Source organism: Mya arenaria, chromosome 10 (assembly GCF_026914265.1).
Source record: "Mya arenaria isolate MELC-2E11 chromosome 10, ASM2691426v1".
Classification (NCBI taxonomy): domain Eukaryota; kingdom Metazoa; phylum Mollusca; class Bivalvia; order Myida; family Myidae; genus Mya; species Mya arenaria.
The window spans coordinates 5,800,001-5,869,999 of NC_069131.1; the positions used below are offsets into that span (position 1 = coordinate 5,800,001).

Genomic DNA, 69,999 nt, shown 5'->3' on the forward strand with positions numbered 1-69,999 from the left:
ACACGTTGCACCACAACCGATTGTTTACTTTCTTTAAGGACAATATTTATGTGAAAACTTTACAAACAACCTCAGTAGCCAAAAGTCAACATAAACCACGTCACAGGGTAAACGCCAGTGACATAGAACACAAAAACAAAAAAATCACAAAAAAAGAAACATAGAACAGCAGCACAAAACTCCACAAATAACAAAGTGCATATATAATATATAAAAGAACTAGGTATTTGTATCAAGGATTGTTAGGTACCGCCTTGGAACGGTCATTAAAATTTAAAATTTCTGGGGATTTACACCAGTTAACGTGTACAAACCTCACTCTTGTCCCAACAATGTTGAATAAAGTAAAACGTAAAAAGGTAAATTTTATCAAAGTATGCATTGATTTGAAGAAACTTATTGATACAATAAATAATAACAAACTAATAGGTTAACCCCAAGTACTGCAATGATTAGGGATCCCAACTCTATCTGCAGACGGAGGAATACAATTCAGATTACCTAATGCAAAAACTTTTCAAAAAAACGATGCAATTGCTGTTTGGAACTATGAGCATCACACACAGTCTGCCTTTGAAAATAAAAGGTTTACGACTGTGGGATTATAGATTTTTATAATAAAAAGCATAATTGTACTTAAACTGGGAACAAATAAAGAAAACATTATTAAAAATTAAAAACGACACGCATCAGCTGAACTTTTCTTCCAAATGATTACCTATGTAAATCATTTGAAGAAACAAATCCCTACCAAAAAACGAGAAAGATAAGCCATTCGTGCCTTCTTCACTGTCCGAGAAACAAATACCGGTAAGGCATTCAAAAATGAATTTATATACACATTTCGATCCTTGAAACCCTGGTTTAAATACACAAGAACCGTCTGGATTACACGTCCCCCATAACACAACCATCTGAACAAATCGAAACATATTTAGTGTCCCATTAGTGCCTCATTTCTGCATGTTGCACAGAATATTCCTACGTTAGTACACACTCCACAGTCACTATTCGACGGCAAGAGGTAACCTGAATCAAATGATGTACATACACTATCCGATAGGTAATGCCATATCGCACAAGATGCACATTGTTTTGAATCTCCGGCTTTTCAACCTGAAATGCAAAATTTTGCACAAGGTTTACAAACTCAGAAATAAATGCTAATAAATTGTCAGTTCGTTTACAATATACGAAGAAATCAAATACATGAGCGACCCTAGCAGTGAAATTTCGAAGTTGATAAAGGCTCGCGAATCAACGCCTTATAGGCATTCAACGCAATAAACAAACGAAAACACTTACAAAGGATTCATCAATTTAAAATATTATCAACAGGGAGGAGGTTGTACAGGTATACGAGATTTCAGCTTTACGCTTGTCGCATTGTCAAAACAGGAGACATGGTTTGTTTTGACTGAACAAAAACAATCACCCAATCATTTAACAATAATGTCCAAAAATGCAATAATAATGTTAACTTGAAATGCAAACACATATCTTTGTTAGCACAGTAGTTTATCAATGATTTGGGGTAAATTATGAATTTGAAGAAAAGTATAACGGCATTTTCTCATCACCACATTTTCTTACCACATTCAGTGAAAAAATAAAATATGTGCAATTGTAAATAACCTATACTCTGCTAAACCATAAAAAAATGACATCAAGGCATGCAAGATGTGTATTTAAAGAGATAGCAGACAATGTTTTTATGTATATGCAGGTGGTTTGAATGGAAGGTATGCACCAAATTAACATCATGTACAATATAAAGCATGTGATAGGTGAACACGTTTAGGTAATCACGATATTCTATGGTTTAAAGTTTATTGTACAAATGACTTAAAGGACAGAAAATCGTAAATATTTTCAGATTTCTTTTTTAAGTTTAAGTAAAGATATTTCACAACCATGTACATCGACTGAATAAAGCTAAACAAGGAAGTCATTTTTCGTCATGAACGGCTATATTTTGAATGTCATAGACCTTTATCAATGCTACATTCAACTGAATATACTGAAAAAACTCCAAAGCAAAGGCATAAACGTTGTTAAATAGAAAACCCATATCGAAACGGTGCAATATTATAGATTTAAAGCAGAAGAGAGATATTTGTTAGGGAAAATTATGAGGGTTAATTTGAAATGCCAATTTTATTACAGAACCGTTAAATAAATAGTGTAAAATTATTCTTTAATTTATGTGTACTTTTCTCGGATATGTTCGAGTGTGTGACTATATTTGACTCGTGTTATGTATAAGCATAAGCATAATAATATTGAACAGAAGGGTACGTTTAATATGAAGAAAGGCGCTGCCTTCACGGGCTAAAACCATTTATCAAACAAACTCACACACCCACACAAACCACTATACAAACACTAATGTTAAAGGGTAATTTATCGATCATGAAATACATTATTCCAATCAAAGGAAAAATCATTATAATTATGACCCACTGTATTGGTACCAAAAGGCATATAACGCACAACTTTCATGGACGAATAATACCTTGTCGCACTACAAGAAGAGGAGGACATGCCAATTAAAAACAACTTTTATACCAATTGCCAATTTTGCTACATAGTAGTGGAACCGAAGGCCTCAAACGTGCCGCTGTTAGGGAATCGAGTCCTCTTTTCGTACAACTGCAAACGACAATAATTCGCCGCTGTAAACCGTAGGCATGTTATGCGCCGCGATAATTAAACTAGTAGGCTAGTAATGTTCCACTGTTTGTGAACGCAAGAACACTAGCAAACTACAGTGCCCACTATTGCAAAATTGTAATGGAACCGAACGCCAATTACATTTAATCTTCAAAAAACAGAACCTACAAATTGCCACTGAAACTGAAGTTTAGGCAACTAATACACAACTGAAAGGCAACCGATTTCCTAGCGCCCTTAAGTAAAGAAATCGACATGCTAATAATTTAGAATCGTACCATAGTAAAAGGGCAGGCCATTGAGCAGTTATAGCATATACTTCAATTAAGACGCAACCTTCTGACCTATTTTATGATAAAATACTTATCACACACAAATTATTTTGTTAAAGGCGCCCCATTCCTAGACTTAATAAAACATCAACAATGATATTGCGTACACTTACACGTTTCAGTAAATAGCGAATGTGCCCACATATATAGAAATATATACGAACATCCCATGCCTTGTCACGGTAGTGTGAAGGGAATTAACTCGTGCTATTTCTTGAAGCGGCATATGATATGTAAAGTTTAGTGACCTCTGACCAAAAAATATGCATGTTTTGCTCAGATTCATATGTGATGTCACTCCTAACAACGATCTACTATGAATGAACTATGAATGATAGCATTATACGTATGCCAGAAAATATCGTAAGGCCTAATAGGGAAAATGAGACCATACACGTATTGGAACATACATTTGGAGACATGAACCCTTTTGAAGGTTTGAAGAAGAAAAGCATGTTTAACGGAAAATCATATGAGGGATTGTGGCCCATAACAAAAGGAGATCGACAGTAATAATTGGACGCGTTGTCTTACAAAAGCGCATGCACGCATAACTTGACAGGATGTGCACGTCGGCCATTTTGAATGATGTGACGGGAGGTGTGCAGCGGCCATTATATGTTTGTCCACAATGATCAGTTTTCAGTTTAAAACGTTGGACAGTAAATTTGTCATGTAATTAATTGTGTAGGTACCATGTCAATTTGAAATATTCGTCATTATATAACGATCATTGCAATGCTCATGTATCATATAACGATATTTGCAATGCTCAATGCATCATATAAGGATTATTGCAATGCTCAATGTATCATATAACGATTATTGCAATGCTCAATTTATCATATAACGATTAATACAATGCTCAATGTATCATATAACGATTATTACAATGATCAATGAATCATATAACGATTATTGCAATGCTCAATTTATCATATAAAGATTATTGCAATGCTCAATGTATCATATAACGATTATTGCAATGCTCAATGTATCATATAACGATATTTGTAATGCTCTATGTATCATATAACGATTATTGCAATGCTCAGTTAATCATATAACGATATTTGCAATGCTCAATGCATCATATAACGATTATTACAATGCTCAATGAATCATATAACGATTATTGCAATGCTCAATGCATCAAATAACGATTAATGCAATGCTCAATTAATCATATAACGATTATTGCAATGCTCAATGTATCATATAACGATTATTGCAATGCTCAATGTATCATATAACGATTATTGTAATGCTCAACGCATCATATAACGATTATTGCAATGCTCAATTAGCAACGAATTGTATTTTTGGATATCATTGTATTAACTCGGTCAATAATTCGAAGATTCGTTTTTAAATAATTGACATAAGAGCCATTTTTGTTCTAGTACATGTATGCATAGCTATTGTTATTATTGACCACTTTATCGAACACATGCACATTTTAAAATACTACGGTGCTATTAATGGTATTGCTACTGGTATATGGTGATAATCAGCAGAGAAATTAAAGCTGTCTGCATAATTGATATCATTGCATAAGCCATTGTTACTTCAACTTTTCCTTTAATGCATTATTTTAGGACATATGGAAACAAAATTAATCTTGATAACAATGTCAATAAAACCTTCTTTGGTTGTTCAAATATCATATATATATATATATATATACATAATATTTATACGGTATCATCATACCTTTTAGAGGTGTTTTCGAAATACTACGTAATTGAAATAGTTGTTAAAACAAGAAAAGCAAGTGTATGTCTTAAAGCCCCATATCGTGCGTTGGACGCGGCTCATTTTCATGTTAGAATGATGCATTAATTCGATTGAAGTGTTATTTATTTGTGTATTCATGTTTCTTGTATACTTACAATATAAATGAATTTATTATGTTGGTCGGTTGAACTAACTAATTGCTTAATTTCTTTGAGATTTCGTACAATCCATATCACAAGAGTCCGCATGTTCATGTAATAAACAAATAACAACAAATAGTCAGCTTTTTATTTAGTACAACACTCATTCAAAGCATTTTGATCGCAAAGCTATATTTCATTTATAGAAAAAGTCGAAACAAAGCAGCAGTTTGTAGACACTCACATTTTACATTACATATTAATCTTCCCATGTGCGGAAGCAGTCTTTGTTCTAGTCGAAAGTGTGTACGTCCTGGGTAGTTATGAACGACGATAGAAAAGTATCTCAAATCTTCAATATATACACAGTTGATCATATTCTAATTTACGAATAAACCCATCAACATGTTGCAGAAGTTCTTAAACATTGTATTAAGTTACACATTAAGACAACACGATTAGTTTTATAGAATTAGCATAAGGCTGAAGCATGTAGGAGCGTGTTTATGTATATAACCCATATGTGGACGAAGTAACAGATAAAGCTGTACTGATAGAAGCATAGCTTCAGGTAAACAAAATCCAATTACAAAACGTTCATATGATATACAAACGAAGCAATTTGTTTGATTTTATATAAGTTCACCAAAGAAGTAGCTTATATACACGTATATACATTTAGATATGCAGAAGGTATGTTCACAGAAGTATTGTTTGAGTATAAACCATTTCAGCTGTTCCCATTTGTACCAAGTTAATAAAAATAATTTAAGTTCAGGAATAAGTGGGGGCCGAACTTAATGTTGGAATTGTATATTCTAAATAAAGCCATAAAGTTATTGTGTCGGCTGTATGAACTTTAATATGTTATCGTGTGAACTGCTAAACTTGAACGGTCCCGTACTTTACATAATGGTAGGCAATTTATATCAAACAAAAATAAGCATCAAAGTGACGACAGAATAAGCAGTCAAGATAGTATTGTTTTCAAAGGCACATTATACAGCTCCGCCTAATTGGAGTATGTTTTAAACAAACGGACGAACTCCAAAAGACCATCATGGCAGAAGTCGAACTGTGCCTACAAATAAAAAAAACATCAACACACTTAGGTAACACGCGAAACACTGTTACGAGTCACCGTTCTTTGCATTGTTTCTAATGGATATTAGGTTGAATATGTTATATCGTACATTACTTGAAGGTATGGGGTATCATCGTTACTCTCTGTAAGAGTAAACACTATTTCATCCTGTTAAACACATACAAATTTTGCGTGTATGCCAAAGAAATTTACATATACTGGATTTATTTATTTGGAATACTGGTATAATGTGCAATTGTATTAAGCACATATACATGTAAATGCGATTTTAAAATCTGATCCTATTAAAATGCCAAGCGAACCTGAGTGGGTACGGCGTTGGGTCTCCTGGCCTTGACCTTCCTTACGGCGTTAACCACATTGACCTCGTGCTCTACTTCCATCTTCTCCAAGAGGAATGCCATTACACAGAACAGCCCGCTCCTACTACCCCCATCCCTGAAAAAGATAGCATATTAGATTGATTAAAGTGAAAATAATTTCAAATGAAACCATATGTTGTCCCAATGAAACCATACTTGGTCCAAAGACCCGCAATCGAGATATGTAAAAATAAGCTTGGGAATAAAATCCAACGACAATGCATGGGTTACAAAGCTTGAATTTGTACTACCTGCAGTGGACAAGCACAGGCCCATTGGACGATGCCATTTTGACATCTCTCAGAAATGCAACATAGTAAGCAGGGCTGCGTGGAACATTTCCAGTCTGGTTCCAGTCTGTAAACTCAAAGTGTCGCAATGTGCTTTTGCCACCTTTACTCTGTAACAAAATTTTAAGCTACACTCATATAGACGTATATTTCCATTAATGTCATAGAAATCCCCTGGTTTAAAACTTAAAAGAAATCAATAATTTTTTTTATACTGTTCAGTGAAAGCAATGCAAGTTTCAAAATTACGCTTTGTTCTTGATGACATCCCTATACATTTTTACGTCGAATATTCCTTCTTGTTTTTAAAAAAAAAATCATCTTCTTTCAAACGATGTAAATTCAGTTACATGTATACGATTGATATAAGCTAACCTGTGTGTTTCTCTTGAACTCTATAGTTAGCCATTTCTGGATACTGTACTCGTTTTTGACTTTATCCCTCCCACATGAAATAGACAGTTGACCTTTATTGAGTTCTTGATTGTCCGCTGGATAATATTCACCTATATCCTGGTGGAAATAATGTTAAGTTCGTTTTTAATGAAATTCCATTTATATGGATTTGATTAAGACATATACATCTTCTACAATAAATAACTGAAATTTATCATAGTTTTCCGTCTTGGAATAACAGAGCAGTAAAAGAGAACTGTGCATATCATGTTATTTCGTCGTGTCGACTCATTACAGACTTTTGACAAAATGACACGAATTTATTGATCATCTTAATCGTACTTTTTTTCCATCGCTTTGCTCAAAGCTGACAATGCAGGAGCAATGTTCTTGGTATGCCAAAGTAAGGAAATCCTGAACAGTATTTGGCATCGGAGACTGGGCGACGATGTATTTCCGTTTCGCTTGAAACGCCTGCAATATAAATTGAATGTACTACGATAGTCGAACACGATATACGAACATATTACTGCAGTTAAAGGTAACGGTATGAATGTACGGCGAGGGCGAGCACGATATACGAACATATTACTGCAGTTAAAGGTAACGGTATGAATGCACTGATCTAAGCAATCAGAATAGGATTTTCAAACGAAGGTTCTCATAACGTAAATATTTAACAGATTAAACTGGCAGTATATGTTTGGAGAAACTACCGTTAAGAGAATTTTTTTTAAATAAAAGCCTTTTTAAACTTGATTATGTTCTTTGAAAATGTTACATAATAATATGTATATATATAAATGATTTCACAGTACACCCTTACATGAACAAAGACAGCGTTGACATAGTCTGAATCTCCATATCTTATTCCCAGATAAAGTCGAGGGCGGTATTCATCGCCTGAAAGTAATAACCCTTTTATTATATACCTTTTTAGTTACCATAATTTTAGATTTTAATAGCGCAGTATTTCATTACCGAATGTCATTTCAACATCGCGCAGTTATACTGGTCATGATATATGGTCAGCAGAGCTGAAGCGTCACGTATAGCTTGTTGATATATGTTGGGTGTTTCGTAAAGTGGGTAATGGGTACGGGATATTCTTTACAAACGTGTACCTGGAATATCTGCTCCACTTCTGTTCTTTCCTGTCTCAGACTTGTTTCGTTCTATAGCAAGGATTTCGCCGTCAGCGTGAACATGGGGAGAGTCTGTAATTTTCTACAAAGGAGAAATACTTTACATTGCCTTTTCGTTTGCGTTCTGAGCATATATGCATTTACTTATGTTTCAAAGAAACATATTACTAATACATTTTGAAAATAATTATCAATTTGAGCCTAATCGGTGGAATATTACTTTCTTTTGACTGTTTTTATCTGGATAAAACACTTTATATACCAAGTAAACATCGCTGTCTAATTTTCGGTATAACACTACTTATTGAGAGAACTGAAGATTGATAAGCATCCACACTTTGAGCAAATATCACATTGCGTTACATTAAACTGCCTGATAAGATCGCCCTTGCTTGTCTCGATCATGTAGTCCTGAAACTGTTTTCCTGGTATCTGCTCACAGTTAAATGTCAGGGTGTGAACCAGGGCAAGGTGTAGAAACTCGTACTGTTCCTGAAATAAGGAAATAAACACTGATATACTCATGATTCAGGAATGGCCTATCACAAATCAAGCATAAACAGTGCGTAGTTCAAATATAACATGCAAACGTAGACAAACAAACTTGCAAGAGAAATTATAAAACTGATAAGCAATTGAGGCTGCAAAGGGAGACAGTATATTTTTATCTGAGACAATATATGTCCAGCTATTGTATAAGAAGCATATCTTAAAGACGTGCATAACTGAGTTACAAAAAATAAAGAACACACTTTCTAAGGCAATATATAAAGTAAAAAATACAGTTTTATCGATATTGCCTGTACTGTACTTCTCTATTTCTTCGTCACTCACGCTACGTTATTTGTGGTTCAAGGATTTAAATATCAACCTACCGCTGTCTGGACCATGTTTGGCCTGTTCTGTCTCATATTGATGATGCATCCTGGAATCTCAACGGCCTTGTTCGAATTTCCTTCCTTTGTTAGAATATCTAACGCAATATAGGTCCCTGTTCGACCGATTCCCGCACTGAAAGGAACAGCCATACATAACATGTATCGATCGCAACAAATGGTTTAAGGCTATGAGCTATTAATTAATTTATAGAAATGTATTATGAACTCCATTATAAAGAGTGCTGAAAGATGATATAAATCACTCTCGAGTCCGTTCGGAAACCAATTCTGTGTCATCAGTGTCATAATTTACAGGCCAAGTAATGGTTCTGGTGGCGCTCGGAAACAGGACCTCTTGAATGAGAGGAGGACACCATTACTACAAGCCTTTACATGAGCCTTTTGAGGGAGATACAACACAGCTTCAGATGTGCTTATTGCTGATTCTGTTTCAACACTTGCAAAGAAAATCACAGTACTAAACATACACATAATCTGTGATATCTGTCTGTCCTAATGCTCTTGCACTTGAGAGCGATATTACTTCCCCTAGTTCGTTCTGTTTTGTTTTTTTTGAAATGGTCCAATAAAGCCTTATCAGGGTTGTAAAACATTTCTCGAAGGACGTATTAATTAAAATAATGGTCTTATTTGCTTATATGAAGCGTTCGGACATAAACAAGTACAGGGGCAATCAGTAATGAGAACCATCTTTCTAAACTTTATCAGCACCGTGACACTCTGATCTTTGACGTTCATAACATGGCAAGGGCTCTTAAATATGCAATAAAAACATCTCGCACTTGCAATACCATTCGAACCCCGTTAGTTCAAACAAGCTTGGTACGAATTCCTCGTTGGCACGAACTGGTACAAAATAAGAACAATTCTATGTTCAATTGTTTGGAATTCTCTATATTGCTCTCAAATATTACTTTTATAACAGGTGCAAACGTTCAAAATATGACGATAAATAATCCACACCTGCAATGAACCAGCGTTGGACCGGCGAGATGAGCAGTAGAATTGAGCACTCTATGTCGGAACTCAATCAGCGCTGTGACGTCCTCTGGGATTCCCCTATCAGGCCAGGCCGTGAAGTGGAGGTGGTGCAGCTGCCTCTCAGATTCGCCCTGAAATAGATATTGTTATGTATTCTAGCTGATGGTATTTGTCCCTATTATTAATTAAACATACTAGCGTCTTGTACGTTGAATCAGGCCATATATTCCTGTTTGTGAAATAACCTGCTTTTTGTGGACTCCATAATATACTATAATATTTTACGGACACCTCCCCCTCTCCTCCCTTGCGCCCTCTCTCCCTTGCGCCCTATCTCTGTCTGTCTGTCTCTGTCTGTCTGTCTGTCTGTCTGTCTGTCTGTCTGTCTGTGTCTGTCTCTCTCTCTCTCTCTCTCTCTCTCTCTCTCTGTTTCCCTCTCATATATATATTGCCTATATTTTTTAAAATGGCTCAAAGGCGGTGTCATTAAAATTTAAAGTAGTTTAATTGTTGCTTACGTCTGAAACAATCAAATGTTTTCCGGTTAATAATCTCGTCGCGTTCGCTTTACGCTGATTTCCATTGCATTACGTTGTGAAACAATAGCGTAACATCATGAATCTGTTTTAAATGAGATTGTCAAGATTGGTGCATAGTTGTAAATTGTATATACCTCAAACAATGCATCATTGTTAATGTTGTTCTTTTGTTGATGCCATACAGCCATGGTGTTGTAATCAAGGGGATGGCATATTGCTACCAAGTTTCAATTGATACAGTTCTTTGCAATCTTAAACATCACATACACTCTCATCCTGACACCAAATTACCTGACTCTTTTTTCATAAAAACTCCATTACGGAAGTGGATTTTAACAATCTTTACATTTAAGTGTACTCCAGGTAGAAACATATACTTCAACTCCGTTCTTAAGAGCATTGATCCGTCTACAAAGTAAGCGTTTATGTCGGATAGTGTTTTGTAATGCATTATTTATTTAATACTTTGACTAGTTCACTTTTTTCTACCTTTCAACATCATTATTATTATTGAATAAGTTTGTATTAGTTGTGTAATATTTTAAACAGCAACTCATAAGGAAGCATATGACGAGTAAAAGCTGGTTATCTTTCTTTGCAATGTTTATATTGATATTGATATCAATAAGCAGAATAATTTGGATACATCGCTTTAAAAATGTAATATAATACGTAAATATAAAGTAAATAAACATTTTATCGCTTCACTCTCAACTGAAAGCAGGAGGTTAAAAGTTTCAATACAGTGTCTATCGCTCTGTAAATATTTTGTGTTTATTCCGATAGCGTGAAGTCGAAATAATCATTAGCATTTACGGGAGCTTTAAGTTTAGTTTTGCTCACTACTTAAACTTCCGTGTATTTTGCCTATATTTTCTTTAAGCCTTGTCCAACTACATAATGAATGGTTGAGACGTTCAATGGTTTAAACTAGTAGACACATCCGAATCATTGATTGATTTGATGACTACGATTATGAATGTTAAGATTTAAATTGGTCGTCTAAGCACACTGGTAAATATAGAAAATACATAAGGTACACAATGGCTGAAATATTTCATGCGCTAAAGAAAGTGTGTGGCCACAGCCCGAAAGTACCTTTTCATAGGTCAACAAATAATTGCATACACTAAATTAATATTATAATTCGAGTACTGCATTTTGATTCAGTCGCGTCAACGGAACTTTTAAGTCATAATTCCTCGCTCTGATAGGTGCCCTTCACCGCGCTGTAGCTGACCGTAATATTCTAATTATTGTTAAGGTGTGTTTTGTTTCATTAATTACCAATGTATTTAAGAAACTTTCATAAGATACTGAAGTCATTGCTTTTAAACATTGTCCTTTAAGACATGGGCGGTACTGAAGTGCGTTTTTATGGACAGGCACTAACATTTAGGGTTGTTGGCGAAAAAATACCTCTCTCTAATAAGATCAAGTACATATGTCAGTTTCCACTATATGTTATTATTTGGTCAACTACCAAACTAAAAAGAAAGCTTGATACAAATTAAAGTGTGTTACCTTCGCTTGTAATGTGTATATTGATATCAGTATAAATAGTTTCATGTAATTGAGCACTTAAGGACTTTAAACGAACACATTTAATGCTATAGTAATGCTTGCACAGAGAAGGTTATGAATATTCTTCCGTATAATGGCAGTATTTTTGTGTTCTTTTGTGCTTATTTGTATAGCGTGAAGTGAGAATAATTATCAGCATTTACGGACGCTTAACATTAAGTTTTGAGTACTATTTAATCTTCCGGGTATTTTGCCTAATTTTCACAAGTTATGGTGAATGCTTGTAACGTCAAGTGTTTGAATTGGAAAGTACATACACCCGACTCACTGATTGATGTTACTACATATTATAATAGGTGTTAAGATTCAAGTTCGTTAATAAGGAACAATATTTCATTAAGAAAAAAAAATATATGCATTATAAACAATTATTTTAATTGCAGTCGCGGCAACAAAGGTTCTTATATTTCCTATAAGTCACATGTTAAAACAATATTTCATATAGGTACGCATTGAAATTATTATAAAAATGAACAAAAGTTGTGTATGTAATAATACATTTATGTTACAATAACATCGAACTACGCTTACATCATTTAGGAGCAGCAACCTTCTCGTAAACTCTGCATACTCATCCTCGCTCTGACAGATGACCTTCACACCGCTGTAGTCTTTAGTGGTCCCAACACGAGGCCAGTATTGCTCGCATTTCTCCTTCTGAATGGTATAAAACAGGATTAAGATACCAATTATACAATCTGTTTAAAATAGTGTTGAGTTTCCGTGTGTTACTAGTTGATACTTTCAACATTCAAAAGCCTTAGCGATTGCACGAATTGAATTTGACTAACACATACTTGAATGTCGATGTCTGTTCATATCAATGGTAACATTGCGAATATGTTATATACTAAAATGGAATTCGAATCTCGAAAAAAAAAGCATTTAGTGAATGAAACCTTTTTCAATATATTCATACTTTTCAAAATATTGGTATACTTGAATATTTAATTAAGGTTTTCCAATGTTTACGTGAACATATATCCGCGGGATTAAGTTTGGACAATCATTGAATTTATACCCCTTCTTCCATCAGGTTGGTAACCATGACAATCTTCTCCACCTTCTGTTGCCAGATCATACTCCAGAACATGCCAAAGTCTCCCATCTGTTTCGACATTGGACCTGGGGATAAAAAACACCATAGAAACGGTAGCAATCGGGTTCTGTATGCTGTATTTGTCATTCATGCATGTATATAATTGGTTGTTTCGTATTATTATCTCTTTAAAGAAAGCGTGTAATAAAGTAGTCCGTCTCATTCTTAAAACAGAATAGTACACAGGTAACTGATTTGTAATGTTCCAGTTAAATTAATTACTGGAGGATCAAAGCAAGCAAAAATGAAGGTTTCATTGACACGTAAATTTCTAAACCGTATAAATGCAATGTTTGTTCTTACCAAGCGAAGCAATGTACGCATTTCTCTCATTGAAACCCTGCAAATAGATTATCACAGTAAATTTCAAAATTGTTATAACTCTACTTAATATGTTTTTGATTCATTTCAATTTAAGCTCAACACTTCTTCACAATACAAATGCTATAGTAAACAAGCATTTGATCTGTATTCGTTTTATTGTTTACATACATCGATGTAGTTAGCATTGATGTAATCAGTATCAAAACCAGTCACTTTCACCCTCGTAGCATCATCTGCAAACAAAATTTGCATCCTAATAATATATACAGACAAACCTCAAATAGCAACTAATCTTGATATCAATTCAAAAATAACCAAAAATGCATGTTTAAATGAACAAATATATAATGAATGTTTATTAGTGATTACTGCCCATTGATCGGTTTATTTCTATACTTTAACTAATTTAACTTCAATAGTATTGTTACATGCATATAATGCCTTGTATCTGTTTTTTGCTTTGTTTTGAGGTAATTTGGCAGCGTCACAGCTCCTTGTGAGGCCGTCAGAGAATTTCTGCAGGAAATAAAGGGCAATTATAAGTCAACGAAATCCGTTTCATAGTGAAAATTATTAGAATTGATTTTACAGCATTTATAGTCCTTTATATTTGTTTTACTTATTTACATATCTGAGGAAATAAACAAACAAAAATAAAATGTACTTTTAATGCTTTATATTTTGTTATGATATGTATTAAACTGATAAGTACATCAAATTCCTCCTCATAGTAATCCAGAGTCTTTCCAGCCACAAACGCCGCAAGTTCCTCCACTTTCAGTTTCCGTTTCTCTATATCCTGTATGCCAATGTAGTAAACGTTCTCCTCAACTTTCTTGGTCAGTTTCCTTTTCTGGGACCTACTCTCTTCGTCGAAATCTATTGTGCATTGATGGGGGTTTATATTACAATGTGATATTGTCCGGTTCATTTGAACTGTCACAGGTGCATGCACAAATTGAAATTAACATGTTCTAGGTGCATACATACATGGACAATACAATTGCTGTAGGCGAATAACTATTCGGGCCATGAAACTGCCACCTGTGCATATTCGCACGGGCAATGGGACTGTCACATTTGCAGTATTGCTCAAGCAATTAAACTGTAGCAGGTGCACTTTTATATGAGCACTAAGGAAACTGTTTCTTGTACATTATTAAACGGGCAACAAATTTGTAACATGTGAATATTTGCATGGACAATGAAACTGTCATTTGTGCATAATTACACAGGCATGGAAACTGTCACAGATGCATAATTAAACGGGCAAGCAAACTGTCACATGTGCATAATTAAACCGGCAATGAAACTGTCACATGTGCACAATTACACGAGCAATGAAACTGTCACATTTGCATAATGACACGAGCAATAAAACTGTCATATGTGCATAATTACACGGGGAATGAAACTGTCAAATGTGAATAATTTCACGGGCAATGAAACTGTCACATATGCACAATTACACGGAAAAGGAAACTGTCATATGTGCATAATAACACGGGCAATAAACCTGTCAAATGTGCATAATAACACGGGCAAAAGAAACTGTCACAGCCGCATAATTAAAATGGCAAGGAAACTGTCACATGTGCATAATTAAACTGGCAATGAAACTGTCACATGTGCACAATTACACGGGCAATGAAACTGTCACATTTGCATAATCACACGAGCAATAAAACTGTCACATGTGCATAATTACTCGGGGAATGAAACTGTCAAATATGAATAATTTCACGGGCAATGAAACTGTCACATGTGCACAATTACACGGGAAAGGAAACTGTCATATGTGCATAATAACACAGGCAATGAAACTGTCAAATGTGCATAATTACACGGGCAATGACAATGTCACATGTGCATAATTACACGGGCAATGAAACTGTCACAGGTGCATAATAACACGAGCAATGGAATTGTCACATTTGCACAATAACACGGGCAAAAGAAACTGTCACAGCCGCATAATTAAAATGGCAAGGAAACTGTCTCATGTGCATAATTAAACCGGCAATGAAACTGTCACAGGTGCACAATTACACGGGCAATAAAACTGTCACGTGTGCATAATAACACGGGCAATGAAACTGTCACATGTGCATAATTACACGGGCAATGAAACTGTCAAATGTGCATAATAACACGGGCAATGAAACTGTCACATGTGCATAATTACACGGGCAATGAAACTGTTACATGTGCATAATTACACGGGCAATGAAACTGTCACATGTGCATAATTACACGGGAAATGAAACTGTCACATGTGCATGATTGCACTGGCAATGAAACTGTCACAGTTGCATAATAACACAGGCAATGAAACTGTCACATGTGCATGATTACAATGGCAATGAAACTGTCACAGGTGCATAATTACACGGGTAATGAAACTGTCACAGATACATCATTACACGGACAATGAAACTGTCACAGGTTCATAATTACACTGGCAATGGCACTGTCATTTGTGCATTTTTACACGGGCAATGAACTTGTCACGTGTGCATTATTACACGGGAAATGCAACTGTCATATTTGCATTGTTACACGGGCAATAAAACTATCACAGGTGGATAATTACACGAACATTGAAACTGTCAAGTATGCATAAATCAAAGGCAAAACGTTCACATGAGCATATTTAAACATACTTTAGGAAGTTTACATAAAACTGGAATTAAATGAAATGACGAATTCGCTACATCCAACGACATAGAAACTGTTGAAGGCGACGATAACATGATAATTGCAAACCTGTGCTAAAATATTATTACATAAATTTAACAGCCGTATATATACATACCTAATTATAACGCTTATTATCATTATGTAAAATATGTTTCAAACTAACCAACTTCTAGATCATCATCGTCTGTTGCTGTTTCTAAGCCACCACCGAGTATTATTCTGTCCGAAACATGGCTGTAAATAACGTTTGAAGTTTCTACTGAACGTGTGGTTGATGTGTTCGTGGAAACTTGCTTCTCTGGAAAATGGGTTATCTCAAAACATACATTGGGAAATACGAATTACAAGTACGACTTAAAGTCTTTATTTGGGGATATTATTGAATAAATTTAGGTATCCGATGTACTTTTTAGCTTGTCAATTTGTCCAGCCATTGGTAAACATATGTTGCCTGGTTACCCCATCAGATTTTGATATAAGATAAAACGGGAATTGCTTACTGATTTCTAATATGTAAAATAAATTTTCTTTAGGATGTTTGGTATTTATCAACTTAAATTGGCTATTCTTTTGTACAACGCAAAGAACCTTTTGTTTTTCACCACGTCCAGTTTCACCGTTCATTTATTTGTCAACATGGGGAAACATGATTATTGAGTTTTTTTCTCTCAAGAATAAAATGATACTGTTATTTCCTATACCGATTTGTAATTACAGATTTTATCAATACACAATAATGGTAATACTTTTAAGTACTGTTTTAAAATGAAAGGAAATATACATTTTACCTCCTTGAAAAGGCTCTATTGTGTGGTATTCATGATCAGTTTCTTCACTTCGATCTTCATAGGGTTTGTTTATTCTCCTAGATACAAATGCAGTAAAAAATAAACAAACAAACCGAAATAAAAACGTAAATAAGTAAGTTCTTTTTATATCTACGTGAAGCAGTATTTTGTATTTGTTGTGTTTTTAATAATCGAAATAAAACTATTAATATATTTCCATATTCGTTCCAGAAAGTATGATTTCAAAGAAAACAATGACATATTGTCGAATAATATACCTCCTTTTCAGGACGACAACAATTAGAACTATGACCACAACCAACACAAACACCCCTGTGACTGCTCCACCAATAACAGCTGCCAACAAATTGTCCTCGCTTTTCCCTTTCCCCGTATCTGTTCCTTTAACTAAATGATTTTTAATACAAACACTTACGTGCCTCCCGATTTAAAGGACACTTAAAACGTATTTATTTACAAATGCTAAATAACGGTTTTTAGAAAATATACATTTGTTACTTTATAATTAATTACAATTATCAAAATGTAATACACAGTAAACAACGTACCTTGCATACATGTATCGCCTACGAAACCATCGAAACATCCAGTAGTACACTTTCCCAAAGAGTCACATTTTGATTCCGTTGTCGTATTTGCACAGTTCTCGGAGCAGATGCTGTTACACATAGTACCATAATGGTTAGGGATACATCCATTCGAGCAAAAACCTTCTTCTTGTAAACATTGCTCATCTTTGCAGTTATTGCTGCAAGTAATATTACAAAACGGTCCATAAAATGTTAGCGGTTTGCACCCTAAACAAGCACCAGTTTGCCTTTCACAGTCAGCCGCACATGTAAGGCTACAACGGTTATCGCAAAAGTCCCCATAATATGATGACTCGCAATTCTCACAACGACCAGATTCTATGTCACAACGGCCGTCTACACACGTACTGTTACACACTGACTCACATAAATAGCCGTAATGTGTATTCTTACAGTTGGTGCACGTATGAGAGTCGATACAGCTTATGCAATTCACAGGACACTGAACCTGATCTTGACATGACCCATCTTTCTGGTTGCACATATTGCCAAGACATACCTCAGAACATGTTTTATTACAAAATGGTCCATACTTGCCATTATAACACGCGGTACACTCCCCGTTTTGATTGCAATTGCCACGACAGTAATCACACACCTTATCACATTGGGATCCAAAGTAGCTATCATAACATCCATTACAATTTCCTGAATATTGCCCACATCCCATATTACAGCTGTCGACACACTTATAGTTACATTTCTGACCATACCACCCAACAGTACACCCATTGCATTGAGAATTGTCACTACATGATGTACAAGTGTAAGGACACGTGGTTTCATTTATACATTCACCAGTGAAAATGTCGCAACTACCACTGCAGTTACACGTTGAACTACAACCTGTGTTATACATTCCAGGAGGACAAACCGAGCAGGAAAAACCATCTGTGCATTCTTCACAGCTTGAGATACACTCACCGTCACATGTTGATAAATAAAAACCTTTCTTACAGTCACATTCTCCATTGATTCCACATATGCCTGTAAGGCAGTTCGTGGAGCATTTAAATTGACATGTCGATCCATAATACCCTGGTTTACATGTACACGACCCATCTATAGTACAGGTGTCTGTAATACAGCCGGCTGAACAAAAAGAACCACATTTGAAGTCCCAGTGCCTTGGTCTACATGTCTCGCAATGTGTTTCATTTTTGCATGTTACACAGTTTGTTCCTACGTACGTACACAATTTACAGCCACCATTCGACGACATGAAGTATCCTAAATCACATGATGTACAGACACCATCCGACAAGTTGTGCCCTATCGCACAAGATGTGCACTGTTTTGGATTTCCCGTTTGGCCACAAGATTTGCAATACACCGGACAAGGTTGACCAACTACAGAGATAAATATGTTGTAAATTGTAACTTACGATAAAAATAGGATAAAGCCTACAAGGACGACCTCAGCAGTGAAAAACAACGAGCTTGGTAAAGGCTCAAGATTAATGATCCGTTCAATGCGATACACAACGCTACACAGGATGCATTAACATTTTGTCAAAAGGACAACACAAAAAGAATGATACACAGCATTTATTGACTTAAGAAAAAATAGCTTGGCTACCGCCTTAGCTCGGGCCAATACAACTTTGAAGTACCGATAATAGCAAATTAAGATATGCAAACGCCAAGGTTTCACTGAACGTGCCAGGACGGTTTCATGAACCATTACTTATCCTTGGTAATGGTGCATGAATGTGTAAAGTATTTGTTGTCTTAAGACACTGTGTGTCTCTCTTGTTATTTGTTTGTGTTTGATACATTTGCTATTAAACCTAATATTGGTTTAGCTTTAAGTTAATGTGCTTGTCAATGAATCTTTGTTTTTGATACATGCTATAAGAGAAAATTGACTATTAAATATTGAAAAATGACCACGTGATTTTATCATCGATCTGTTTGTCTACTGTCCTGTTCCACATACTACTTTATCTAAATAGAGGATGTTTTTAGAATTGTTTTCCCTTAAAGATTTATGGGTATGGTATTTGTTTAGTATCTGTTGTAACAACAGTACCGGCAATACTATTCCACGTTGTTCACTTCTAATTCACAGTGAGTTAAAAGCTCAATGATATCATGTGGTGACGCAGTTCTATATATATTATGTTAGCATACATGTTTGGAGAAATTTGAGAAAAATGATATTTAAATGCGTAAGCTAGACGTACGAAGTACTATATTCGACTCTTTAAGTACATGTGTGTACCTAATATCTATATTACTTCACAACGCTTATATGGTCGTCAGAATGGCATCTTGTTTAAGATGTCAGTTGGTTGAGTGATGATCATTGGCAGTGGGCAGTACTATTGCAAGAAAGCCGAAAATGGCGTCAAGAATTTATAAAACATGTAAAAATACAATCGATATTTCTTACGCTGAACTATATAAAATTTAAGGGCCTCCCGCAGTTCAAAAATGGATGGCGAAGGCCAAAAATTAAACCGATTCAAAAGTTCATTTTTTATTAAGTCTTGAGGAACGATCTTTTTTGGATGTAAAACATACATTCTTTGTGACATGTTTTGGTGAAATAAGGAGTTGACCTAATTTTACAAAAAAACAACAACGATTTAATCAGATTATGGATAAAAACGTGTTCAAATAGTTTTGGAAAAACATGACGACATTATAACTTTATTTAGCACGTTTTGTGTCAAAATGCCCAGACTACCTAATCAACAACGTTTTGTCTGTTCTTTATGATTGCGTTTCGAAAAAGAAAGACATTCAAAAAAATAATAAAACGCATGAATTAAATTAATTTCCTGGTTACAAAAATGCAAATATCTTCCTTAAAAGAGCAATCACTACAAAGCCTCAAGACATTGTTTATGTGGAAGTACTGACCATTTTGACACAAAATATTCATTTTGTATTAAGTCATATTGGGGAAAAATGTAAATGCTTTATGATTGGAAATCTGATACAAAAATCGTAAAAATTTCTAAATTCCAAATTACAGCTGCACATGTTGCATCGGATACATACATTGTGCTTGCTACATATTCAACCTCAAAACTAAATAAAAAATGTTTTTTTTAAACATTTTTACTTTTGGTCTTTAAAACGACTTGTACACTGTTAAAGACCCTTAAGTTTAGGGTCTGTAAGGTACGTAAAATATTTCTATGGCGATTGCTCTTACAAATTCGCCTAACTATTTCCTTTAACATGCTTAACATGTTGTTATTAACTTATTTGCAAAAGAAAAGTTTCCTTCCGTCAATTATATTGTTGAAATGACGTATTAAATATACATAAAGTGTATGACAGGATACTGTGCATACAAATTTAGTGTTGCATTTGATGTTAAAATTTAAACTGGTTCGGTTGCTGAATTTATCGTCCTACCCGTTAATAAATATTCCGTTGTAGATAAATTTTCCCAAGCCGATGCACTAACCTATTATATAATATATATATATATATATATATATATATATATATATATATATATATATATATAACATCTTAATAACAAAAAAATGAATTTAAAGAGAAAACAGACAATACAGGTGATTTGAAAGGAAATGGTTAAACAACTTACACGTAAGTTGACTCCAAATTAACAGCATGCATACACTAGTACATGTAATACGTGCACACGTGTCGGTAATCATAGTTTCCTATATTTTAGAGTTATTTGTTCAACTGACTATAAGAAAAGAAACTTGTAAATATATCCAGATTGTTAAAGTTTGAGTCAAATATGTCTCACTCATATAGATCCACTGAATCATTGACTGTATAAACCTACAGCGCTTGTACTAAACACGGAAGTTATAATTCGTCATGAGCGGGTACTCGTTGAATGTCCTAGACCATGATAAGCAAGTATTAATGCTACAGTCGACTGCACATATTAAAAAGCTCAAAGGCAATGGATAAAGGTTGTCTAAATAGAAAAACCGTAGCGAAACGGTGCAATTGTATTTATACAAAGCTTTAGAGAGATATTTGTTCGGGAGATTTAGGATGGCTAAATTAAAATGTTAGTGTAATGGCAGAACCTTTAAATAAAAAAGTATTCATATTATACTTAAAAATTAATGTACATTAACCATTTTCTAGCAGGATATAGTCGAGTTTGTGACTATATCAGGTGCGATTGATGTTTAGGCTTAAGCATAATGTTATTGAACAGAGGGGCGCGTTTAATTTGAATTAAGCCTCTGCCTCCACGGGCTAGAAACATTAATTGATTACACATTTACTCACTCATACAAATAATCATACCAACATCAATGTTAATGCGTTATTGATGGATTAATAAATACATTATTACAATCTAAAGAGAAACCTTGATCCACTTGTTTCTCATGTTCTCGATTTAACGTATGGGCACCAAAAGGCTTATAACGTACAACTTTAATTGACGAATAAAAGCCTGTCGCACCGAAAGAACAGTTCTAAAGACCTTAATTAAAACATTATTAAATGTATAAGCTGAACAATTGCTTGTTTACAAAGTGAGAATAGTAATTGGCATGTTACACTACTTAATCACTACATAAACATATGTACATGTATTTTAGTAAACGTCCGTTCTTATCCGGAGAAAAGTATTTATACTTTTTTAACATCGTCGAAATGTTAAAGGTGGCGGCGGGATCCTCCAATAAAAACACTTGTCAGCGATAAATGGTGAATTTGGTAGTATTCAATGTATTCTTGATGTTTTATTTCATACATACATTTTGTTATTTAGCTTTGTGTCCATTGAAATTACCAGATAATTGCGAGGAATTCTTTTACAGTAGGCGTCCCTACATTAGTAACAAGAGTAATAATTTTATGAGCACATATATGAACTGCTTGAATAGTTTATAAGTGTATCTTGTAGGTAATTTTGAAGTAACGAATATGCGAGACGTTCTTATTGGTAACAAATTGCCTTTTGTTATAAATATCAACATGTCTTACAGCTCCTATCTTAATTACACACGCATTCTTATTCGGATTCTGCATCGAACAAAAACTGCATACTGATTCCACGCCACCAGATATAATAGGTGTTTAAACAATAAAATGGCCGTATAGTGCCCTTGTTAAATGCACAAGCCGCAAAAAAAAATCAATTTAAAATAGCTAAAATAGGTACAATAATGGTACACTTTGACTAAAAGAAAGTTTCATGTCACGCCATTTTCTATATTCACTTTGAAACATTAAACGTTTAGCTCATACCTTAAATAACTGTTCTGCTAAGGCCTCTAAAACACGATATGTTCTATGGGGAACATATGCATACAGACCGAACACTCATCATTTAGCAATTAAGACCATACGCCTTTTGGGGCTTACGTTTAGAGACCGAACCAATTTCAAACGTATGAAGAACAAACGCATGTATAACGGGACATTTATACCGACCCCGGATGTACAAAATCAACTCCGTCTAGTTACTGTACTATTTTTTTCAGGTGTTACATACAGTATACCAAAATGTCAATTCTGTATATATATATATATATATATATATATATATATATACAAATTCAACCTTTGGGACATTTTGCCTATTTGAACAACCTTTGGAAGACATTATCATTACATGCTATATATCCTATAATAATATATCCTTTGCATATTCCTTCATAAAATATGCATAATTAAATGTAGTAAAGCAAAATTAATGATGTTTTTTTCCCAAAATACTAGCCATCGAGAATATACAATTTTTGACTGTCGCCTAAAGGTAAAGCGCCGGATGTTCATGAAAAAGTACAACCTTTGGGAGAAGTACCCCAAATGTTGTACTGTATATGTCGCCGAAAGGTTCAATATTATATATAATGTAATTTGACTACTTAACTCAGCCGGTAGAGTGGTCTGAATGTTTCGCGGCAGACCCCGTTCGAATGTTTTAGTCCTACTGACAACGTTAAGATGCCAGTTCGGTAACCATGATTTATGTAGCCATCTCCTCAATCCTTTCATTATATTGTCAAATTATTATTTCTTGCATTTTATTTGCTGTGTTCATAACAATATATGAAGCTTATTTTAATTTAAAGTCGGGCTAGGTTGTGATCTTACTCTCACACTAAGACGAAGATTTATGAACCTTAATAAACAATACAACAAAATATATGCCATTATTAATAAACCATATACATGTTGTTTGTCCAATGACATGCTCTATTGCCGTTTTCATCATTGCATTACTCTTGTAAAAAAGCAGCATTGTTTGCACTTATGACTGGGTTGCTGAATTGCTTCAACCACCAGTTGGTGTGTAAGCTTCTTTAAACTCGCACTCGGGCCTTGCCCATTCGACGAGTGCTCTGGTAAGAGTGTTAGTTATCTAAAATAATTCAAGAATGGTGCACAGACACAATAAAACCCTGGTTTGAGCCAATCAAATTCTTTGACGTGCCGCAAAATATAGAACTGTCACACGGGACCCCGATTAACGTCCATCCCGGAAGATGATTAGTATATAAGTGTTGCGGTTGGGAATAGAAACTGCTGTCCCTGGATTGACTAGTGTGACACAAGACCACGGAACCACCCGGAAAACGTTGACAATCTATTAACCGTGTATTTCGGTATTTTCTCCCTATATATGGCGATACCGATGAGCAATGCGATGGTTGTCGGAATAAATCCTCCGGCGGGATTATGTATGCCAAAAACGTGCCCTGGTATCCAAACGCGTAGTTAGCAGCTAGCCTATTTCATTTTCGTGAGCTGGAAGAACATCAATACTTATGAAACGGGTATAAAAATTACAAGTTATTATGACTATATGCAAAATGCAGCATGAATGACTCATTTAATAATAGTTTAATACGAAAAGTTGAAATTGTTGTGTATGATGTCCACATCCTGTTATGCCAATGCCAAAACGATTGTCTGATTGAGGGTCAGACATCGACGGCCCTATACTTGGATGAAGAATTGACGATTGGATTTTAAATATGTCTCTGGTGTAATGTTGTCTGCGATTGCATACGTTTTCTTCTCAGACTTAAACAGACGTGTCGTTGCAAACCCACTGTTCCTATATTTTAAATAACAAATAGAAACCACTCTTTGCTAATATCTACCGTTATGGCATTCCTTAAAACACCTAGTGCACGTGCGTTTTTCAAAATCATTTCAGAACTGAAAAAAGAGTGAAATCTATATACATTGTTAATTTATTATGTTTTCAATTTGAAAAAAACTGAAATGCTATGAATATATGTAAGTTTCACTTGTATCTGTTTGATTGTTAAACCAATCGAAATAATTATGTGAGGCTTTTTTTCCAAGAAAATAATGACTGCAAAACAAATCAGTAACGTATTATTTCACTTGAGAAACAACCACCAGAAACCATACAGTAAAATTACACTAAGAAAAATGATTTGTTTTAATGAATGTAGTGCAGTTAATCTCTAAAAAATATTTAAAGGTGCACTTGACAATTATTCTTAAATATTTGATACGGTATAAAAGCGGTTACAGCAGGCAAGAAAATGCACAATATAAGATTATAAGTATCTCCCATGGCCGAGAGTGTAAGATAGGTTCATTCCGACCCGAGCGTAGAGTGTTTTGCGGAAACGAGGTTTACCGAGTTTCCGCAAAACACCCTGCGCGAGGGTCGGGATGAATCTATCTTACACGAGCGGCTATGGTAGATGCTTTTTCTCCCACCTCAGTTAAACAAAATTAAGTAACAATGTATTTTTTGCTGGAACTCTTTTGTGCTTAGTGAAAATAATTGCGTATGAATATGCGATAGCACGTGGTTGTCATGGATATGCGCGCAATGATCCAGTTAATGTAAATAGTCAAATCGGTCTTTTTAAATAGTTCTAAGGAGAATGAAGCATTTTTCTTGAATGCTGCTTGAAAACTGTTTTATGGTGACATTTGAAGCGAGAAATAATTGATTAGCGTTCTAAATATTACCATAAGACAAGATTTCCTTGATGCTACTGACGACAGTCTTCAACAAGGGAGGTAATTACAATGTTGTGACCATTAATAAAGGAGTTCCATACGGGCATTTTATCTTCGCCCGTGGGCAAGATAAGAATATCTAGCATGGTTAAATTATTGGATCTACTTATCTGAGGTGGGAGAAAAGAAGGTACAACACTCGCCCCAGGCGGTAGGTCCTGACGCGAGGCCAAGACTGTCTGTACATCATCTTTCCGCGTATCTATACCCCATTTAAACACAGCGACACACGAACATTCCCTAGATTGAATATCAAATTGATATTGCCACTAATCGTTTTTTTTCTTGAATCCATCGTGTATGCGGTCGAACAACTTCTTCCTTGTGTCGATCACTTTGTGGTTAATAAAGGTGATATGGTGCCCCTCTTTCCCATTTCTAACCTACGCCCCTTAGAAGGGGTTTACATACTTAATTATTATACTGCTCCAGACATTAATTAAGTAGAATTGTATTTTAAACATTGGCATAACACATGTAAATGGGGGGTAGACGATGTATAACAAATATAAGATATTTTGAACGTTTGCGATTCAAAGATTCATTTAAATATGTATCAAAATGAATCTAGGAACAATTTAATTTATTCAAAAATGGTTCTTATATAGTTTTCCCATCAATTTATAGAAATTATTTCAATTACAAATCGAACTTCAGTTTTCCAGACATACTCATTCGTTTCACGATGTCCCTCCCGGAGGAGTCCGACTGCAAATATTAATTGTTCAGATATTAAGAATGTGTTCATTGGTTGCACAACACCTAGTTTAGTTTAAACTCTTTTTACTAATTTGTGGGATTATATTGTTCCTGAAACAATTCTTAGTCAGTAAAACCTTTAAAATTGGTTATTTTGTTTTGTATTCGAATAACAAGGGACCACATAAATCCGCTGGCGACTTTTGGACACCAAATAACTGGGAGTTGACGTTTTCACTTAAACCCAGGTTATGGTTACACCATATAAGTCGAGACAACCGTTGAAGTATAAAAAAACACGAAAAGAATGAGGTCACAGGAGCGGAATTTTATACAGGATAATGAGGCCTAAATTGAAATTGATTCGACTTTTTTTATTGAAATCCCTGTAACGGAAAAAGATATATCACAAGTTTAGAAAAGTCCTCGGTACACACAGAACATAATGCTTGACAAACCTATTGACTATTTGACATACGATTTTGTTTTATTTTGACTGACGAAGAGGTGTATCACTGTTATATTATTGAAAGGCATTTACTGCATGTTTTAAAGACTAATTAACACATAACAAACACTTTGCAAACACGTCAGTAAATGTAAAGTTGTGTTTATGTAAGGTTTATTCGTGTTTCTTAACATGACTTTTACCTCAATTATACACCAATGATATATCTAAATCAATACGTTGAATAAATAACTGAGTCGGAAATAAAAATGTATGTTTTATAATCATCAAGGTTTAATCGAAATCATTATTTAATTTACATGGAAAAGAGCTTTCATATGAAATACGTTTAAGCGACATACAATATACATGGATTTTTATTACTTCTTCAGGAAGGATCGCTTAAGATCATATCGTTCTTTACATGAAGCTTACAAAGGCCATTTTTCCTGCAACAAAATAGAGGGAAGAACAGAACAATAACACTAACATAATTTTACGGAATATTTACATTTGTTTGAATTGTATTCATAATCTTTTTAAGTTCTTAACCAGACGACTTACACTGAGCAGAGATTATCGGTTGAAAATTCAAAACAATTTGTACTTTTGGGACATATAAATTTGCATAGGTCCTTAAGTACGAATGTCCTGAAAATCTTGTGACAAGCATATCATCAACTTTTATGTATTTACTTCAATCTTTGATTTCGCATAACTTGACGTAAGAACGTGAAGGATTCTGTATTTAAGACACAACCGTTTCATTCATTGGTAGGTATATTGTCCTTAAGTCTATAATAAATTCATATAGTGTACTAGATGCCATTTTTTCTAAATCGAACAACTTATAAAATATTCAGTGGTTCACATATATTTTACTGTTTGAAATTATGAAATAAAACGAAAAGGACTTTATGGACTTATGCATGGCATAAAGAACGATATATTAATCAGCTTTTAACACTACCGAGACCGGTAAACAAACACTTATTATTACAATTATTTTGATGATCTATTATCCACGTTGTGGTGACAAAAAAATATTTTTCTTTTCTGTTTTCGTTTTTACATGAAAGGATGAGGTATTTCAGAGTATGATTTTACAAATCGGTCTAACCATAAACAATTAAATACATGTCACCACAAATACATAACGTCAAATGAACAAACGCATCAAGAAAAAAAATATCGGAAAAAATGTTTATATTATAAACAATTTTTCAATTCTTCTCATTTAAAGCTTGTACACAACCATTGTACTAATAGAAGTCCAGAATGATACATGGTATATGCTATGCAAGTTGATGGTAAGCTTCGGGTTCAAGTACATTGTAGGTTTTTGACCCACGCCTAATTCATTCAATAAAAACTATTCAAATATAGAAAATAAATTATATCCAGTGAAAAAGAGCATACATTGAACTAGGGGCGACATGTTTATGTCTAGATAGTCAAGTATGGGTGATAATTACCTCGTACTTGAATACTTAATTAGAAAACAATCGAACGCGGGCCGTTTGAAAAACAAAAACAAACAAAAAACCCAAACAAAAACAACATAAATATGTAGATAAACATTTGAAAAAACAACTAGAAAAATAAATTAATACGAAATGTCAACATATTCTTTGGTATTGAAGAAGTTTTAGAATTCAGATAGTAGTGAGGCAACTGGGAATTCAACAACAAAGAGGTCAGTTCACATTGTTATATATGTATGCACACTGGACGAAACGTCCTGATCTCAGAACACTCTCTTGCCAATGAACTGTCCGCGAGTCTTACTCATCCTTTAAAAATATCAAAGTTACCGTACTCTAGCTTTTACATTTTTAAGAAACGCATGCTATCCAATTTCTAAATTACAACAAGTCAAGACCAATGAAAAAAACTCATTTGGCAAATTTCCCACAAACAAATGGGATTAACCCACCCCCTTGGCCTCAGAAATATGTTTCAGTCACACTTGGGGCTGTGACGGAGTCAAGCAATAACGCAGCCTCTATGGGGTGCGGGAGGACCTTTATAAACTCAACAACGGCAATAATACACGCCAAGTGGCGACATGTCAAGCCCGCTAAATAAGCTTCAGACAAAGTCAGAATATTGTCCATGTTATTGCAACACAGACATACATGGAGTTCAAAAGTAAGACGAAAACTATTTATATTTAGTATGATATATTATTTGGTAACGTTCAACTTGGAAAATTAAAAAAAAAATCGAACATCTCAAATTATTGTGTACTTAATTAATTAATGTTTCAATAGTACTGTTTCAAATGTTGACCTCTCAGTGTTACCTTCAGGCCTGGCTGATGTGTGTGCTACGTCGCCTTATAATTGTGAAACCGTTTTGAAAATCCTACTATGTATGATCAATACAGCCAGGACAATGTTTTCTCAGGATCGATTGATGTACTTACGTTTTGTTGAAAATCCTTGTATACATGGTAAAGTTTCAACCCGGACTAAGTTCAGTCAAAATAGGTTATATCAACAGTATTCATTTTGATATTTAACTTGTATTGTGTCCTTGACATTTGACGTACAAATCATTGCTGTGCGTTCATACCGCTTGTAGGCTCGTACGATTCCGATCGTTCAATCCTCATAAACAGACAGAAAAAAGGTACATACATTATCACTACGAAATCGTGGCTTAATAAAATCAATCTTTATTAACAGAACAGAATAGACCATTCCGAAACAACAGTTTTTCTTAAAATCCTCTTTTCTACGATCATCATAATTATCAAATCACTATTGAACCCATGGACAAATCCCGCCAAATATGAGATACTGCGATGACCGTGATAGTATGCAACTGACTGGTATGTTTTGCCTATTAACCGAAAACAGTAATCTAATATCTACAGCGTGCTTAAAAGATAAAAGAGACATTTAGAAACGTTTAAAATTATAAACATATATATATGTTATAGCACCATTACTGATGATAACATTTTACTGAAAATAATTCATCTATGCCATATTCTAACATGACACATACTACTCTTACTGACAATATATTTTTCGATCCCTAAACTTTACTGTTAGGCAGAGATAAAATATAAATGTCATGCGTAGGCAATTAAAAAGGCAATTTACTTCTATGTCCTTTTATGTTAAAATGTGTTTACACCTCAGAGGAATAATGAACCCACAAAAACAAAAACAACCAAAAGTAAATAAAAAGCAAAAAAACAAAAACAAATGCGATAACATTAAATGTAAAAACCTGTATGCAAAACTATATTCTTTTTTTAACACAGTTACTTTTCGGTAAAATTTTCTGATCCTAAACAAAACTTTACTTTTAGGCAGAGGTAAAATATTCATGTCATGCGTAGGCAATTAAAAAGGCAATTTACTTCTATGTCGTTTAATAATAACAAATGCGATAACAGTAAATATAAAAACCCGTATGCAGAACTGTATTCTTTTCAAACACAGTAAATTTCGGGCAAAAGAAAATTTTGTAATCTGGTAAAATACATGACAGCCTAAAGCGTACAGTCGATATTATTTATAATGTTATGTGACAAGAATGCGACCTCATCCTACAGTTTGTGGTCCAAGTTGGCACCCAACAGGTCAAATCAAGTCCTAAGTTGTGCATTAAGTCACTCCGGTTTCTGGTTGATGCCATAATATATACCTAATAGGGAAAATAATGTCCCGAACAGTACATTTAATGTACTTTGCCATGACAACGCGGCAAAGTAGTCAAAATATGGGGACAAACTGGTACTAAGCTGCACACAAAGTGTCATTGCCCAATAGGCACATACTAGGAACATACGAGATATGACCTTAGGCTATTTATGTGATGTTCAGAGTCGGGGAGCGGTAAATATTTATGTTTTATGTATGCAAAATATTCCTCTTTCGTTAGAATGTTCATTAAACAATAATGCCTACTTGTGCGACAACCAGTAGGCGAAGGCCACTATTTCCTGTTCAGGACTTCAGTGTCGCGTTTAAGTGCATTCTAGGACGGTAACAAGAAAGCAAAGATCGCTTTATGTTCATTTCAGGATTTATATGTCTTTGTTATATTTTTACAGGGACTTGATTTACATTATGAATGCATGCATGTGCTTTAATTTTTATTTACATAAATTTTAAATAAAACAAGTATAATCACAAGTAATTTGTTATTAATTAAACACTGTTTTGACATAATTATATACTGAACTATCACTCAACTAACATTCATAACGGTGTTAAGGTGTTGCACATTTTCACGACTTTATGTTTTATGTCACCAATAAATTGCGCATGCTGTTTTGTCTATAAATTGTTTGTTCGACATACCGTTAATCCTTATCCCGACTTAGGATTAACGGTGTTTAATGTGTATATTGACTTCTATGTCCTTTAATAATAACAAATGCGATAACAGTAAATATAAAAACCCGTATGCAGAACTGTTTTCTTTTCAAACACAGTAAATTTTGTCATCTGGTAAAATAATTTCATGTCTCCCAAAGGTTGTTGCGATGTTACCCAAAGGTCGGATTGTGTTAAACGTTTCGGACACTATATTAAATCATTTTCTTGCTCGACATATGCTACGGGTAACCAATGTCGCATGTGTCAGGTTCAAACATGCAATTTGCATTTTTGTAATGTTATACGAAGTTACAAGAATATGACCTCACCCTACAGTTTGTGGTCCAAGTAGGCTTATAACAGGTCAAAACAAGTCCTGAATTGTGCACAAAGTGACCCCGGTTTCTGCTTGATGCCCTTATAAATACATATTAGGGACATAATATGCACGAAGTGAACAGATAAGGATGTTGCATAATTTGTCGCCCTAGTAAACGTATAAGCTAGAATTGCTAGTCCTTAGCTGAATATATAGCTATCTCCGCCTACTGGTTATTGTCCTAATAGGCACATGAGAGGGAAATTCCAGTCCGAGCTGAACATTTACTGCTTCCGCCCACTGGTTGTCGCCCTAATAGGCACATCAGAGGAAATTTCCAGTCCTAGACGAAAACCTTTATGTTTATAATAATATATCATTTGATTACGAACAACTTTGAAAAGCAAACAAATCGAACCTCTTAATTTATTATGTACTTAGTTAATGAATGTATCAACAGTACTATTTAACTGTTGACCTCTGAGTGTTACCTTAGGACCTGGCTGATGTGTGCACCACGTCCCCTCATAATGATGAACCTTCATGGCAAAGCCGTCTTGAAAATCCTATTATGAAATATCAAAATACAGCCAGGACAATGGTCGGTCAGGATGGATGGATGTACTCACGTTTTGTTGAAACTCATAGAATGCATTGTTCATCCCGGACTAGCTTCAGTCTAAATAAGTTCTATCAACAGTGTTAGTTTTGATATTTAACCTGCAAGTGTGTCCTAGACATTTGACGAACACATCTGTGTTTATGCGCTAAGGGCTTTATGGTGATCCTTTATACTTGGTTAAGATACAGTTCGGGTGGAAGCACTTACAAACTTTTACCCACTCAGTGATCTTTTTCAATATCATTATTTAACATAACACAAACGCTGAGGTACCAGTCATTCAATATGTATGCGTTTCAAGCCTTTGGATATACGGTTACAATCCTGTTATCAGTCATTAATATTTTCCGTAAATGCATTAATTAGTGAGTTGTTAAATAGTATTCTCTCAATATTCATCTTTGTTATACATGTGTATGGATTGAATTTGAATGAGAGTGTCACTTTTAGGAAAAAGAACTATTGCTGTGCGTTCATACGGTATGTAGGTTCGTATGTAGGCACGCGCCCGATTTTTCAAACTGCATAAACCGACAGAAAAAAGGTACATACATTATCACTAAGAAATTGTTGCGTAATAAAACCTATCTGTATTAGTTAGACCATTCAAAAGCAACAGTTCTTCAAATCCGCTACTCTACGATCATCGTTATTATCAAATTACTATTGAACTCTCAGACGAACCCGCCAAATATGAGATTCGGCGATGACCGTGATATTATGCAACTGACTAGTATGTTTTGCCTCTACAGCGCGCTTAAAAGACGAGAGAGACATTTAGAAACGTTTAAAATTATAAGCATAAGTATGTGTTGTGGCACCATTACTGATAATAACATTTTACTGAAAATAGTGCATGTATGCCATATTCTAGCATGACACATACTACTCTTACTGACCATAACTTTTCTAAACCCTAAATAATACTTGTCCTTGAGGCCTAGGTAAAATGTTTATGTCATTTCTATGCAGCAAAAAAATAAATATGCATCTTTGTCCTTTTATATATAAATTGTGTTTACACTCATCAGAACATTGGATCTACAAAAATAATAAATTGGATAACATGAAATTCAAAATCAAACATTTGGAAAAACAAATTATTATTAAATCTAATACCGTTTGGATTACAATCGATTAAATCGTCTGGTAACATACTTTTTTGTCTTCAAAATGTTGCAACGATGTAACCCAAAGGTCGGATTTCCAAACCATTTCGGACTCTTTTTTTAAAGCATTTTCTAGAAAGATTATTGTTGTTCTTCACATATTACTGACCAAAATTGTCGCGTATATCATGCTCAAAGTGCTTGTTGGGGTGGGAGTAGAAGGGAAGGGCGATTTTGTACATGTGATATATGCCTTTCTTCTTAGAATGTTCATTATTCAGTTATAGAATTCACATTGTATACTAATACATAATAGCCTTACTCGGTAACTCGATTTTATCTAAAGTGACAACAGAGTGACCTCATCCAACTGTTTGTGGTACAAGTACCCAGAATAGGGACACACTAGTCCTGAACTTCAAGTGACATCCGCATTATGGTATTAAAATCATGATATAGACATGCTTGTTCTGAATTAAACATATAGTGTCTATCGGCATGCCATGGCGGGCTAGTAGGCATAAGGGGGCTACACTGATACGCAATTGTACATTACGTGTCATCGCCTTAGTAAGCACACAATATGAACATACCAGGCATGAACTGAAACTATATTGACCTCATCCTACATTTGGTCGCTCTGATATACATACTTAAGCGATAAATAAGTCATGTAAGGAGCATCAGGTGACATTTGCCGACTGGTTGTCGTCAAAATAAGCACATATAAGGGTCAAATCGGACCTAAGCCTCACACTGTGGCCTCTTCCTTCTTGTTGTCACTCCAGAAGATACCCTTTTAACCAGGCATGATATGCCTTTAATCACATTTATATTTAAGATTGTTTCTTGAAACAAAATATATTAACGTTATTTCGGTTTTAATGTTGTTTAAAGAATGATTTAAATTGTTGTTCATTTATGCTGTATGTATGTATGTATTCGCGCCTCCGATCGTTCAAACTGCATTAATGAACAGAAATCACATATCACTAAGATGTCGTGACGTCACAAAATCTATGTTTATAAACTTATTATACCATAAAGAAACACATTGTCTCATGAAATCCGCTCATCATTATCAAATAACTTTTTAATCCTTGGACAAAAAGTAGCAATATTGTCAGGGTTATTGTGTTACAGCTGTAATCTCACGGTATTAATTTTACATTAAATGCAGAAGCCCGGTAACCTCAAACTCTAAATGTTGTTATAAGGTTATACTATGTTCGTATTGTCCTGATTTTTCTATCCTGTGATAGATCCCCTCGGAGATGGGATTCTGCGATGAACGTGATATTATGCAACCGACTAGTATGTTTTGCTTATTTCAGCGATAAAATTTAGTAATCAATACTGCGCTTCAATGACGAGTGAGATATTTGAATTCGCTTCTAGTTATACACTTAATTATGTAAATATAATAGCATTATAACGGATGGTAGAGGTTTAATGAACATAACTTCATTGGCATATTATAGCATGGTACATTCTACTGTTACTGACAATGCATTTTCTGATCCTAAACAATACTTTACTTTTAGGCAGAGGTAAAATATTCATGTCATGGGTAGGCAATTAAAAAGGCAATTTACTTCTATGTCCTTTAATAATAACAAATGCGATAACAGTAAATATAAAAACCCGTATTCAGAACTGTATTCTTTTCAAACACAGTAAATTTCGGGCAAAAGAAAATTTTGTAATCTGGTAAAATAATTACATGTCTCCCAAAGGTCGCAGCGATGTTACCCAAAGGTCGGATTGTGTTAAACATTTCGGACACTATATAAAGTCATTTTCTTAAAAGGTCACTGTTGCTCTTCATATGTTATGAGGAATAAATGTCGCAAGTGTTAGGTTCAACGCGGGGAAAGGGCAACTACTTCAATTTCAAACATGCAATTTATTCATTTTTTTGTTAGAATGTTTATTATATAGTGATAAAAATACCCGTGTATAACAATACATGACAGCCTAAAGCGTACAGTCGATATTATTTATAATGTTATGTGACAAGAATGCGACCTCATCCTACAGTTTGTGGTCCAAGTTGGCACCCAACAGGTCAAATCAAGTCCTAAGTTGTGCATTAAGTCACTCCGGTTTCTGGTTGATGCCATAATATATACCTAATAGGGAAAATAATGTCCCGAACAGTACATTTAATGTACTTTGCCATGACAACGCGGCAAAGTAGTCAAAATATGGGGACAAACTGGTACTCAGCTGCACACAAAGTGTCATTGCCCAATAGGCACATACTAGGAACATACGAGATATGACCTTAGGCTATTTATGTGATGTTCAGAGTCGGGGAGCGGTAAATATTTATGTTTTATGTATGCAAAATATTCCTCTTTCGTTAGAATGTTCATTAAACAATAATGCCTACTTATGCGACAACCAGTAGGCGAAGGCCACTATTTCCTGTTCAGGACTTCAGTGTCGCGTTTAAGTGCATTCTAGGACGGTAACAAGAAAGCAAAGATCGCTTTATGTTCATTTCAGGATTTATATGTCTTTGTTATATTTTTACAGGGACTTGATTTACATTATGAATGCATGCATGTGCTTTAATTTTTATTTACATAAATTTTAAATAAAACAAGTATAATCACAAGTAATTTGTTATTAATTAAACACTGTTTTGACATAATTATATACTGAACTATCACTCAACTAACATTCATAACGGTGTTAAGGTGTTGCACATTTTCACGACTTTATGTTTTATGTCACCAATAAATTGCGCATGCTGTTTTGTCTATAAATTGTTTGTTCGACATACCGTTAATCCTTATCCCGACTTAGGATTAACGGTGTTTAATGTGTATATTGACATCGGCTTACGGATTATTGCCCTAGTAGAAACAAACCCGAGACATGCTAGTACAAATCTGAACTGAACTGAACATAAATGGATATACACCATGACTGGCAGCAAAGAATTCTCATAAAACGGACATAGAAAACATCCGTTAAACATTAAGTGTTGTAGGCGATCTATATCATTCGAGTTTTAAGAACTATGTTTGGGAAAAATACAAGAATATGAGGATAATGGGGATATATAGTACATGTGGAAAATAAAAATATTGGAAATATATTGTCATAAAGTTATTAAAAACTATCGAGTATACTGGCGAGGAGGAAACAAGTCAATGATTATGAAAAAGTGTAGAAATCTAACTGCTATGCGATTTTGGTCAAAAGAAACGCGTCAGTTAGAAACTAGCAATATATGTCTGAAGATCTCAGCAAGTTGATACCAAATTCTGCAAAAACAGTGATATCTTGCCACCGACTTGTAAAGTATACCTATATGAGCAAACAAATAATCTTAATAATTATTACAATACGCCTCAAAAAAGTGATACGTTTGGAATCGTTCCAAGTTATCCAAATAAATATGTATTTCTTGTAGCACCATAACTTATGACAAAATTCTAATTACCATTACTTATTTGATATATATTCTAGCATGGCAAATACTACTTTTACTAACCTATTAGGCTGAGGTTAATATTCATTTAACTTTTAGGTGATTATCATCTCCATCCTTTAATACCATTAGTGTATCCACATTTCATCAGAACATTGCATCTACATAAAATATATTATATTATAATTTATATATATTGGATTACACAAAATGTAATGAACCATATGCCAAATTATGTTTTATCAAACACCATACCTTTTGGGCAACATGCTATTTAACCATCTAATAACAAGTACAAGTTTCCCAAAGGTTGCACCCATGTTACCCAAAGGTCGGATTTGTTTAAATATTCCGTAGACGATTTACAATCTTTTTCTAGAAAGGTCACGGTTGCTCTACTGCTCTACACACGACAATTTCACATATACCATGTTGAAAGTTGATGGGGGGTCGACACTCTAGTTTCCTTTTACAGTTGCCTGAACTTACAAAATAGTGACCTCCACCTACTAATTGTGGTCCGCGTACCCACAAAATAGTACTAGCACCCACTGGCCGATGCCATAGTAGACGCATGAGACGTACCTGTCCTGAATTGAACATAATGTGACATCCACGATGACTTTATGCCCTAGTGGGTTCATAAAAGGAACAAACAGAGCAAATTCAGCTGTTCATATAGTGCCATCCGCATACAAATTGTCACCCTAGTACGCACAAAATATGAACATGATATTCGTGAACTGATTGTTTATGACCTCCGCCTACTGGGCATCACCCTGTTACGCACATGCTAGCGTTAAATGCAATAAGAATTAATATGAACCAACTGGTCTAAGGCCGGACATACATTGACATCCAGGTACTGGTTGATGGGCAGACAACTGATAGAGACAAATTTGTTTCAAAATGGGTTTATTGTGACGTCCGCCATTCCTCGTCGCACTATTATGCACATAATTGAGTCAAACGGTAACATATTTTGACAATCTGTCAACTGGTTGTCATCAAAGTAAGCACATAATAAGAACCTACCGTACATGAACTTAATTTTATTGACCTCCGGCTGTTGTCCAAGTTAACACATATAACACATATAAGGATATAACAGTCATCAATTCTAGTTATGACCTCCACGTACTGGTTTTGTCCTATTAAACAAATGATATCCATTTGCTATTGGTTTTGGCCCTGGTAGTCTCATGATACCGACATACTAAGTATGAGCCAAAAACAGAGTGATATCAGCCTACTGACATCGCCTACTATTTATCTGCCTTGTCGTCACATAATAGGGATCTACTGAGCCATATCGGAACACATGGTGACCTCCACCAACTGGTTGTAATCCTACCAGCTGCATTGTAGGGACAAACTAGACATACTGTAATCATATAGTGAACTGCGCCTACTGCTTGTCGCCATAGTAGGCGAAAGAAAACGACATACTAGTCCTGTCTTAAATAAGTGACCTCCGCCTACTGGTTGTTGCACTAACTGGCACAAAATAGGAAAATACTTCGATTAAAGAAACCAAAAAGCTGAGACTTTCGCCAACCGGTTTTCATCTTCGTAGACGCAAAATAGCGACCGAATAGACATGATAGTGATCGCCCCTACTGTTTTTTCAATAGAAAGCAAATAATAGGGACGGACTATTTCGAGACTATAAGGCAAATTATAGAAACATCATAGACGTGAAATGTTCATTATGACCTGCTTGTGGTTCTTGCACTAATAAGCACCCAAAAGGGCTAAGCGGAACAAGAATGACCTCCACCTACTGGTTATTGCTCTTGCCATAGAAGGGATATTTTAGGGACATTAGTAGTTTGAACTAAACACACAGTGACATTTGCCAACTTGTTATTTCCCTAGGACGAACAAAACAGGGACATATCGGAGCTGAACTTAACATAAAGCGATCTCTGTCTATTGGCTGCCACACTTGAAGGCACGAAAGAGCGACATACACGCCCTGAACCGAACTGGACATAGTTAGTTTTGCCTACATTTCGTTGCACTAGTAAGCCCTAAAAACGATATACGAGCTGCACACATACTTCTGCATAATACATTTCAACATAACTTTTTTGGTTTAGTATAGCATGACACGTACTACTGTTACTGACCACAGATTTTCTGAGACCTTAGCAATATTTTAAGGCTAAATAATCATGTCATGTCTAGGAAGTTAAATATCAGATATACCTTTATGTCCAGTTATATAAAAATGCATTTACACAGCATTAGAACAATGAATTTACAATGACAAAAATATAAAACACAATAAAAATAAGAAATGCGATAACATTACATGTAAAAACTCGTATGCAAAACTATATTCTTTTTGAACACAAAACTTACTTTCGGAAAACAGAAGATTTGACCATCTGGTAACATCATTTCATGTCTTTCAAAAGTTGCAACAATATTACCAAAAGATCGGATTTGTTTATAATATATTTTAGACATTATACAAAAATCACATAAATAACCAGCCTATGCTGAACACAAAATGATCTCCCTACTGGTTGATACCCGAGATGGCATATATCTTAAACCGCAGCATACTACTTGTCGCCCGAGTAGGAACATAATAGCGGCATTCTATCCCTGAATAGAAGACCAGAAGACCTCAGCCAACTAGTTGTCGAAATTTTGGGATCATAAAAGGGACATTTCAGTCTTGGGACAAAACATGTAGGAGTCTTTACCTGAAAAAACATTCCCTGAGCCTGAGGAGAGTATATAATGACCTCATACTTCTGATTGTTGCCATAGTTTACTCATTATAGAGAGTTACTAGACGTGAACTGGGCATAAAGTGACATCAAACTACTGGTTATCGCACTAATAGACACATAATTGTGACGTACTTGACCTAAAGTGAATATGCAGTAACCTCCGCATGTCCTAGTGCCCTAGTGGGCATAAATAAGGTCATCATTCAAGCTCAAACATTAGCAAGCCATACTGCTTAATACGCAAGTATCTTGATCATTGGAATATACTGGGCCTGAGTAAACGTATAATAGCTTGCACGTACCGATTGTCGCCCTCATGTGCACATTTAGTGAATCAGCCTACTGGTAGTCTCTCTGTTTGGCACAAATAAAGACATACCAGACCTGATTTGATCGCATAAATATTGACCGCCGCCTACTGGTTGTCGCCCAGGTAGGGATTCAATAAGGACATATTATGAGTCCTGAACTGAACAAAGAATGATATCCGCCTAATTTTACCGTTCTAGAAGACACAGTATATGGATATACTTGGCTTGAACTAAACAAATTGTTGAGAAGAAATATAGTTGGAACATGCTAGGTTGAACTGATCATACAGTGTCATCCTGATTATGTCTGACGCCCTTGCATATGCATAAAAGAGACTTACTAGTCCTAAACTGAATGTATAGTGACTTCCGGCATGACCTTGGACCATAGCTTATACTCATTCGGAGCTCCTCGGCCATTTTTTTCAAAAACAACCTCGGATGTATTTGGACGGTTTACATACTAAAAAAGAGGTACGTTTACGTCCGCTGCAAGTAGATCGCTTAGTGATTGTATTTAGTAGTTAAACTTTATGACTTTACTCTTGGAAATCTTAATTATGTTTGCAATAATATACTTCAATGACAATCAGTTTAAACTTAGATCAGTAAACACAATTCTAAAACACTACATTTCTAAAATGATTTAATTAAAAAAAGACGAACTACTTTAACTGATGTACCGACAAACATCCGAGGTTGTTTTCAATAAAAATGGCCGAGGAGTTCCGAATGAGCTTATACTAAGCCTTATCTGAACAAATGGTGACCGCCGCCTACTGGCTGTTGTCCTAGTTTACACATATAAGGGAAATACTAGACATGAACTGACAAATACAACCTTTGGGTAACATCGTTGCGACCTTTGGGAGACATTGAAAATTTTCACCAGAAGGTCATTTCTTCTTCTCGCTAATAGTCAATGCGCGTTTAATAATAATATATTATTGTTAACGTATTTTTATGTAACATGTTTTATTATCCCAGTTGTTATTTGATAAATATATTTGAGTTTTGTTTTGTTTTTGAACCAACGTTCTGATGAAGTGGCTACACGCGTTTTGATTCGGACGGAGAATTGATTTTTGCTTTTTTAATTTGCTAGATATCACACCTTATTAATTCTTTACTTAGGACTTTTAAATAAGGCATCGTTTATTGTTACAAACAAATATGAATAGCATGGTACTTCAAATTAAATTTCTTTGACGCGTACCAAATAAGACGTTTCCAAATACATATACAATCGAAATCCGTTGTCTCGATATATCAGAGACTGGCCATAATACTTTGAGCCTCGCGAATATTGAGCCAAGCGATATTGCGTATTGTATGTGTATATTTATACGTTAAAGAAAGACTTGTTAACCTTGTTTGTTGTTTGCTACGTTATCTCCTAAAGACTAATTATTACCGTGTGCATATCGTACAGTTCACAATATGACAAATTTGATAATATGAAATAATTTGATTTTTTTTAAATTTATTTACGCAATAAAATTATATAAACCCATCCATAGAAAACATAAACAACTAATATTGATACTAAGTTAGTAGGAATACGTGTGAATAGCTTAGGTTGTACCGAGTCCTCTCAAGATTGCTCAACATTTGACAGTTGTATTAATTCTTCCATTTGGAGAAACCTTCAGCGCAATAATTTTATCTGAAGACGCCTGATTAAACACAATCAGATTTATACCTGTACTGACATTACTATTAAAACGCATATAAGATAAGTTTGGACATACATAAATGTGACATAATGCAAATGTTACGAAAGTTGAATTGGAGATGTTAATCCAACGTGTTTATGATCAATGCGTACTTTGTTGGTTTCAAAATGTTAATAAAAGTAAAAAGCTAGAAACGTATGTACTTATGAAAATAAGTGTTGTATGTGAGCCCAATCTTAACCATATTAATATAATCAAACATAGAATAGCATGAATCAATCTATTAAACTAACACAGTGGGCGATTTTTTAAACACGAAATCCTCGTGCACGTTCTTATCAATGAGATTTTTATGTCAAATTTGTTCTTATACATGTATTCAACAATATTCAACCCCTATATTTTCATCAGGCATGTTATTTACAAACTTAAATTATTATTGTGTAAATGGAAAAGTTAATGATAACTTGTATTATATATAATAGCAATATTCAAACAACTTTAAATCGTGTTCGAGCCAACGAGGATATCGAGCCTTGCGATACCGAGACACCGAGTTTCGACTGTAATCGAATATGAATTCATTGGCATCAGTGGCCGATCTTCCGAGATGAAAACCTATCATATTTATCATTTTGTCACTTCCGATTGCACTTAAGTTTGGGTCGCAATTTTTACACCTTACTTAATATATTGCTTAACGCTATGCCTCTATAATTTTTATATGCACTCGCGTTACCACGCGTTCTGTTATGTTATATATTGGTGTAATTATTACCCTCTCCTAATGACTCCGGGTATTCTGCGTTATCTAACACTATGTTTTACAATTTGAGCAAATTTGGCGGAACTAATTTCAAATGAATTCTTAAAATAAAACGCCATTAACATATTGATGCCGGGGCTCTTTCGATATAGAAGATATAAAATTCTTAAGTTCTGTTTCCGAGATTATCCCATCTAGCGACTCATACGCCTTAAAAGGCACTTTTTGTTTTAATTTTTCGCAGCACCAAAAGGTTTCTAAAATGCTTATACAACTCATCTATAGATAAGCCTTCTGAGCTGAGTATACTTTTCTTGTACTGAGTTTTCATTTTTTTTCCCCAAACTGTTTTGTTTTTGTTATTGCCATGTTAGCAATTCTACACCCTCAATTTATGTTATTATTATTATTATTATTATTATTATTATTATTATTATTATTATTATTAAACGCGGTTAATCGTTACTGTGCTACTGAAGTAAATTTAAGAATGAATTACGTTTATCGTTATCACACGCAATGTGTATACTGGGGATATCCAATTGATCAAGTACTTGAATTCCTGTTTGTAAACAAATACCTTATAAACATATTGTTATTGCCGAGTGGTCATAGAATTGTGTGGAAGGAAGTATTTCAAAGTTGCTCAAAAGAGAGAAATATCGATAGTTAATGAAAAAATAATCAATTTCATCCGCCATGCGGCCGTTTAAATTGCAATTTAATGCAAGTATATAATCAGTGCTATATATTTCGATTTCCTGTTAAGTTTTACAATTTGTATGCCTTTCAATAATCGTAATATTATCTTTAACACTATCCTTAAAATAAATGGAGAAACATCCACTATAACGATTTTTGTTTGTATTTTTATTGGAGGTACACCATTTGTGATAAAATAGCAACAGATAAACATGTAAAAATGGAATATAAGACTGATTGTATGTTGTTTGTTTTAATCATATAACTTGCAGTGCGTTTTTCAATTAATTATTTGAATAAGACTTCTAAGCTTGTTCGGTCAGAAAACAATCAGAGTCAATTATTGATTAACAAAGACATCAAAACAATCTTGAAAAACTGCAAACTTTCCATTAGTTTTTTTTAACGAAGCCGGGCATTAATTTGTGTCATTATAACTTCTTTAATTATAAACAATGCGAGAGATTTGAGTAATAAACGCTTTAACCAAGCTGACTTAAAATAGACCGCTTGTGAAAATACCCATCACAAGACGATAGGCGGATTCGAAATAACAAGACCGACCAATCAACGATCCGAATCCGCTATAGAGATAAGCACCCTCTATTGAAAAATGTACTGGACGCGTGGCTTCTGTAAACTCCAACGGGGTTTAATGGTCTTATCCGATAAATCAATACTCAACCACATGCTACAAATGCATTTGCGTTTACGTTTGGAGAGAAATTATAAGCAAGATATTAGTATGATTTTTTTTCAATTGCTAAAGTGATTTTGATGTTATATTTAAGATATTCAGGACATTTGGTATATTTATAAATATAGACATAATTCAAAATAAAATCCTTAAACGTTGTTAATGTCATTTCTGCACACGTTTTTGTTTATGATTCTAAAAATTGATATGGTTTCCGTTAATGTAGGTCTAATACATTTGACTTAAACATAAAATATTACAATGAGGCATTCATTTAGATAACGCTACAAAACAATTATGTTTTATTTAATATCATTGTAATGTCCCAAGGCCTATGTCAAGCCTTCTGTAAGTGACAATTGATCCCCGACCCGAAACTCGTGTGAATAACTTCTCGATATTGATCTTTATTTCAATTGTCTTGTGTTCCCTATTTTTACATAACATTTATTCAGCATCAAATGGTGTAACAATAAGCACTAGTAACTCTGCAATATATGGTGAACTACGACGGTACCCTCTGTATTTTACTAGACATGTAAGAATTGTAAAATATTTTCTTAAACGGATTAATTTAAAACAGACAGTTCCTTTTTATACAAAACATTGCAAAGCCTTCGATACGATGCGGAAAATAACGCAAATTCAAACAAGTGGTGTTCTAATGTACGCACACATATCCGGAGTCGATTTATATTGATTATTTTATTCCTTTTTTAGAAGAAGATTAATCGACTCATTTATTGGACATTGGAAAACTTATATAAACTCATTAAGTTCATTAGTGTTATACAGAGAACTACAATTCACTATTCATATGTCATCGTATATAGATAAATTGCATAGCTATAGACTTAGGAATATTATTGCTAGATTTAGATTGTCTTCTCATATATTAAATATTGAAAAATGCAGATATGTTAATATTGAAAGAAATCAACGTAAATGTATTTTATGTGTTCATAATGATATCGAAGATGAATATCACTTTGTTTTGATTTGTCCGAAATATAATGGCATAAGGAAAAACAAATATAACTAAATTTTACTATGCAAAACCAAGCATGTTTAAATTCATTCAATTATTAAACTCGGAAAACGCTGCATGTCTACGAAAACTAGCTTTGTATTCCAAACATACTTTTAAGCTACGATATACTGCTTTGAATAATTATGCTTAATTTTTAACATGTTGAAATCATTGATAGTTTATATATGTATAATGCACTCTCGCATCTATCAACTATTGCCATGCAATGTGTTATATTATTGTAACAACGATGAACTGTAAATGTTAAATTTAACAATAAATGTTCTGTTCTGGTCAATGATATATAACGTTCAAAGACAAAATGCAAAAACATATGAAACAAATCATCGTGATATCATTATAACCATCATGCACGCTGAATTGTGTGATTAACTTGGTTGATATTTTCCTTTTACTCTTTTATTCTTTCGATTTTTGAGTAATTTCTAAAAATTCTGTCAATGATAAAAAATCATTTAAAACGTGTTATACATAAAACTATATATAGTTTGATTGTTTATGTGTGTGTATTCTATATTTCTGTTTTGTATTCATATAATATAACGATGAGCTTTTTATGTTTAAGTAAAAAATAAACTTTCTGTTCTGATCTTTTCTATCAATAGAGAAGTATACTATACATCATAGTATCAAATTCTTAACATAATAATGTTCTCGATCGTAACAAAGATGCATACTATAAATATTTACTAACTTGGCATATTTTTTTCCGCTGTCTGAGGAAAAAGGGTAATACATTTTGTTTTGTTGGCCAAAAGCAAAAATATGGTTTACAGCAATGATTTCGTAGATTATGATGTTTTTGACATACAAAATGATATTCATCTCGATGACATTCATATTACAAAAGCTACATATTCTATATTTTCTTGGAAAGTGATGCTGTCTTCCTGTTTCGATTAAAAGGTCATGTGAGGAAATGTTGTAACGACCGTTCTATATTTATTCATGTGCATACTATTTAGATATTTTCATGCTTGAGTTCATTTTTATACCAGCGATATGTTTCTAGTCTGTTCGATTCATTAATATCTGCATTCCATATATGTCAATTATTCTTTGTCGTATTATTTCGATCAAAATCATAATTGAATGTAAAATATAGGGATGGCAACGAGTAGTAAAGTTAATACTCGAGTACTCGGACGATCGTTCGATCTAGTACCCGGGTACTCGATTACTCGGAAAAATTGAATATGTGTTCGCAAAGACAAGATTGTGTATACATGTATCGTCAATGACGTATATTGCGCGTTGGTCGTATTATTGGTCATTTTCACCTTTAAAGTAAACTTTCATTACGTATTTTAACAAAAAATGATATAAAAAGAAAACAAATGTTGTTTCAGGCTTTTAATTTGTCTTATTCGTTTCATTTTATACAAGTATGCACCGCAGAAATGAACAACAATCAGAATTACAATGAACGAAAATTAATAGCATACATAAAAATAGTGAACGAAATTCAATACGAAGTTCAGTTGTTTAGTTGTTCACTCTACAATTTTTTTTAAATGATAGTTTTTTGTACTGTGTAATTGTTGTTTACCTCATTAATATTCATAATTCTTGATTTAAAATATCAACCAATCAATTGTGATAATCATTGCAAAAATAGTTAAAATACGCCCATTAAGAAATCAATTCTCGTAACATTCGATACACTTTCGCTCGTTAGCGTCCAATTGTTTGGTGAAAGGTCTCTAATTGGTATACAATAGAATTGTGTAGGTGAAAGTACCTCTATCAAAACGCTAATTGACATCAGTGCTAATTTGAAATAGAGGTCCTTTGTTGACAGTTTAAAACTATCACAACAATTGTCAAATAATTGACTGAGGTCAATTGTGTACACAGCGGGGATTAGAGGGACCGTAAATTGTCCTCTTGGCAAATAACCAGATCTGATATTTTGTCTGTAAATCGTGAATTTGGTGATTTTTATAGATTTGTTCCCGAGTACTCGAGTAGTGATTTGGTACTCGAGTACTCGGACGTTCGATCGAGTACTCAAGTCCTCGGGTACTCGTTGCCATCCCTAGTAAAATATCAACAAATCGTAGACTTGCCTTTTTGAAATTGATTTTAAATAGTTTTATTAAGACTGCTCCAAGTCAATCTTTTAAGAAATATAATGAGAATTAAAGTTCGAAAAATAACAATGAGGGTTATTTCTCTATAGTTCTTTGGGTCGTCTTCATTGCTCCCTTTAAATGCAGGTACTAATAATCTTCCCTAAATGGATCTGGGATATTCTCCTGTGGTAAAGATGCGATTTAATAGTTTCAATAGAAACGATGATATATCTGTAAATATGGTTTTATACATTTCAGCATTACAGCTTCCTTAATCTGCCAAAATGACCTTTTTATCAAGATTGTCATCGCAAATGTTTGCTCTTAATTTTGAGTTGTTAGTATAATCTTAAGTACTATATAGTGTTTTGAAATTATCCTATAAATCCGACGCATTTTGATTCTCAGATTTTGGTTGACTTTTTTATATTCGTTTTTATTTTATTTCTAAAATTTGTTAAGGTTTATTTTGCTCAGGCTCTCTCGGCTTCTTTTGAAAGCGATTTTCTAGAAGTTGTATCATTTTGTGTTTTGGCAAACCGACACAAAGACGAATTTGAATTATCTGTATGAACGAATTTGTTGAACCCTCAATGTTTAATTAGAATCTAATTGTTCTACAAATCAAGACAATTGGTTACATTTGAATGACAAACTACTTTTAAGTTCTTCAATTTTGAATGGATTCCATTAAATTGTATTATCTTTATTGATATTATTACTCTTACTATTATTTTTGGCATTATTTTTCCCCAGCTACTTATTACAAGCGAAAACGATCCATGATTGATTCGAAAATTCGGTTGGATCTTGTATTTGAAAGTCTGAAACAGAAAATATATTTTGAAGCTGAAGTATTTAATAATCCAATACGCCCGATTGATTCTTTTTGAATAAAATGTATATTTGCCCATACCTGATCGGTGTGCAGTCGACATATAACAAAAATATCAAATTTGGAATGACATTACTCGATGAAGCGTTTACCTTGTGTAACTAGCACATAATCTTTTGAATCACGTGGTGGAATATAAGCACAATCTGACAGCTGATTACCCGTCGAATGTTAGGTAATCTATGATTTAGAGCTACTGCCATCCGCTGTAACCCAACATTTATTAAGTTGGTAATCCTTTTCAAAACCGAAAACAATCAAATTGATCATATCGTAATAGTTTACAGTTACTTTATCGGTTTTTTTCTCAGCAATTTCAAAATATTTGCTAAATGATTTGTTATGATAATATTCATTTCACGCGTTTCGTTAGTATAGCGTGAACTATCTGTCTTGGCGAAATGATAGTATTTGAATACAGTAGTGGTCAGTCTTGCACGAGGATTTCGTGCTATATTGGTATATTAGCGTGAAGAGTCATTCTACCAGTCGACTTCATTCAGTTCACTTCGTAACCTAAATTTTCACTTCAATATTTTTAGTGATTTTGTTTCACTGTTTTATATCCATATTTGAAACCAGACAAATGAATGAGGTTCGACATTCATACGTTGTGGATGGACACTTGGCAAACGAACACAGGTTTCCAGAGTTAACCGTCTCTGGTTTTGCCTGGCCGGTCGGTTGTACTGCATAGGACTTTGCCAGTGAATGTCATTGTGTTGTGCTCTACATAAATACATGTGCTCGATTTATACTTACTTAACCTGGCTTCACGTCATCTAATCGTAAATCGTAAATGATTCTCAAATTGACAAAATGTGGTCTACAATACAATGTTTACGTTTTCTAAAATAAAGACGGAAACCAAGATTAGCAGAGCGTATTCATAAGACGTCAAAAGTACGCGGTGTACTTAAGTTATAATATAATATAACGTACTTTTCTTTATATTTCATCATAATAGTGGCCATCAATATTAAGTGTTAGAGGCTTTTATACATGTTAGCATATGCACAAACCCTAAAATCTCTGACTGGTAAATACCAGCTAACGTTTTACGGGCGTCAACATCACCTCTATCTAGTAGTTTAAGCTCCCAACAAAATTCCCCACACTGGTATAGAGACATCTGCGGTACAAGACCATTTATGTATTTTTATTCAAGTAGTAAATCTACCCAAAGCGCCTTCATTGGTTGGGATCAGGTTTGAGCACTAGATTTCCGCTACGTGCCTTTGTCCGGTCTTCGGGTGCCACATCGCGTCTTTATAATAGCATGAAACCCATCCAGAGTCAACAAACTGGCTTATAATAGAAAAATACGTGGTTCTCTAAGCTGGCCCTTGTTTGCTGATATAAGATGGTAGTTCAAGTTGTCCCCTTCGTACCAGTATGCGGTCTTAAAAAGTCAAATCACATCGTTCTAGCATTATGAACCATATTATTCATAACATATACTATTATTTTATATTAATAACGAATGTTAAGTAATTCACCATTCACCAGCCTTCATGAAATATTTCCTAATTTGCTGTTACGGTAATATTATTTATTAATACCTTGGATATATGTTATATTTCGACGTAACCCGCATAGTTATTTGTTTTAAGCTGCGTTATTTATTGTTTTCATTTTTATCCGTTATCCTTCGTTGGTTAAAATAGGGCCTATATAAGGTTCATGTCGCTCACACATGGAGTGAAACTCAGTTACAGTGATTTATAAGTTGACTGCATTTTTAAAAGTTTCTGTAGATGCTCACTGTCATGCGATACACATTAGTCATAACTGATATCGAATAATGAATTTGAATTTAGCAACTAAGCACTCAAGTTGATGGAAAGAAGATATGAATTATAACTGTTTTTTAAGTATAGTCGACTCAGATTATTGCAGATGTACGTGTATTACGTATTAAGTATGAGTAACTACGTTTATTGTCTTCGAATGAACATTTACATGTTAAAATATTATTTTGGGATACAATATTTGATCTTGAGGATTTGGGGAAAACTAGTTAGATATGCCTTGTAAACCATACACCATCAGATTAAAATGTTTGTTTTTGGTGAGGAGGTTTAACCCTGAACTGATTTTGGTTTATCAGTACATGATAACACATTTCGACGTATTTTATGATTTTTGCCGTCCATTTGAAAAATAGATTATATTTGCTTAACAGATTTCCGCTTTTGTGTCGGAGTAATTGATTACAAGACGTTTGTTCGGGTTATGTTTTATTTAAAGTGTTTCGTCTGTAACCCAGAGCATTTTTATCTAGACATGAAGAAAACGTCTTGTTGTTATCGAAAACATGTACCTTACTTTAATATATAAACTCATAGTGGATTCGTCATTTTCATGTTATTCTAAAATGTAATCAATGCATCAATATAAATGTTAATCAATACAAATAAAACATTAAAACAATTCTATATCATTATCTGATATTCACTATCAACTAATGATAGATGACTTCTCTTAAATTCTTAATGTTGGTCAGTTATAAATAGGCAGGAAACTTGGAGCAGGAAACGACATGTTATATGTAAACCTATTTGTACCAGCATCTAAGGATTGAGGAGATATGGCGAAGTTACTGTTTACACTGCATTTATAGATAGCAGATATTTGTTTATCTACTTTGCAGAACATGTGTATCCCCTTGAGAACGAATTATTCTTAATAAGCTTAAAACAACCTTATCTATAAGAACAGAGTGATGGTTTTATGCGTTAGATTTTAATTGTTAAACCTTTGATGGATGAGAATAAATGCAACCCAAATTTCTAATTACATGACCAAAACAAATCCGATAATCCATTTAAATTATCGCAGAAAAAATATCATACGCCAAGAAATTGATTTTGTTGATCACTGAATACATGTATATATGTACTGTTATCACATAATTGCTTTATAAATCAATATACTTTTGTGTCTTAGCCATCATTAGATAGATTGTAAATGGTCAAAGGCAAACATGCCGATTCGCCAATAAACTCTTGAAACTCTTAATCACGAAACTCTTAAACATCAATTAAAATTATAGAATTTTTGCTATAATCCCTTTAAACATTGATTTTGTTTTTGAACGACATTTATCAAATTGATATTTCATATTCAGGAAAATTTATAAACTCTTTAGTTGACCAAAGGTCCATTCTGGGACACCTCATGTTTTATATATATAAATATATATACATCATAGGCATTCCCTTTGAAATACAAAATCTGATTGTCTTGTATATGGATTGTGTCTTACCTTATTAGAATAATTAACGTAAATGCACAAAAAATAAATGTACGTAGAAACTATTCTTGCACAGCATATCAGAGTTGTGCGTATCGGAAATAAAAGCTATCACGTGTGAAGAAAATAACTAGACTTTAACTAACAGGTCCAAACAAGTATATTGCTTAGCAGCACAGATTTAACGTTTTTTACAACCTTTTTTATTTTTTGTACAGAAATGAGCAGAATTTTTCGTAGTACTAAATATCTGCAAACCAGCGATAAAAGACTGCTGATAAAAGACCGCAGATTTTCATAGTTCCGTTCTTAAATTATATTTAAAGCTAAAAGTGTTACTAACTGTTTACAACAAATGCATAAACATCATATTTCGAACTTAAATAAAAATAATATCTGGGACCAATTTCTGTCTGAATTCTTATATGCCTTGTTTACATGCATTTTCACATAATTTGGCTCGTTCTAAAACAGTTGTCACAACGTTCAATCTGTGAAATAACAGCTTTAAAACGCGAATAAGAATTGTTTGAAAAAATAAAACGGATTCAATATATAAACCATTGGTCGTATCAAACAGCTGCATTTGAATATTAATCCTTACTAAATCGTCACACGAGCTATTTTTGAGAAATCATTACTATATCTTATACTGCAGCATAGGACAACGTCTCTAAACGAAGAAGATATCGCTCATTTTAGGCATACAAAACGATAGAAGAAACACATGCTTGTAGAATAAACGTTTAGAACTTTTACGAATAGATAAACATAAATCTAAAAACATGTAAGAATTGCTTTACAACATCAGATGCAAATAAAAAATTAGATTGTTTGTGTAAATTCTGTTAGATACATATTAACAGATAACCTTTAATTGTATTTAAGATATTATAGTTGTTTTAATTGATCGATATACTGTCTTAAATACATTGTATGTGTTCCTTAATTTACTGTAAATAGTTTATAAACATTTTATGTGATAACATGATGGTATCGATGGATCGATACAAAATGGTGTAATCTGTGAGTGTGCATGTGCGCGTGTGCGAGCGTGTGATACACGCGGGCATTCATATTTCTTATAAATGATTGATTTGTTTAATTGAAGTAGCCGGGAAAGCTGCGTTATTGACCGATAGTATTGATAATTCTGATTTTGCGGTCACAATGGACTGCATATGCAACAAAATCAAGTATCAGTGTGACGTTATATCTATTTTTTAGAACTGCACAAGTTGAGCTCACTATGGCAGAACCAATTTTATATATACTACTCGTATCAGATGATGCTTAAAATTAAATATAAGTTAATTAAAATGTTCCTCATACAAAACGTATTGTCATTCAGGAACGGATGTTGTATATTGAGCAGAAATAATAGCCTAAAATCATAGTAAAACTTCAAAAAATCAATCTTTAAAAATGTATATTGATTGAGATAATGAAAAATGAATAATAAAACACTGTGTGCAACTGTTTGCAGTCTTTTTGCAATGGAAAATTAAAGTATATTTTGTCAAACTATCTTTAATTGGTGCAATATTTAGGATATATTCAGGAGCTTGAAATACCAAAACATATAGTCCTCGACGTTTTGCTGAACCAGTGTTGAATGGTCCATTGTGAAGAAATTAAAGTTTACTGATAAGTAAATTAACAGTTTTCGCAATCATTGTAAAATAAGTAAGACTCATGTATTAAACAGTGAAGGCGTGTCACGTTGGAACTGAAATATACGGATTTCAAAACAATGTTTTAAGAAACGCAACATTTTGTGTTGTTTACCATTATTTTGATTCCTTTGATGATAAAATTTCAGCCAACTTATATACAAATCAAGAACACTACCAGGCGGTCTGTCTTAAAGCTAGTTCTGCATTAGCTAGACTTAGCTAACTTAATTTGTAGCCTAATTGTTTGTTTTGATATTTTGTGTATATGTATTGTAAAACACATTTGAACATATATAATATAATAACAATAATAATAGTTGACTATCAATCAACTAGTGATTGATGAAATCCGATCAGGCGTTAACGTTCAATGCTGCTCATCTCTTTAACACAAAAGTATGTTTGGTACCATTGTCGATGAAACATATATTAAGTAATTTAGTTTCATCCTAGATTTCTTACAGGTAACCAATGGTTTCTACAAAACTTTGAAATGATGTACTGACTACTGAATGTAATATAATTATGTGCTTACTATCATGATACGAAATTATGTTAAATAAAACCAGTATCTCTATACGATGTTGATCTTAATGTGCGATTGCCTGTAATTATACATTTGGCCTCATTTAGTAAGAAACCATAGGCATAAGTATTCGTATATATTTTTAAGATTAATGCCGTTTGACTTCACGAAACTGTATTCATTTTATTGCATGTAATATTTTGTTTATTCCATGTTATACACGATTAGTGTAAGAATAATATTTGTCAACATTTGTTCAAATTGCTCGTTGTTTATATAATTAACAAAATTTAAGAAGTCAATTTCATACGCCATGCGGGCGTTAAAATAGCCATTTCATGCAACTATGCCAGCAGTGCTATATATTTCGATTCCCTGTTCAATAAGATCGAATAAATATATTTAAAATTTATTTAAAATAGTGGAATTACTTGGTGGTAAATATAGACTGCATATATATAAATCTTCGAATGCTGAAAGGACACCTAAACATATTTTAGTCTACAAAACAACATTTTTATGTATTTCAATAATTGTAATATGTTCTCTAAAACTATCCTTAAAATAATTGGAGATACCTCCCATTATAACGATATGTTCTTGTATTTTTATATTTAGTACCAAAGAAAGGCTCATAATGAAAATTTCCTATGTCTAAATTTATAGTATGTTTTTCTGATAGGCATGTCTCTGTTAAAATTACTATATCATATTCACATATAATGTTCACAAATTTAGTATCGCCAAGTTTTCTACGAAGTCCATTTATATTTCACAATCGACTGCAAATTACAAGTACTACTAAATTGGGAGCTATGTTTTGTTATATTAACAATTACGGATAATCATTAAGTCGTAATTATATAAAAAAAATAACTTTTGAAATTATCACTTGACCTTTGAAACTGTGCAGATAATAAATGTTTTGCAAATCAATAATTAACTTACGACGTAAAGTAATCTTGAATAAGCATACACATAACGCACAATGACTATTGGTCGAAAGAAGATATGACCTTCTGGTGAAAATTTTCAATGTCTCCCAAAGGTCGCAAAGATGTTACCCAAAGGTCGGATTAGACCAAATACTTTGGACACTATTTACAAGCATTTTTAGTATTTTCTTACTGTGGCTCTACATCTGTTATTGAAAGTGTCATGTGGGTGATATTTCGTTTCTCATACGTGCAAAATATTCACGTAAAAAAATATAAACCCATCCAGATGAAAACAATAAACAAGCAATCTTGATACTAATTTAGTACGAAAATCTTAGGTTGTACCGAGTACTCTCGAGATTGTTCACCATTTGACATTTGTATTAATTCTTTTATTTGGAGAAACATTCAGCGCATTATTTTTATGTGATCATCAATACGCCTTATCAAAATACCTTCAGATTTATACCTGTCCATACAAGTAAAACGCTTATTATATGAGTTTGACATACATATATGTAGCATAATGCAAATGTTACGAAAGCTGAATTGGAGATGTTAATCCAACGTGTTCATGATCAATGCGTATTATGTTGGTTTGAAGATGCTAATAATAGCAGAATGTTAAAATCGTATGCAGTTATGAGGAAAAGTTATATATATGAACCCAATCTTAACTATATTAATATTATGAAGTATAGAATAGCATTACCACGATTCAGGTGTTCTAAACATAAACTTATCATTAAAGAAGGTATATACAGAGGCATCGATTGAGCAGAAAGACTGTGCACAAAGTGTAATATGCGTACTTTATGAAATATGTGCTGAAATATTTGTATTTAAATGTGCTATGTAAACTTTTTATACGCAATAAGGCCAGAGTTTTTTTTATTTTTTTCAAACTTTTCAAAGAAAGTTTTCAAAGTTAAGCGCCATGAGGAGGGAATAAAATTAAGAAAAAGATGTCGAAAAATGAGCGTCGAGAAAAAATAAATAAAAAAAAAGATTGATTTTTCGTATTTTTTTTCTTTTGTTTTCGGAAACATTTAAAGAATGTATGTTTTGAAGTTGTGCACTCTTGTTTCGCACTCCATACTGCCTGTTGTATAATAGATCTGTATAATAATGTCAAAACAAGAAGTCGTTTTCACAAGTAGCCTCAATCATGCACCATTGAATTGTAACCAGCCCCTCCCCCAACCCAGGTCTTGAGAATTGCGGAGACTTTGACTTTCAGTCCAGCTAATCCTTGGTAAAACCCTGTCCTGCGTAGAGACAGGCGACAATCTACTGGTCAAATCCACGCCAAATCCCCTGCACCCTGAGGTAAGGCCCATTCCCCCACTATATTCGGCGCAAAATCAAAACCACCGCATTCTCTCAGCACTGCGGGGCCACCTGGAAGGTAAATAACCGCCCATTTCTCTCGTTATCCCCTTTATACCCCCGGACCTAGGGGCCGTGGTTACAATTGACTGGTGCATAACCTGGTTCATAATGCACGTTTTAGGAACTTATTTCAACATTAATTTTGGATATTCATTTTACTTCCTAAACGCCACAAGTCAACTGATTCACACCACATGTAAATATATTCTTCAACTGTAACTCCACAGTATTTAACACTGCACTTTTAAATAAAAATTAGTAAAATTACACAAATTATTATATATGCATGATTTTAATATGAGCAAATATACTTTTGTCGTGCTTTTTATAGTCATTGAAACTGCACCGGCAAAACATAAGGCATCTGGCATATTGTTTGTGTCTAAATATCATTGTGGGTACATATATTGAGATAAACAACACATCTGAACAAATTTAATGTCTTTGATATACAAGAAAAGAAACAAGGTATGTAACTCAAACTTACCAGATTTCACAGTAGAGTCCATTTATTTCAGTTTCTTAATCAACATACAAACAATCCATTTTAAAATGAGTAACATGAAAAGAGGAGCCAATGCCCATTAAAATGGTATGCGATATGTTGGTATAACTTAATTGTCTTTAGACAAACAAGTCAAATCCAATGTCACATTCTCGTCTTTTTCTGTAGTCGGAACATATACAGCAAATTACAATTCTCAATGTTTCCCCGTGTAAACAGGTCTACACACAGAAATATTTTAGAGATCTTATGCTTTGGTATAAATATCACAAAATGACAAACGCACTGATTTTTATAAACAACAGTCTTCAAACTAAATCCACTTTCAAATTTCGTAAAGGCGGCCACTTTCCTTGCAATCGTTTAGATGATGATAATAAGCAAGTTTCAAGTTTTATTTTCATCATCACATATAATATGCATGTGATATCACAAAACAATGAAACACTTTTCAGTTAACATCATAAGCAAGAAGCGCCGGCTTCCGCCATCTTGGAAATTGTGCGCGATAATTTGTTGTTGTTGTGAAATTAGCAATAAGTTAAAAAAAACACTAAATTTTATTTTCTATCGGAGATCAAAAAACGGGCGGCGGAAAAAATAAAAATTAAGTTAGGAATTTTAATATTTTTCTTATTTGGGTTTTGCAATATTTAGGTACGGCGCTCCCGTAAAACGAAAAATCAAAAAAAAATCTGGCCTAAGATATGAGTAAACCAAACAGGCGGGTCCGTGTAGATGCGTACGTGCGTGGGTGCGTCAGTGTTTGCGTAAGTGCGTCCGTTCGGCTTATTAACACTATAAGTTGAACATGCAAGGAGGATAACGAGTGTCAAGATTATAGTCTTAGCTTTATAATAATGAACATTTCTAGAAATAGCGAAGACTGATAATTATTTTGGTTTAACAAGAAATATATATCTCATCACATTAACATAAAAAGAAAATAGTAGCTCGATTAGATAAAAGGTCTTCATTATTTATCACGTACATAAGTGCTGAAATAAGTTTATTTATGCAAAGATCTTGAATAGCTTAAACACCATAGTCATATGATTCTTTTAAAAATGATAAATTACACTTTCATCAACAAGTTATTTATTACAGCAGTACAAGTAAGTCCAGTATAAATGCGTACAAAAAAACGCTATGGCGTATAAAATGGATAATTTCGAACAAAATATTACAAAAATGCTATTCAAAGTACATGCAAAATACAGATATAATTTGTTTAGTCTGTATAAGATTAAAACAACATCAATCTTATTTTGGTTACGATGTATGTGTAGTCTTAGGTGTCAATATATTTCCACCTTTTTTGTGGCGTCTCTTCTTGTGTTCTGGCTTTTAGTGACGTTAAAGCTTTACGATCACTTCTGATTTATCTCTTGCTAAAATCATTTTTCATATAACATTTAAGAAACATAGCAATAAGTCTTATAAAGAAATATGCAAAACATGTTTTGTGGCATACTTGTCACTAACTACATTCCCTGCTTTGGGAGGGTTTCTGCATGTTGCCTAAAAATACATCAAGGCAAAATCTGCATGTTTAGTAACGTAATAATACTGCCCTGTATCACAAATAAGTCTTATTTATTTCATTATATTTCATTATATTACTGACAATTTCTTATTTCAATATGAGATATTCATGAAAACACACACCTTCCCCACCATTATTTTGTTTTTGCTGCCCGACATTTTTTAAGGAACATTTTATGTGACTGCGCAAAACAACTTGAGCCAGCCAATTCTTTGAAGGTTTGTGTAATTTTCCGTCTTAGACTTATGCTTTATGGCTGGTTGTTGGTACATTCATGTTTTCTGTTCTTTTTGATAATAGTCAGTGTTCTCTGTGACATCTTGTTAGGAAGAGGCAGTGCATTTTTTCTTTAAATCATATAAATTTGACTTCCCAAACCTTTTCGGTCAGAAACGATCACAATCAATAATGAATTAACCAATATAAAACACTGCCATCTAACTGTTATGTTTTCATCAAACTTCAAATTATAAACAATGTGGAATATTTGAGTTATAAACGATTAAACCCAGCTGATTGTAAAAATGCCGATCACCAGACGGTAGGTGGAGTCGAGATAACAGGACTGACTAATCAACAACCGTATCCGCTAATGCGGTATGCATCTTCTTATAAAGAAATCTATGTAAACACCTTGAGAGGTATAAAGTCTTAACCGATAAATCAATATACAACCCCATAAAAATGCACTGAAGATAAGTATGAAAGTTATATTATGCAAGTTCACTTTTTATGCTTTATGGCATTCGAAATCATTTTTTTTCTTTTGCTAATAAAAGTGAATTTGCTGTTATATGTATCTTTATAAATGTATATGTATTTTGAAATATAACTTGAACTTATTTTTGTTTGCTTTTTCTTGTGAATAAAAGATATGGTTTCCCTATTCTTTGTCTAATACATTTGACTTAATCATTAACCTAATAATAAGAATTTCAATGTATGAACGCTTCAAATATATGCTTTTTTATTTGTATTTAAATGTTTCAAGCTTATTTAGATTGAACCCACTATAGGTGCTATAAAATGCTGTTTAAATAAAATAAAATTATATCGTCCGCATAACAATGTTTACATTTTCTAAATCGAAGTGGGTAACCAAATATAGCAGAGCGTACTCATAAGGGGTCGCTGTTTAATAATTACTTCCTATACGGACGTCAAAATCACACCAGGTTATAATATACTACTATTATGGCGTTTCCTCCATATTTTATCATACTAATAACAACCATCTTCTAACTAGTTTAAGAGGCATTTCTAGTTCTTCACATTTGCACAAATGCGATTGTTTCAACTGGTAAATGTTTAACCAATGCTTTGAGCGAATAAGCCAGGACACGGTGCCTTTGGGTGCCATTATTCGCTTTTACCAAGTATTAGCCCTAGATGTCCCATACGTACCGGTACCCAGTCTTTAGGCGTCACACCACCCCATCTAGTAGTATTTCCCCCCAACAAAAATCCACACCCTGGCTTATAAAGGAAAACTCTGTGGTCCTTGACACTTAAAGTCATTTTGAGTAGACCTACCCGATCCTCCCTTATTGGTTCGGGTCCTGATGGTAAACTAAATGTCACCTACCTGCCTGTATCCAGTTTCCGGAAGTCACATTGCGCACTTATTATCCTCCCAGCCCAGAGTCCACATACTCGCGTATAATAGCAAATTCCGCGGTTCCTGACATTAAGACTCATTACTAGTCAACTTGACTCAAAGCTGGCCCTTATTGGCTTGTTTCAGATGGTAGCCCTATATGTTCCCTACGTACCAGTACCCGGTCTTTGTGCGTCACATCACCTCCATCGAGTAGTTTCAATCTTAAAATTTGCATATATACCTATTTCGCTTAATTATGTAAAGGATAAATTTACACCGTTGCCCATATCGCTATTTATGAAAAAGGGTATAGGCGTAGACAAGTTTAGTATATATATCTAATATTCACATGTTATTTAGCAATTCACCATTAATCAGTCTAAGTCATTTTTGTCTAACCGGCTCCTACGATGATATTATATGCTAATAACTTGGTTATACTTTTTATTTCGGCTTATCCAATCTAGTGATTGGCTTCTGGTTGTAGTTATTCTCTTTTTCATTTGTATCAGTTATCATCACTTGATCAAAATGGGGCCTATTGTTTCATGTGGCGCTTGTACCCCCTAAATCTTCAGCTTAGTTTGAGGTTTAAAGGTTTTTTCCTGAAATAATTAAGTTAAATCAATACAAAATGATAAATTCAGACGGTTGGCTTCCTTTTAGACAATAAATTATGCTTGGGAAATAAAAGGTACAGGGGCTGCTGCCCAATTAAACTGCATGTTTAATTTAATTTAAAAAAAAAACCAGAAACTTATTAAGTTATAAAATGTAATCGAATCAATTGCATGATTATTTAATTTCTGATACAAAAGTCAGCTTTAAAATTAAGCTATGCATGTAATTTTGAAAATCTTGTTGTTCAACTGTACGACTTGTTAGGGGGCATTTCTACATCTTAAATCAAGAAAAATCATTATAAATGAACTATATGTATGTAAAAAATAAAATATAATATGCATGCAAAACTTGATTTTGAACACATTGATTTTACGATTCGATTTGTGAACAAAGATCTGTGCACTTAATTAAAACAATACCCGATTAGTTTTAGCAATATTCTAATGCATTCAATTAGACGACTTTTTTCTAATATAATGGTTAATCAATATAAATACAACATAATATTCTCGATTGTTATATCTAATATGCAATAACACCCTAATGATGGCTGACTTCACTTTAATTTGTAATGCTTATGTGTAAAACAGCTAGGCTGGAAACTCGAAGCAGGAAACTAACTGCTAAATGTATCAACTTATCTGTACCAGCATCTTAAGGAATGGGGGAAAGTGGCGAAGTGTATGTTTATACAGTAGATATCAATAACAGTGTTTGTTTATCTACCTTTGAGAACGTGTCAAACCATTTGAGAACGAACCATACTTAATCAGCTTAAACAACCTAATCTCTTTACCCAAGTGATGATGCTATGCGTTAGAAATACCGTTATCAAACCTCTGATGAATGAGAATGAATACTAATCCAATGTCTAAGTACATGACCAAAACAACTCCAATAATCCTTTCGAATGCAGACAATTGATTTCCCCATCCGGATGAAAATATCATAGTATTTGAATAGGTTAATCACGAAATTCTTAAACATCAATTAAAATATAGAATTTTTAAGTCCTTAAAACATTTAATTTTGTATTTGAACGATAGACATCAAATTATTAAGCTTGAAATGAATATTCACGAAGATTAATAAACTATGTAGTTCTCCATTCTAGGACTCATCATGTTTCTTATGCATGAATGTAAATAGCATTTCCTTTGAAATACAAAATATGATTATCCTGTATGCGGATGGTATAACAAGCAAGAATTTGAATGTTTGCAGAAAATAAACTTAAACAGATTGTCGGAGTGGAGCGATTGGGAAAAACAGTAACATGTGAATAAAATAAGGCTGCAAAACAGGTAAAGACAATTATATCTATGAAAACACGACTCATTTAAAAATAGAATGGATTAATATAAATCAATAAATAAATCAATAAATAAATCAATAAATAGATAAATAGATAAATAAATAAATGAATAAATAAATAAATAAATAAATAAATAAATAAATAAATAAATAAATAAATAAAAAAAAATAAAAAAAATAAACAAACAAATAAATAAATAAATAAATAAATAAATAAATAAATAAATAAATAAATAAATAAATAAATAAATAAATATACTTATTTACTTTTAAGCTGGGAAATATGAGGTCATATTGACCCAAAATAAATTATTGAACGAGACGATAGAATAGAGAATACTGCGAGATTTTGAGGTTAACAACAACTGTATATTATTTCACAAAAATAAGTTAATAGCTGTTTATCTACATGATAACGCATGACGTTGCATCACGTCATGATAACAGTATAGTTAATTGAGAATTCAACTGATATTAAACGCATTGTCAATCAGGTACGACAGTTGTATATTGATCAGAAAGAATAGCCTTTAATCATAGGTCAAATTAATCAATCTTAATACATGAATATTTATTGAGAAAATGAAATACAAACTATAAGATCTTAGTGTGCAAATGTTTGCTGTCTTTTTGCAATGGAAAACTAAAATATATTTTGTCAAACTATCTTATATGTATTGCTATGTTCATTATTCGGGAACTAAGAGACACATTCAGAACAGCCGCTCGCACTAACACTCCAACCACATTCCCGCAAGGGACACTGAAGTAACTTTAGTGGTACAAGGGGGATGACACTCAAGAGATATGTTCGTAATCACACGCCTCACTAACACTCCACTTCATCAAGTCACCAATACAATAACAAATACATGTACTTGTTCATGATCATTTCGGATTATGGTGGTGTTTTCAGTAAACATAAAAAATATGTTTATATAAGATTTGGGTACCTTATTGTTAGAAATGGTGTCAAATAAAAGACAATTACTATTATAATTTGAAATTAATATTTTAAAACAATCGCTTGAATAAACATTTTGGAAATAAACAAAATGATGCAAAACGCATTGAAATGCACGTGTGTGTGTGTTTTAATATGCAGCCGTTATGCAATGTATCACGTTAACTAATGTGTTTTCGTGGATAAATTTATTTTTTGTTTGTTTGCAAAAACTGTTTTTTAGCCTTTAAAAATACTAAATGTTAAGTCGAAAACACATGGAAAGAATAAGCAAATGAATCGGCTTCGGGTGTGAAAATAATACATCATAGTGAATAACAACTCAAGCGATGTAGGATATTTTTAATAATAATAAAAATGATAATAAGAAGAAGAAGAAGAAGAAGAAGAAGAAGAAGAAGAAGAAGAAGAAGAAGAAGAAGAAGAAGAAGGAGAAAAAGAAGAAGAAGAAGAAGAAAAAGAGCGAAATTAATAATAATAATAATAACAATACTACTACTACTAATACTAATACTACTAATAATAATCCAACTGCCTGGTTTTTGGGAAAGACATATTAATGCCCTGACCACGCTCTGTAATAAAAATCTTGCGTAAAACCTCAAAGCTGCAATGTACGTGATGTTAGCGGCCTGTCGGCATGTCGGCCAAGCGGCGTGAAGTAAGCGGCCACCTAAAATTGCTTCCTAATTCAAAACATTATATATGCGCTTTCTTCTAACACAATAATTAATCTTATGTTCCTATTCACAAATCAATATCCTTAAGCGAATACCGGCATTTTCCCTAAATGAATTGGTGATCAAATTTGTTTTATACTCGCTTTAGAGTGTTGATTGTTTCGTAAACAAGTATTGTTTAAGAAGCAAACACATATAAATATGATTTGTGTCAATCTATGAATACATATGCTTTGATTAATCATTGTTTTCATAAAATGAAACGAATGTTCAATTGCATTGAAGTAGAGAAGTAGGACGCTAGGCCACCAACTTCACTCCGCAAGGCCGCTCGTTCCCAGATAATATTCAAGAGACCGGGATAATCCATTGAAGTACATTTTACTTCAATAAGGTGGACTTCAAAAATATTCAATTTTTCAAAAGGATGCAAAAATCACATATTTGTTTTTTTTGTGCTGATCTCAAACGCTCAGCAAACTTGATGGATGCAATTCATCGATGGCTGCAATAAAAGGCAGCTTCATGTACGTGAATTAAGCGGCATAGCGGCGTGAGGTAAGCGGCCAAGCGACGTAAATTAGCGGCCTTGCGTCCTAGCGGCGTGAAGTTGGCATCCTAAAGTCCTAAATTTGTTCTCTATCTCAAAGAAATTGTGCATGTGTTTAATTGGAAACTAATGATAAATCAATGTTTTATTAACAATTATAGTATAATTGCGGCCTTATATCATTTCTTATTCAAAACATTTTTATATTAGTTTTTTCTAAAACAATGCTGAAACCATTGTTTTTTTATGCGAAATGCAATACTCTGGAGCGATTATTAACATTTGTTTCAAAAACTTGATCGAGCAATCCAGCGCCATAGCAGCGTAAATCTTGGGGCCTTACGGCCTGATGGCCTAGCGGTCTAAAATTCCGATACCACTCAATCCAGCAGCCTAAAAAATAAGGAAAAATGCTTATATGTTCGTAAGAACATTGACCTTTGAATAGAAACATCTAATTTATCATTGTTGAAAAGAACGCATATTAAAAGTTTTGAAATACGTCATGCTGTTAGGCCGCTAACTTCGCGTACATGGTTTTACGCAACATGTTCATTTCAGACCTTGGTCATAGAAATAATATGTATTTTCCAGCCTACATTCAGTTGGATTTATTATATTATTATTATTATCATCATATAATGATATTATTATTATTATTATTATTATTATTATTATTATTATTATTATTATTATTATTTTTATTATTATTATTATTGTTGTTGTTGTTACCGTCATCATCATCCGATCATAGGCTCCCTACATTTCTTGATTTGCTTTCAGTCCGAGATGTAATTTTCTTTAAAAAGTAGATTCATTCGTTTACTATTTCCATATAATGTGCTTTTTTATAAAGTCTTAATTTATTTTCAAACTCTAAGACCTATTTGAAAAAAAAACCCAACAACAACAGAAAACGAATTTTAACGAATTTTGGAACTGTTATTTTAAATATTCACAATCCAAAACATATGTTAACATTAAATACTGTAAACACCACCATAGTGAAACAGATAATCCGATATGATCATGAAAACATACATGTATTTGTACTGAATTGGTCATTTGATGAGATGGAGTGTAAGCGAGGCGTTTGAAAACAGAAAGATCTTTTGAGTGTCACTCCATTCATTCAACTCAAGTGATCACTTGAGTGTCCCTAACGGGATAGTGGTTGGAGTGTGAGTGAGAGTGCATGTTCATTCGGCCCTAATTTTAAAGAAGATTTTTAAAATAAGACTAAAAAAGAACATGGAAATCCTTGTACCACACAGGGCCAGTCTAGAGAGCAAAAAACCTTAATTTGAACAAACTGTGTAAAGCACCATTACACCATGCTCAAAAACTTTATTTCAAGGGTCTGCGACTTGCGGTTTCAGGAAATTTTCTTTATTTTCTTTTTTTACTTCAGACGCTATTTACTAAGGCCAAGGCATGCTTTGGCCAAAGGAATATTATTTGATTTTTGTTAGTTAACAGCAAAAATATGAGGCTACATACAACTTATCAAAATTATTGTCCTTGTGATTGAGAGACATCTTGGGCAGGCCAATTTTTGGCAACAAAGCAATCATTTTATGTTGTTGTTAAATTGGCATTGAAAAAAAAAATTTGACGCACGGAAGAGTGAACACCGCCTCCCGCACTCATCCACCAATACTTGCACGTGTCTTCTAGGGGAAGGCCTTGATCTTAGGTAAAACCAAACACACGTTCAAAAGCATGTCAATACGAATATCTTAGTGTTTGGTTTACAGCCATAGTCAGGCGCGTAGCTAGCCCTCTATTGATGAATGTGCTTGCACCCCCTTCGGAACATTTGTAAACCACGGTGCAATCTGGTTCATTCTGGTCGTTCTGAGGTGCTTTATTAAGTATTTTGAAATAAACATCAGGTAGTCAAGTATGCGTATTGCAACGTTGTCTGTTTTGTTTCAATATCATATGGATTCAGCCGAGTACTCGTATATCTATATTTACGCGCCTGATAGTCCATTTAACTCTGAATTTTACTAACCTGTGACGGATATCGACGGGCACTTGTATCCGAGAACAAGGTGCTGGAAGACAAATATATGTGTATAACGGCCCAAATAGACCTGCAGTACTACTGTGAACATTGCAGTGTAATGGGGATTTGAACGTATGTACAAGGTAATATTATGATGCACACCAATTGCTTGGTCCGGGGTTGTACGAATCCAATTCAAGCAGATAATAAGTGTCATCTTCAATGTTTCGATATACACTTTTGCAAAGAATGGTTGTTATTGGGTTGATTGTTAAAACAAGAAGTGCAAAATGCATTGTTTGCACAATATCACAGACGGCGAATTTTGTCACCACATTTTCACAGCCCATTCCTGAACGTAGTAGTCTGGGTCTGTTTCAGCATTGATTCAAACCCGCCACTACTAAATAAAGTTGAAACATGCGAGAAATTTGAATTAGCTCGTGAGACAAAGACATTCTGCAGGTCACAACTATAATGGGTTGTACCTGCTATAACCCCGTTATTGCACTTTCGACACTTATTCATCAGAATTTTATGAGGATGTGTGTACTGTTGCATTAAAAATCATATTTTTTTATACTTTAAATGTTATATCTAATGTGCATGCCCTACTAAAATGGGCCAGTGTTTTTTGAGTGCCTGTTTGACATGAACAATGATGACCTTAACCCTAAACTAAAAAAAAAACATGAAAGTTATTTATACGGCCGCTTTTTAGAGTCATGATCGCGCCTTGGATTTAATAAAAATAAATACCCTGTTAAATACATCTGATAAGTTCAATTCAAATTGACGAAAGTTGTGCATTGATATATTAACGCAATTGCATGTATTCAGAAAGTCTCTGACGTGTGGCTGAACCAGTGTTAAAATGACCATAGTGAAGAAAGTGAAATTTACTGATTAGTTAATTAAGATATTTCGCGCTAATTGTACAATAAGTAAACAGTGAAGGCGTGTCACATTGGAACTGAAATATATGGATTTCAATACAACTTTTGAAGAAGCGGAACATTTGGATTTTTTTACTATCATTTTGGTCTTTGAAGATATTATTTTTGCAAACTTTTATACAATTATCTAAACGAAAAATAGCTCATTGTGATAAGCATACAGATAATTCCCTTTCGAATTCCCAAAACGCTTAAAAGGGTAAAATGGCACAAATTAAACCAAACAAAAAAATCGGCTGAACTTAATACTGTTTTAAGGGACTTAAAATGTATCGAGCAATTGGGGCCGGAGGTCTGTAAATGGTACATGATAAAGCTGACGTCACAGTAATATTGGACCTTTTTTTTATTTTCGACGATTTAATCGGCTGACAACGCGATCTGATTATTTTTGAAACTTATATATCGCCCATGTGCATTTTAGTCTTAGCAACAATAACTGTTTATTCGTCGTATTGTTTAAAATTCGAAAATCATATCACGAATAACGTTTGAAAAGTGAATTCTTCGACAGTGTATACTTTTGAAATTCTTTTTCGGGCGGATTCATCTTTCATAAAAACGTGGTTTGAAATATTCATTTCAATTTGAACATCATAACTATTGCATTGAAATTGTAAAAAATAAAATAAAAAAGTTCATTCAATAAGTTTTCATAGAAAACATTACCGATAAAAATAGGAAGATCAACCATAATTTATGTCCACTGCCTCATGGGTTTTAGACCTATTTGCGTCGAAATGAGAAATCCTGAGATGAATTGTGCGGCTTCTGCAGTCTGCTCAAAACTACATGTAATTATAACGAATGAGATTTCGGCGCATCACCTTCTGCTCTTAAGAAATGTTTTGATCAGTCCCACAGAAGTACCACAAAGGTTTAAAACAAGCTTTACACTGAAGAGCTGGCCGGAAGGATAAGTATTGAAAATGTATCTGTTCACAAACTTTGACATTGACTCATAGATGTGAGTGCGAGGTTGGTGCCACACACTTGAAAGTGACGATAATACAAATGGGGCAATTACCATAAAAATATTAAATTAGTCATTATCACCATGCGGTTGTGCGGCATAGTTGTTTCGCAAGAGACCCTGCTTCGAATCCTAATCCCGAGTGGAACTATTGCTTATCTATGAAACATAGTATACTGGATACTTAATATTGGCACCGTTTAGGGGCCATTTTGAGTTAACAGTTTTCGGTTTCTGACTTTTATTGTCTGAAGGTTGCAACTAAGTTAATCTTATCACTTTCAGCTGTTAAATAAAGCTTAAAAAGGTCATTGCTTGGGTTCGCGTCTAGGTCCTCACACTAAGTGACCGATATTCTATACTGTAATAATTAAGAAAACCCAAATTATTTTTCTTATAAAGATTACAGATAGTTGAGAACCTAAATGTTGAGAAAATGCATATATCAAGGTTATGAAAAAAATATCATTATATCGGTATAGAAGCTAGAAGCACATACTTGTACAATGCACAAACCCCCCTTGACCTGCAATCACGCCCACTGCTTTATTTTAAGAGATTCTATCGACATTTCAAGAAATTTATGGTGTTTTTCACATTTCAATTTAAAAGTTAAATACTGTGTATTCCAAAGTAATAAAACACGACTTGCATGAACATATATCCTTATATACTCGGTTTTAAAGTCATGCTACAACACATTTAATTGTCAACATTTAAAAACAAGAATCTCTAAGACACAAGTAGTATGCTATTCTTGAAAATGTTAACTCTTACTTACGCTTATATAAAGGCAATTAAGTATCCATGAGTTATTTACAGCGACTAAAACATACATGATATGAGTAAAGGGTCTGGCATTTACAGACTATTTATTTGCAGATGGTAGACATATTTCATGCATTACTTGTGAAGTGGTAATGCAAACAACACAATGGAACAACTCAATGAAGTCCGAATTCCTCGGTTTAAGTGTCAGCGGCCAGTCATTGTCAGACGGGATACTAGTGTTGTCTCTACGTCGTTCAGTTCAGGATTCAAGCGATTGACTGTTGAATGTTCGCAAAAATCATATTTTAGTATTCTTAGAATTGGACTTTCTTTGGACATTAAGCAAGAGAGGACTTCTGTGACATTTCATGTGTTTCAAATTTAGTTGAAGAGTTACTGGTCAAAAGATCTCGTTTAAAGATTCACTCTCACGCCCAAATTAGAGTAACCTCAATTGAAAGAAGTGTTTCAATTTATCAAAATTAAGAAATATAATTAAAAAATATAATGAAGGACACCGTCTTTAATATGAAACAAAGGAACATAAAACGGTATATCTTTTATGAGACAATACTTGATGACTATTATTATCTTAGGACCCACCAGTCATTTATGTTTTGTACGGTTTTAGCTACTGAATACATGTTTATAATCTTGTTATAAGTAAGAAATATTTTCCATAAATGCATAATTTCGCAGTTCGTTTCGCTGATAATAGTTAAGACATATAAATACACGGAAACAGCCAGTCATCTAATTATTCACTAATAACGCATCATTACGCGTTAAACAGTAATGTAACATAATTAAACTTGTGTTTTACTTTTTTAAACCGTTCTTTTTCTAAAGTAATATGCATATATGAACTGAACCTGTACCAATAAACAAGAAGTATAAATTGAAAATAAATAACCTATTACACTTGTTTTATTTCTAATGATTTCGGCAACATTTGTTGACAACGGAAATAGAAAAGGCTATTAATGGCCTGTATGATTTGAACACAATTTATGGAATGAATATCAGCAGCATTCACTCCTTACGCATTCCATAAAGAAAATATTTTACCTTTGATTAATGTTTATGTAGATCCAGACCAGTTAAGTAGCATTAAAAGATGACAGCTTTTGTATATATAAAATCACAGATTTCGTTGGCTTCAAGACAAACATATCAGTTTGCATGATAAAATAATACGTGCAGGTACATAAGTGTATATTTTTACTCTCAAATACAGATATTGTTAAATTAACCACCAAAACCTGTTTTAATATACTTGAATTCCGATTCAATGCTTTGTACAAGTAGTTAAGTGATAATCCTTTTAGATGTATCATAGTTTCTTAGCTTAAAAGAGTCATGTAAATAAGAGTAATTATCTTTTTTAGAATAGACTTAATTGTTTTTTATCCTTTATTAACAATGTCAAGATATGTTGTTGTATTTTTAGTCTCCTGTAATTCAATTTTATGAATGGATGTGCACTGAACTCTTAAATATTTGTAGTTTATGTTTTGTCATGTTGTGTACATATGATACATGAATAAACTATAAAACTGCAGTGAAAATCATTTATTATAGCACATTATAAAAAAATATCAGATAACTGTTGTGAGTCACAATTGTTCAATTACTAACTAAGATATAATATTTGCTTTATTTAGCTTACAACTCCGAGCATATTCATTTTATCTGAAGTATTATATCCGAACGTATTTGTAAGTATATGTACCTTAAATGGTTTTGAAATGAACTGTTCCCATTTATATCAGTATATAAATATAGAACACGGTTTTCTGTAATATAGAGACGAAGCACATGCGACCATATTTGCCATTCGTTATTCGCAAATAGTTGCGTCAGGTCCGTCACCCTTGGTATGACTGTAGGCCAAATTGAAACTTCCTTCACGTTTGGTTCGAATGTCCAATTAAGCATTTTAAAATACAACTATTATAAATTATATATTAGCACTTTTGTCATTTGTGTTTATTAAATTTTCAATAAAATAACTAATACAACTAAAAAGAACATGCCGTTCTTATAGTCTGCAAAGCATTGAATATACATCAACCTTTGGGCGACACGAAAACACGGAACGTACGCTTATTGCGAAACTAATTTTTTGAGGGA

At 33.6% G+C, this 69,999-nt stretch overlaps 1 protein-coding gene across 2 annotated transcripts; it reads right to left on the reverse strand.

Annotated features, from left to right (window-relative positions):
- Positions 1-5,016: 5,016 nt before the first annotated feature.
- LOC128206326 (receptor-type tyrosine-protein phosphatase kappa-like) lies at positions 5,017-21,527 on the reverse strand. 2 transcript variants are annotated; one of them, XM_052908704.1, is made up of 21 exons: positions 21,274-21,527; positions 17,664-17,863; positions 17,373-17,502; positions 17,095-17,171; positions 16,470-16,604; positions 14,319-14,485; positions 14,035-14,122; positions 13,775-13,839; positions 13,586-13,622; positions 13,205-13,308; positions 12,715-12,840; positions 10,043-10,191; positions 9,056-9,191; positions 8,544-8,672; positions 8,160-8,262; positions 7,862-7,938; positions 7,378-7,509; positions 7,015-7,152; positions 6,601-6,749; positions 6,290-6,425; positions 5,017-5,963 (listed from the first exon to the last, which is right to left on the reverse strand). In XM_052908704.1, the coding sequence occupies exons 1-21, from the start codon at positions 21,303-21,305 to the stop codon at positions 5,895-5,897; spliced, it is 2,379 nt and encodes a 792-aa protein (XP_052764664.1). In that variant the 5' UTR covers positions 21,306-21,527; the 3' UTR covers positions 5,017-5,894. The 2 variants fall into 2 exon arrangements, with proteins under 2 accessions (XP_052764664.1, XP_052764663.1); XM_052908703.1 differs by having other exon boundaries at positions 17,664-19,055.
- Positions 21,528-69,999: the final 48,472 nt, after the last annotated feature.

Bases quoted from the DNA above. Each gene is read 5' to 3' on its own strand.
- LOC128206326 (XM_052908703.1), bottom strand. From the start codon at position 21,346: ATGATTACCGACACGTGTGCACGTATTACATGTACTAGTGTATGCATG. The intron at 14,486-16,469 runs GTTAGTTTGAAA...AATGCACAATAG, and splicing joins CGATGATGATCTAGAAGTTG to ATTTCGACGAAGAGAGTAGG. The intron at 6,750-7,014 runs GTTAGCTTATAT...ATTTTGTTACAG, and splicing joins AGTTCAAGAGAAACACACAG to AGTAAAGGTGGCAAAAGCAC.